Source organism: Oncorhynchus gorbuscha, linkage group LG06, assembly GCF_021184085.1.
Source record: "Oncorhynchus gorbuscha isolate QuinsamMale2020 ecotype Even-year linkage group LG06, OgorEven_v1.0, whole genome shotgun sequence".
Taxonomy (NCBI): domain Eukaryota; kingdom Metazoa; phylum Chordata; class Actinopteri; order Salmoniformes; family Salmonidae; genus Oncorhynchus; species Oncorhynchus gorbuscha.
This window is the reverse complement of record NC_060178.1, coordinates 83477064-83538346: the sequence shown is the minus strand read 5'-3', so window position 1 is coordinate 83538346 and position 61283 is coordinate 83477064. Positions and strand designations below refer to the sequence as shown.

General features: G+C 43.6%; 2 protein-coding genes across 10 annotated transcripts; one reads left to right on the top strand and one right to left on the bottom strand.

The window, feature by feature from the left end:
• Positions 1-3001: 3001 nt before the first annotated feature.
• On the bottom strand, positions 3002-45863 carry LOC124038439 (CDP-diacylglycerol--glycerol-3-phosphate 3-phosphatidyltransferase, mitochondrial-like). 3 transcript variants are annotated; one of them, XM_046354321.1, is made up of 10 exons: positions 45535-45668; positions 33724-33925; positions 33063-33237; positions 32794-32983; positions 32493-32671; positions 31366-31568; positions 30905-31196; positions 29637-29785; positions 29133-29271; positions 3002-3705 (listed from the first exon to the last, which is right to left on the bottom strand). In XM_046354321.1, exons 1-9 carry the CDS (start codon positions 45642-45644, stop codon positions 29152-29154), a joined length of 1620 nt encoding a protein of 539 aa, XP_046210277.1. In that variant the 5' UTR covers positions 45645-45668; the 3' UTR covers positions 3002-3705; positions 29133-29151. The 3 variants fall into 3 exon arrangements, with proteins under 3 accessions (XP_046210277.1, XP_046210278.1, XP_046210276.1); XM_046354322.1 differs by lacking the exons at positions 3002-3705; positions 45535-45668 and adding exons at positions 22314-22907; positions 45707-45863; XM_046354320.1 differs by lacking the exon at positions 3002-3705 and adding an exon at positions 22314-22907.
• Positions 45864-46969: 1106 nt separating this feature from the next.
• Positions 46970-57142, top strand: LOC124038438 (suppressor of cytokine signaling 3-like). Of its 7 annotated transcripts, none has more exons than XM_046354314.1 (5): positions 46970-47457; positions 47800-47869; positions 48047-48162; positions 48961-49332; positions 55080-57142. In XM_046354314.1, the coding sequence occupies exons 4-5, from the start codon at positions 49237-49239 to the stop codon at positions 55671-55673; spliced, it is 690 nt and encodes a 229-aa protein (XP_046210270.1). In that variant the 5' UTR covers positions 46970-47457; positions 47800-47869; positions 48047-48162; positions 48961-49236; the 3' UTR covers positions 55674-57142. The 7 variants fall into 7 exon arrangements, with proteins under 7 accessions (XP_046210270.1, XP_046210273.1, XP_046210274.1 ...); XM_046354317.1 differs by having other exon boundaries at positions 47777-47869; XM_046354318.1 differs by lacking the exon at positions 47800-47869.
• The last annotated feature ends 4141 nt before the right edge of the window (positions 57143-61283 follow it).

Genomic DNA, 61283 nt, shown 5'->3' with positions numbered 1-61283 from the left:
TGTCTCTGTGTGTTTCTCTCGCTGTCTCTCTGTATGTCTCTGTGTGTTTCTCTCTGTATGTCTCTGTGTGTTTCTCTCGCTGTCTCTCTCTCTCTCCGTCTCTCTGTATGTCTGTATCTGTGTGGGTTTCTCTCTCTGTTTCTCTCTTTCCTTGGTTCCATGTTTGTTTAAATGTGTCCAGGTAATTGATAGGAATTGCCAGGGACTGACCTCACAATGCAATATCAGGCTACTTAGGTGCCGATGCGATTCTCACGATTCTATATGTATTGAGATTCGATACTGCAATTCGATATTCCAAACATATTTCTCAGGATATGTCTGCTGCAGAGGGACAAGAGAGCCATGAGATAACGAGTTTTGATCAGTCATGGAAATGCTGAAAACAAATTGGCTCCCCATTTCAAAATAAGATGGAGAACAAGCTATAAAGGAGTTTTGGTGCAGGTTAAGCCAACCTTAACAGTAATATTGCCATATTGTCAAAACGATATGATACATCATCAAAAATAATATCCCGATATGTAACCGTACCGATTTTATTGCCGCATCACTAGTAATTGGGCTGTCAGTGAGCCAGGGTTTGAGATATGGGAGCTGAGTTGGGAAGTTGCAAAAAACTGTCTCTGCCATCGCTGTATTAGTTCTGATCTTCATTTAGTTTTTTTGTGTTGATACCTCTGTTAATGCAACTGCACAGTCACGTGGTAGGAGGAGGAATGGTGGAAGGGGGAGAAAGAAATGAGGGTGAGAGGTAGACAAAGGATCAAAACATATCACTTTGTTTCGGGTTGAACTATTCAGTCTTTTATTCTGATATTGTGACAATTAAAAGGACTTTTGTAGAAGCAGCAATATGTTTGCTGAGAAAGGATTTGTTGAATAAATAAAAGACCTAAGGTCTAAGACCTTATTACAGTGTTATACAGTTGTGTGCTGTCTGTTACGAATGTGTTATAAGAGATGCATTTCTGTCATATCAATGTGTTCTTTGGAGGGCTGTTATTTCTCTGCAGATCCTCTCAAGCTCTGTCAGGTTGGATGGGGAGGGTCGCTGCACAGCCATTTTCAGTTCTCTCCAGAGATGTTCGATCGGGTTCAAGTCCTGGCTCTTGCCGGGCCACTCAGGGATATTGAGACTTGTCCCAAAGCAACTCCTGCATGGTATTAGCTGTGTGCTTAGAGTTGTTGTCCTTTTGGAAGGTGAACCATTGCCCCAGTCTGAGGTCCTGAGCGCTCTGGACCAGGTTTTTATCAAGGATCTCTGTACTTTGCTCCGTTAATCTTTCCCTTGATCCTGACTAGTCTCCCAGTTCCTGCCGCGGAAAAACATCCCCACAGCATGATGCTGCCACCACCATGCTTTACAGTAGTGATGGTGCCAGGTTTCCTCCAGACCTGACGCTTGGCATTCAGGCCAAAGAGTTCAATTTTGGTTTCATCAGAACAGAGAATCTTATTTCTCATGGTCTGAGAATCCTTTAGGCAAACTCCAAGCGGGATTTCATGTGCCTTTTACTGAGGAGTAGCTTCCGTCTGGCCTCTACCATAAAGGATTTATTTTAGAGTACTGCAGATATGGTTGTCATTCTGAAAGGTTCTCCCATCTCCACAAAGGAACACTGGAGCTCTATCAGAGTGACCAACGGGTTCTTGCCCTGACCAAGGCCCTTCTCCCCTGATTGCTCAGTTTGGGCGGCCAGCTCTTGGAAGAGCCTTACTGGCTCCAAACTTCTTCCATTTAAGAATGATGTTCTTGGGGACCTGCAATGCTGCAGAAATGTTGTGGTACCCTCCCCCAGATCTGTGCCTCCACACAATCCGGTCTCGGAGCTCTACGGACAATTCCTTCTCTCTGAGCTCTATGGACAATTCCTTCGATCTCACGGCTTGGTTTTCGCTCTGACATGCAATGTCAACTGTGGGACCTTACTCTATAAACAGGTGTGTGCCTTTCCAAATCATGTCCAATCAATTTAATTTACCACAGGTGGACGCCAATGAAGTTGTAGAAACGTCTCAAGAATGATGAATGATCAATGGAAACCGGATGAACCTGAGCACAATTTCGAGTCTCATAGCAAAGTGTCTGAATACTTATGTAAATAAGGTATTTCTGTTTTTGCTTTGTCATTATGGGACATTGAGGATTTATTTTTTTTGATCAATTTTAGAAAAAGGCTGTAACGTAACAAAATGTGGAAAAAGTGAAGGGGTCTAAATACTTTCCAAATGTACTGTATATCTTGAATATATTTACATTTTGTTAAATGTATTGTGGAATATAGAGTAACAATATGCTCAAATATATTGTACATAAATAATATTTGAGATATATTATATTAATAAACCATACACCTGGTGGCCAAGTGGCTGGGCAGCTTGGATAAATTAGTGGAGCGATACAGCATGGGTAGCCATGACAACTATCGTATGCATATGTCAGCTGAGCCTTCACCCACGCCAGGGTTGAATGGCGCCAGAGGGGATGGCTGCCGTTTTCCAGGCTCCTAACTAACTATGCTATTTAGTTTTTTCGCAATGTTTGTAACTTGTTTTTAAACTTATTTTGAACAAAATGTTGCTGCTACGGTCTCTTATGACCAAAAATAACTTCTGGACATCAGAACAGAGATCACTCTTCTCAAACTGGACCATTTTTTTTTTCTTTAACGAGTCCTATGCGACGGATATACGGCTTTGTTGGGAACGGGCCCAAATCCCCGTCATTTGCGAGAAGAAATGATGGAGAAAAAGGGGGCGGAGGTCGGGCTGAGAATGCAGGTGAAGGGCATCTTGGAGAAACTGCCAGATGGTTTCAACATGATAGAGGTCATAGGTAAGGTGGAGGAGAGAACTCCCTACATAATTGTGGCCTTCCAGGAGTGTGAGAAGAACCTCCTCACCAAGGAGATCACGCGCTCTCTGAAAGAGCTCAGCCTCAAGGTATGAGACAGTGTGTGTGACAATGCATCACAAACTCGATCTTTTGGTATTTTTTTATTTATTAGTCCGCTGTTGATACAGTCCCAAAATGTTTTGCATGTCAGCAGTCAAGTTTTCAAGATATTGGACTTTCAAGAAGCAAAGTTTTACCGGCCAAATAATCATGATGACGCAAATACTCCATACACAGCTGTACACACCTGTTTGTCTAGTCACCTTCACACATACACACGTTAGTGTATTCCCCCTTAGACACACACCCAGCTATTTAGTCACAGACTCATGTACCAGATTCCACTCTGTCAATACAGAACAAATGAGAATTTATTGAATGTACAAAACATCCTGTGCTACAGTTCCACCTGCTGGTCTATATGTAGCGAATGTTTGCATTTCAATGAAAACACAGCAGTAAAAACAGTATTATATTTCAAGCATTGATAAACTAAGGGATCTGTTAAGTCTGTATCTACAGTGCTGTACAAACACACAATGTGGCGATGTCACAGGGGTTGGAGTGATGACAAATGTGTCTATCTTTAGAGTTCAACCCTTTATACAGTGTGTGTGTGTGCGCAGGGGCGCGCTGGGACACCCAGAAGGAGCTGACACCCAACATGCCGATCTTCATCAAGGTGGTACCGGTGGAACACCAGGAGACCCATCAACAAGACCTGTATGAGGGGCCCCACCATCTGGACCTTCAACCTCAAGACCAAGGAGAAGCCTGCCAAGTGGGTATTGGCTGCAGTCTGCTTCCTGCTCAGAGAGAGAGAGAGAGAGAGAGAGAGAGAGAGAGAGAGAGAGAGAATATAAATATTTGTCATACATGTCTATTGGAGGGATGTGATGCTGATTACAGTTATCAGTGAGGTAAGAGGATGTGTAGGGGGGGAGAAAGACTTGTGTTGAGCTTGGAAAACATGATAAAACTCCACTATCACGGTGCATCTTTCTCACTGTTCCTATAATCTCCACTAGAGGGCAACCTGTACCAGCATGACTAGAACACACAGAGGCACTGTACAGTACACACCTGCCTGCCTGCATGCACAATTGCGCTCACACACACACGCGCAGTGATAACCCTTCGAATGGGAAAGTGAGATTTGTTTATTGGCGAGCTTCCAGCCTACTGTTAGCACAGTGTAACAATAGAACTCCTGTAGATAGATCTTATCTTTAACGCCTTAGCTATTGTTAGAGCTAGTGTTGTTTTCCTCTGCCAGATCACCAGCTTACAGCTAAGTACTTCAACTACAACCATAGCCTTATATAAACCAAGTTTCTCTTTTATTTATATATATATTTTTTTAATCGGGGATCCTGAAAGGACTGATCTCCATAATATGTAACTTTTGGAAAGCTCTAATTCTGAGCTAGCAATTTAAAAAAAGTATGGTCCACAGATCTAAGTGGATCTGAACAACCCTTTAACTGGAACATGGAAAAATATGACTTTGGCATCCCGTAAGCCGAACCATCAATTTATACATTTTACATTTGTTCACAGACTGTACTTAACACCAAGGAAAAGTTTTACGATTACATTTTCCCCAACTCCCAACTGTTCATTGTGTCCCTTAAATAAGGCAGGCACATTCCTTATGATGTGATGTGGGACTACCCTGCAGTTAAATTCTTCTAGGACAAAGTTCATTTTGAAGTGCATGAATGTAAATATTCAAGGCGTTGCATCTGTTATGTTACTTAACGATGATAACTTATTGAATCGCTCAATTAATCAGAGACAATTACTACTGGCAGGCAGCACTGTTGGAAAAAAATGTTGGCTCTTAGATGGCAATCACCTCACTCTCTCCCAATCCGCAAGTGGATACAGTTACTATTAGAAGTTATAACATTATCGACAGCGAGAATGAATAGTGCTTGTCAAGGGACAATTGAGACCTGGACAAATATACTTGACTCTGTAAAGAAAGATCTCAGCTAAAGCCCAACATAAACAAAAACAAAAACAAAAACAATCTTTAAAGCTCAACACATATACTGAGTGTAAAAAAACAAACACGAGGAACACCTTCCTAATATTAAGTTGCTACCCCTTCTGCCCTCAGAACAGCCTCAACTCATCAGGGCATGGTCTCTACAAAGTGTTTAAAGTGTTCAACAGGGATGCTGGCCAGTGTTGCCTCCAATGCTTCCCACAGTTGTCAAGTTAGATGGATATCCTTTTGGTGGTGGACCATTCTTCATACACAGGGAAACTGTTGAGGATGAAAAACTCAGCAGCGTTGCAGTTCTTGACACACTCAAACAGGTGCGCACCTACTACCATACCCCGTTCAAAGGCACTTAAATATTTTGTCTTTCCCATTCACCCTCTGAATGGCACACAGACACAATCAATGTCTCAATTGTCTCAAGGAATAAAACTCCTTCTTTAACCAGCCTTCTCCCCTTTACCTACACTGACTGAAGAAATGGAGTTAAGAAAATACTCAAGTGGGAAAAAAAGCAGTACCGGGTCAATGTGCGGTTAGTCGAGGTCATTTGTAAAGTGACTATGCATAGATAATAAACAGCGAGTAGCAGCAGTGTAAAAAGAAAGTAAATAGTCCAGGTGGCCATTTGATTAATATTTGAGCAGTCTTATGGCTGGGGGTGAAGCTGTTAAGGAGCCTTTTGGTCCTAGACTTGGCGCTGCGGTACCGCTTGCCATGAGGTTGCAGAAAAAAACAGTCTATGACTTTGGTGACTGGTGTCTGACAATGTTTTGGGCCTTCCTCTGACACAGCCTAGTATACAGGTCCTGGATGTCAGGGAGCTAGTCATGTACTTGGCCGTACGCACTACCCTCCGTTGCGCCTTATGGCCAGATGCTTAGCAGTTGCCACACCAGGCGGTGATACAGTCAGGATGCTCTCGATGGTGCAGCTATAGAACATTTTGAGAATCTGGGGACCCATACCAAATCTTTTCATGGAAGGAGCAGGTGTCCTTAAATGTTTTGTACACTCAGTGTAAATACAGTGCTGTGAAAAAGTATTTTCCCCTTCCTGATATCTTATTTTTTTTGCACATTTGTCACACTTAAATGTTTCAGATCAAACAAATTTAAATATTACACAAAGATAACCCAAGTAAACACAAAATGCAGATAAGTGATGATTTGATTTATTAAGGGAAAAAAAGCCATATGAACCTTCTTGGCCCTATGTGAAAAATTAATTACCCACTAAACCGAATAACTGGTTGTGCCACCCTCAGCAGCAACAACTGCAATCAAGCTTTTGCGATAACTGGCAATGAGTCTTTCACATCCCTGTGGAGGAATTTTGACCCACTATTCTTTGCAGAACTGTTTTAATTCAGCCACATTGGAGGGTTTGAGCATGAACCACCTTTTTAATGTCACGCCACAGCAACTCAATCGGATTAAAGTTCAGACTTTGACTAGGCCACTCAAAAACCGTCTTTTTTTTCTCTTAAGCCATTCAGAGATGGACTTGCTGGTGTGTTTTGGATCATTGTCCTGCTGCAGAACCAAGTGCGCTTCAGCTTGAGGTCACATTCTCCTTCAGGATTTTTCGGAAGAGCATCAATCATATCAATCATTCCATCAATCATAGCAAGTCATTCTGTTCCTGAAGCTGCAAAGCAGCCCCAGACCATCACACTACCACCACCATATTTGACTGTTGGTATGATGTTCTTTTTCTGAAATGCTGTGTTACTTTTATGCCAGATGTAACGGGACGCAGTCCTTCCAAACAGTTCAACTTTTGTCTCGTCAGTCCACAGAATATTTTCCCAAAGGTTTTGGGGATCATCAAGATGTTTTTTTTTGCCAAAAGTGAGACGAGCATGATGTTATTTTTGGTCAGCAGTGGTTTTCACCTTGGAACTCTGCCATGGATAACATTTTTGCCCAGTCTCTTTCTTATGGTTGAGTCATGAGCACTGACCTTAACGGAGGCCTGCAGTTCTTTAGATGTTGTTGTGGTTTCTTTTGTGACCTCTTGGATGAGTCGTCGCTGCGCTCTTGGGGTAATTTTGGTAGGCCGGCCACTCCTGGGAAGGTTCACCACTGTTCCACATTTTCTCCATTTGTGGATAATGGCTCTCACCGTGATTCGCTGGAGTCCCAAAACTTTAGAAATGGCTTTGTAACCCTTTCCAGACTGATAGATGTCAATTACTTTGTTTCTCGTCTGTTCCTGAATCTCTTTGGATCGCGGCATGATGTCACGCTTTTTGAGATCTTTTGGTCTACTTCACTTTGTCAGACAGGTTCTATTTTTTGTGTTTTTTTTTTGTTTTGAATTTTTACCCCCTTTTTTCTCTCCAATTTCGTGGTATCCAATTATTAGTAGCTACTATCTTGACTCATCGCTACAACTCGCGTACAGGCTCGGTAGAGACGAAGGTTGAAAGTCATGCGTCCTCCGATACACAACCCAACCAAACCGCACTGCTTCTTAACACAGCGCGCATCCAACCCGGAAGCTAGCTGCACCAATGTGTCGGAGGAAACACCGCGTACTGCCCGCCACAGGAGTCGCTTGTGCGCGATGAGACAAATAAAATGATCACTTAAAAACTGCACTTTGTGTTTACTTGGGTTATCTTTGTGTAATATTAACATTTGTTTGATGACCTGAAACATTTAAGTGTGAGAAATGTGCAAAAAAAAAAGAAATCAGGGAAGGGGCAAGTACTTTTTCACAGCACTGTATAATATATACAATATATACATACTAGGCAAAAAAAAATGTTTTCCCCCTTTTCAGGACCCTGTCTTTCAAAGATAATTAGTAAAAATCCAAATAACTTCACAGATCCTCATTGTAAAGGGTTTAAACACTGTTTCCCATGCTTGTTCAATGAACCATAAAAAAATTATGAACATGAACCTGTGGAATGGTTGTTAAGACACTAACAGCTTGCAGATAGACGGTAGGCAATTAAGGTCACAGTTATGAAAACTTAGGACACTAAAGAGGCCTTTCTACTGACTCTGAAACACACCAAAAGAAAAGATGCCCATGGTCCCTGTTCATCTGAGTGAATGTGCCTTAGGCATGCTGCAAGGAGGTATGAGGACTGCAGATGTGGCCAGGGCAATGAATTGCAATGTCTGTACTGTGAGACGCCTAAGACAGTGCTACAGGGAGACAGGACGGACATCTGATCATCCTCGCAGTGACAGACCATGTGCAACGACACCTGCACAGAATCGGTACATCCGAACATTACACCTGCGGGACAGGTACAGAATGGCAACAACAACTGCCCGAGTTACACCAGGAATGCACAATCCCTCCATCAGTGCTCAGACTGTCAGCAATAGGCTGAGAGAGGCTGGACTGAGCGCGTGTAGGCCTGTTGTAAGGCATGTCCTCACCAGACATCACCGGCAACAACGTTGCCTATGTTACAGGGAAGACATCCTCCTCCCTTATGTGGTACCCTTCCTGCAGGCTCATCCTGACATGACAATGCCACCAGCCATACTGCTTGTTCTGTGCGTGATTTCCTGCAAGACAGGAATGTCAGTGTTCTGCCAGCGACGAGCCCGGATCTCAATCCCATTTAGCACGTCTGGGACCTGTTGGATCGGAGGGTGAGTGCTAGGGCTAGGGCCATTCCCCCCAGAAATGTCCGGGAACTTGCAGGTGCCGTGGTGGGAGAGTGGGGTAACATCTCACAGCAAGAACTGGCAAATCTGATGCAGTCCATGAGGAGGAGATGCACTGCAGTACTTAATGCAGCTGGTGGCAACACAAGATACTGACTGTTACTTTTGATTTTGAGCTCCCCTTTGTTCAGGGTCACATTATTACATTTATGTTAGTCACGTCTGTGGAACTTGTTCAGTTTATGTCTCAGTTGTTGAATATTATGTTCACACAAATATTTACACGTTAAGTTTGCTGAAAATAGACAGTGAGATGACGTTTCTGTTCTTGCTGAGTTTAGACACACACACACACACACACACACACACACACACACACACACACACACACACACACACACACACACACACACACACACACACACACACACACACACACACACACACACACACACACACACACACACAGTGTTGTTTCATGAGCTGAAATAAAAGATCCCAGAAAGCTTATTTCTCTCAAATTTTGTGCACAAATTTGATTACATCCCTGTTTGTGAGCATTTCTCTGCCAAGATAATCCCCCTGACAGGTGTGACATATCAAGAAGCTGATTCCACAGAATTATGATTACACAGCTGCACCTTGTGATGTGGACAATAAAAGGCCACTTTAAAATGTGCAGTTTTGTCACACAACATAATACCACAGATGTCTCAAGTTTTGAGGGAGCATGCAATTGGCATGCTGACTGCAGGAATGTCCACCAGAGCTGTGGACAGAGAATTTAATGTTAATTTCTCTGCAATAAGCGACCTCAATTGCATTTTAGAGTTTCGCACGTCCAATCGGCCTCACAACTGCAGACCACGCGTATGGCATCGTGTGGGCGAGCCGTGTGGGCGAGCCGTTTGCAAGGTCAATATTGTGAACAAAGTTCACCAAAGTGCATTCGAAGGGAATCTGAATGCACAGAAATACTTTGACGAGATCCTGAGGCCAATTGTCGTGTCCTTCATCCACCGTCATCGCCTCATGTTTCAGCAAGATAATGCACGCCCCATGTCACAAGGATCTATACACAATTTCTGGAAGCTGAAAATGTGCCAGTTCTTCCATGGCTTGCATACTCAGACATGACACCCATTGAGCATGTTTAGGATGCTTTGGACCAAAGTGTACGACAGCATGTTCAAGTTCCTGGCAATATCCAGAAACTTCGCACATCCATTGAAGAGGAGTGGCACATCATTCCACAATCAACAGCCTGTGTCACGCTGCATGAGGCAAATGGTGGTCACACCAGAAATTGACTGGTTGTCTGATCCACGCCCCTTACCATTTTTAAAGGTATCTGTGACCAACAGATGCATCTGTATTCCCAGTCATCTGAAATCCATAGATTAGGGTATAACAAATGTATTTCAATTGACTGATTTTCTTAAATGAACTGTAACTCAGTAAAATCTTTTTAAATTGTTGCATGTCGCATTTATATTTTTTTATATACAGTGATATACAGAGAATGACTTAAATGTAAATGTAAATTTGGAAAAGTATTCAGATCCCTTGACTTTCTCCACATTTTGTTACGTTACAGCCTTATTCTAAAATTAATTACATCGTCCCCCCCCCATCAATCTACACACAGTACCCCAGAATGATAAAGCAAAAACTAATATTTTTAGACATTTGTGCATATGTCTGGAGGAAACCTGACACCATGCCTACGGTGAAACATGGTGGTGGCAGTATCATGCTGTGGGGATATTTTTCAGTAGCAGGGACTGGGAGACTGGTCAGGCTTGAGGGAAAGATGAACGGAGCAAAGTACAGAGAAATCTGGAGCAGGTTTTCATTGATTTCTCTGTACTTTGCTCCGTTAATCTTTCCCTCGATCCCGACTAGTTTAGGTGCCTTTTGACAAACTCCAAGCAGGTTGTCATATGCCTTTTATTTAAAAGTGGCTTCCGTCTGGCCATTCTACATAAAAGGTCAGATATTTGGAGGGTTGCAGAGATGGTTGTCCTTTGGGAAGCTTCCCCCATCTCAAAAGAGAAACTCTGGAGCTCTGTCAGAGTGACCATCGGGCTCTTGGTCATCTCCCTAACCAAGGCCCTTCTCCCCTGATTGCTCAGTTTGGCTGGGTGGCAAGTTCTTGGAAGAATCTTGGTGGTTCCAAACGTAATTTAAGAATGATGAAGGCCACTTTGTTCTTGGGGACCTTCAATGCTGAAGACATGTTTTGGTACCCTTCTCCACATCTGTGCCTCGACACAATCCTGTCTCTGAGCTCTACGGACACTTCCATTGACCTCATTGCTTGGGTTTTGCTCTGACATTCACTGTCAACTGTGGGACTTTAAATAGACAGGTGTGTACCTTTCCAAATCATGTCCAATTAACCACAGGTGGACTCCAATCAATTTGTAGAAATATCTCAAGGATGATCAATGAAAACAGGATGCACCCGAGCTCAATTTTGAGTCTCATAGCGAAGGGTATGACTTATGTAAATAAGGCATTTCTGTTATTATTTTTAATACATTTGCAAACATTTCTAAAAACCTGTTTTCGTTTTGTCATTATGGGGTACTATGTGGAGATCGATGAGGGAAAAAAATATTTAAACAATTATAGAATAAGGTTGTAAAGTAACAAAATGTGAAAAGTCAAGGGGTCTGAATACTTTCCGAATGCACTGTATATTAGAGTACTAGTCAAAAGTTTGGACAAACGTACTCATTCAAGGGATGTTCTGAATTGGACTATTTTCTACATTGTCGAATAATAGTGAAGACATAAACTATGAAATAACACATGGAACCATGCAGAAACTTTTAAAAAGTGTTAAATACTAAAATATATTTTAGTTTCTTCAAAGTAGTCTTCCTTTGCCTTGACAGCTTTGCACACTCTTGGCATTCTCTCAACCAGCTTCACCTGGAATGCTGAGCACGTTGGCTGCTTTTCCTTCACTCTCAATCTCTCCTTCACTCTGCGGTCCAACTCATCCCAAACCATCTCAATTGGGTTGAGGTCAGATGACTGTGGAGGCCAGGTCATCTGATGCAGCACTCCATCCCTCTCCTTGGTCAAATAGCCCTTACACAACCTGGAGGTGTTGGGTCATTGTCCTGTGAAAAACAAATGATAGTGGGACTAAGTGCAAACCAGATGGGATGGCGTATTGCTGCAGAATGCTGTGGTAGCCATGCTGGTTACGTGTTTTGAATGGTAAATAAATCAGACAATGTCACCACTACTTATTGCGACTCTCAAACCCGGATCCGGGAGCGTAATCATCGCCTCAAACTAATTAGCATAGCACAGCGGACATAAATCTTCCTAGAAAATATTCCTATTCATGAAAATCACAAATTAAATATATTGACACACAGCTTAGCCTTTTGTTAATCACCCTGTCATCTCAGATTTTCAAAATATGCTTTACAGCCAACGCTAGACAAGCATTTGTTTAAGTTTATCATGGCATAATGCTATGCTAGGCTCTGCTAGAGGCAGGCAACATTTTCACGAAAATAAGAAAAGCAATCAAATTAAATAATTTACCTTTGAAGAACTTCGGATGTTTTCACTCAGGAGACTTCCAGTAAGATAGCAAATGTTCCTTTTTTCCAAAAATATTATTTTTGTAGGCGAAATAGCTCCCGTTTGTTCTTCACGTTTGGCTGAGAAATCGACAGGAAAATGCGGTCACTACAACGCCAAACCTTTTTCCAAATTAGCTCCATAATATTGACAGAAACATGGCAAACGTTGTTTAGAATCAATCCTCAAGGAGTTTTTCACATATCTATTCGATAATATATCCGTCGGGACAATTGGTTTCTCATTAGAAGCGATTGGAATAATGGCTACCTCAGTACTTTACGCAAGATTTTCTGCGGGAGCCATCATGTGACCACTTTCCCAATGTGGTCCCTTACGGCTATTCATCAACAAATGCGTAAAAAGACGTCACAATGCTGTAGACACCTTGGGGAATACGTAGAAAGCGTAAGCTCATTCGTAGCCCATTCACAGCCATATAAGGAGTCATTGGCATGAAGCGGTTTTTAAAAATGCGGCACTTCCTGATTGGATTTTTATCTGGGTTTCGCCTGTAACATCAGTTCTGTTGCACTCACAGACAATATCTTTGCAGTTTTGGAAACGTCAGAGTGTTTTCTATCCAAAACTGTCAATTATATGCATAGTCGAGCATCTTGTCGTGACAAAATATCACGTTGAAAACGGGAACGTTTTTTATCCAAAAATGAAAACACTGCCCCTAGAGTCGCAACAGGTTAAAGCACCCCCACACCATCACACCTCCTCCTCCATGCTTCACAGTGGGAACCACACATGCGGAGATCATCCGTTCACCTACTCTGCGTCTCACAAAAGGTCAGAACCATAAATCTCAAATTTGGGCTCATCAGACCAAAAGGACAGATTTCCACCGGTCTAATGACCATTGCTCGTGTTTCTTGGCCCAAGCAAGTCTCTTCTTATTATTGGTGTCCTTTAGTAGTGGTTTCTTTGCAGCAATTCGACCATGAAGGCCTGATTCACACAGTCTCCTCTGGACAGTTGATGTTGAGATGTGTCTGTTACTTGAACTCTGACGCATTTATTTGGGCTGCAATTTCTGAGGCTGATAACTCTAATGAACTTATCCTCTGTAGCTGATGTAACTCTGGATCTTCCTTTCCTGTGGCGGTCCTCATGAGAGCCAGTTTCATCAAAGCGCTTGATGGTTTTTGCAACTGCACTTGAAGAAACTTTCAAAGTTCTCAAAATGTTCCAAATTGACTGACCTTCATGTCTTAAAGTAATGATGGACTGGCGTTTCTCATTGCTTATTTGTCACTCGTTTCAGGAAACTAGGTGTATGTCGCGGGTCACTACTTCACAGGAGAGCCATTTGAACGTAAACGTTTTTTTTTGTCAGAAATGCCTTCTGGAACATGTGAACTTTCATGTGCCTTAATAACTTCTTAAGGCTAGGGGGCAGTATTCTGAAGTTCGGATGACTGACGTGCCCAAAGTAAACTGCCTGTTACTCAGGCCCAGAAGCTAGGATATGATATAAGTAAAATATAATTGGTAGCATTGGATAGAAAACTCTGAAGTTCCTAAAACTGTTAAAATGTCTGTGAGAAAAACAGAACTGATATGGCAGGTGAAAATCCGAGGAGAATCCATCCGTAAGTTTTATTTTGGAGGTCACAGGCCATTCCAATGCTTGTCTATGGGATATTCAAAGGAATTCCTCCCAGATTAGAGTTCCTATGGCTTACACTAGATGTCAGTATTTAGAAAGGGTTTTAGTCTTGTTTTTTGAAAAATGAGCTAGTAGGATTCCTTTGTTTGCAAGTTGAATGAGTGGAAAGGGTGGATTACTGAATCAAATGCACCAACTAAACTGACTTTTTTGGGATATAAAGAAGGACTTTATAGAAAAAAACAACCATTTGTTGTGTAGCTGGGACCCTTGGGATTGCAAACAGAGGAAGATCTTCAAAGGTAAGTGATTTATTTTAATCGCCATTTCTGATTTTTGTGATGCCTATGGTGGTTTGAAAAATGTTTTTAATGCTGGTGTATGCGGGGAGCTGTCAGATAATCGCATTGGTATGCTTTCGCTGTAAAGCCTTTTTGAAATCTGACAAAGCGGCTGGATTAACAAGAAGTTAAGCTTTGACACTTGTATTTTCATGAATGTTTAATTTTTGTATTTTTAATTTCGCGCTCTGCAATTTCACCGGATGTTGTCGAGGTGGGGTGCTAGCCTCCCACCTAGCCCATTAATAACAGACTTGTATGACATCTGTAAATACAAATAAAATAGGTAAATGACTAGCCTAGTTGGTTTAGCCACAGAAAAGGTGAGCAACTTTCCCGCTAGCCATGATTGGCTGAGATAATGAGTGGGCTGGACATGCTGAGAGAGGAGTTCAGATTGGTCTGCCATATAGCAAGCTTCTGTCTATTTGAGCTGGTCAGTATGTGTATGTAATCCTGTCTATTGCGGCTTTAAAACTCAGTTTTTGAGTGTCTGGAGTTTTGAAACCAGTGGAGTTAAGAGTATGATAGCTAAGGACATGGAGAAAACACGTGTCTCCGAATGACATCTTCATACTAAGGGCAACCATGGAATCTATGACAGGGAGAGGCATCCATTGGAGAAAACACGTGTCTCCGAATGACATCTTCATACTAAGGGCAACCATGGAATCTATGACAGGGAGAGGCATCCATCCATGATGTAAGAGAGTAGCTAGCTACATTCAGATATTACACATTTCTAATTTTGACAAAGTTATTTTAATTTCAAGTTAAAGTATACTGTTAGCTAGCTAACGTTAACTGGCTGGCTCGCTAGCTAACATTATGTGTATGATGTTATTATTCATATCTCAGAGCAATTTGCTTTGCTAGTTATAGGCTAATGGCTAATGTCAGGTCGATGGCATCTAGCTTAGATTGTAGGACTGCCGGTGTGTTAAGCATATCCCAGTTTAGGTCACCTAACAGAACGAACTCTGAAGATAGATGGGGGAAATCAATTCACACACAGTGGGGCAAAAAAGTATTTAGTCAGCCACCAATTGTGCAAGTTCTCCCACTTAAAAAGATGAGGCCTGTAATTTTCATCATAGGTACACTTCAACTATGACAGACAAAATGGGAATTTTTTCATCCAGAAAATCATGAATCTATTTGCAAATTATGGTGGAAAATAAGTATTTGGTCAATAACAAAAGTTTCTCAATACTTTGTTATATACCCTTTGCCAACAATGACAGAGGTCAAATGTTTTCTGTAAGTCTTCACAAGGTTTTCACATACTGTTGCTGGTATTTTGGCCCATTCCTCCATGCAGATCTCCTCTAGAGCAGTGATGTTTTGGGGCTGTTGCTGGGCAACACAGACTTTCAACTCCCTCCAAAGATTTTCTATGGGGTTGAGATCTGGAGACTGGCTAAGCCATTCCAGGACCTTGAAATGCTTCTTAAGAAGCCACTCCTTCGTTGCCCGGGCGGTGTGATTGGGATCGTTGTCATGCTGAAAGACCCAGCCATGTTTCATCTTCAATGCCCTTGCTGATGGAAGGAGGTTTTCACTCAAAATCTCACGATACATGGCCCTATTCATTCTTTCCTTTACACAGATCAGTCGTCCTGGTCCCTTTGCAGAAAACCGCCCCAAAGCATGATGTTTCCACCCCCATGCTTCACAGTAGGTATGGTGTTCTTTGGATGCAACTCAGCATTCTTTGTCCTCCAAACATGACGAGTTGAGTTTTTACCAAAAAGTTATATTTTGGTTTCATCTGACCATATGACATTCTCTCAATCTTCTTCTGGATCATCCAAATGCTCCCTAGAAAACTTCAGACGGGGCTGGACATGTACTGGCTTAAGCAGGGGGACACGTCTGGCACTGCAGGATTTGAGTCCCTGGCGGAGTAGTGTGTTACTGACGGTAGGCTTTGTTACTTTGGTCCCAGCTCTCTGCAGGTCATTCACTAGGTCCCCCAGTGTGGTTCTGGGATTTTTGCTCACCGTTCTTGTGATCATTTTGACCCCACGGGGTGAGATCTTGCGTGGAGCCCCAGATTGAGGGAGATTATCAGTGGTCTTGTATGTCTTCCATTTCCTAATAATTGCTCCCACAGTTGATTTCTTTAAACCAAGCTGCGTACCTATTGCAGATTCAGTCTTCCCAGCCTGGTGCAGGTCTACAATTTTGTTTCTGGTGTCCTTTGACAGCTCTTTGGTCTTGGCCATAGTGGAGTTTGAAGTGTGACTGTTTGAGGTTGTGGACAGGTGTCTTTTATACTGATAACAAGTTAAAACAGGTGCCATTAATACAGGTAACGAGTGGAGGACAGAGGAGCCTCTTAAAGAAGAAGTTACAGGTCTGTGAGAGCCAGAAATCTTGCTTGTTTGTAGGTGACCAAATACTTATTTTCCACCATAATTTGCAAATAAATTCATAAAAAATCCTACAATGTGATTTTCTGGATTTTTTCCCCCCTCATTTTGCCTGTCATAGTTGAAACTACCTATGATGAAAATTACAGGCCTCTTATCTCTTTAAGTGGGAGAACTTGCACAATTGGTGGCTGGCTGACTAAATACTTTTTTGCCCCACTGTATGGTGTCCAGGGGACAGCTGGGAGCTGAGGGAGGCCAATAACAGGCAGCAACAGTGAGAGACTTATTTCTGGAGAGATTCCTTTTTAGAAGGAAATTAGAAGCTCGAACTGTTGTGGCATAGACCTGGAAAGTATGACAGAGCTTTGCAAGCTTACTCCTCCTCCTTTGGCAGATCTATCTTGACGGAAAATGTTGTCGTTGGGGATGGAAATCTCAGAATTTTTGGTGGCCTTCCTAAGCCAGGATTCAGATACGGCTAGGACATCAGTGGTGGTGGAGTAAAACAAACTTAGGGAGGAGGCTTCTGATGTGAAAAACCACCTACAGCGGAGATACCGCTAGCGGGATCAAATTCGACAACATCCGGTGAAATCGGAGCGCGCCAAATTCAAAATCGTAATATTAAACATTCATTAATCATTTAATTAAACATGAAAATACAAGTGTCATACATGATTCTTTATCTTAGAATCTTGGTAATCAAACTGCGTTGTTAGATTTAAAAACAGCTTTACGGCGAAAGTATAGCATGTGATTGTCTGAGGACAGCACCCCACAACAACATCCTTTTCAAACTAGCACAGGGGACACAGAATCACAAACTAGCAATAAAATAAATCAATTACTTTTGAAGATCTTCCTCTGTTTGCAATCCCAAGGGTCCCAGCTACACGATGAATTGTTGTTTTGATTGATAAATTCTTTATATCACAAAAAAAATACTGTTTAGTCTGCGCCATTGAATTCAATAATCCAGTCCTTCAACATGCATACAAAGGATTCCAAAAATGACCAGCAAAGTTCGTCCAAAAGAGTAAAACGATATTTGTTGTAAATCCTCAGGCGGTCTAATATCCAGAATAACCCTAATATTTCAGATGTAGATTACTAAGTTCAATAGCTAAGGAAAAGAATGAAGAGTGTGCCCACGTTCATGCGCGCAAAAAGACTACTTTGCCCTGGCACTCAACTTAGAATGACGACTAATACTTCATAATTTTTTCTTTTTTAAAGCCTAAAACCTTGTATAAAGACTGTTGACATCTAGTGGAAGCCATAGGAACTGCAATCTGGGAGGTGGAAATGAGATTTCAATAACATTGCATTGGAAGTAATACTGAGCTCCAAAAAATAAAATTCAGGATAGATTTCTCGGGTTTTCGCCTGCTATATCAGTTCTGTTATAGTCAGACATTATTTTAACAGTTTTAGAAACTTTAGAGTGTTTTCTATCCAGTTATACCAATTATATGTATATCCTAGCTTCTGGCCTGAGTAACAGGCAGTTTACTTTAGGCACATCAGACAGGCGGAAATTCAGGAAACTAGCATTACTCACAGAGAGGTTAACATGCATGAAACCATGTCTTTTTCGGTTACAGAAGTCAACAAATGAGAGTGCCTGGGGACACGCAGGGCTTGGGTTAACCTCCACATCACCTGCGGAACAGAGGAGGAGTAGGATGAGGGTATGGCTGAAGGCTATCAGAACTGGACGTCTAGTGTGGACAGAGAATAAAATGAGCAGATTTCTGGGTGTAGTAGAATAGATTCAAGGCATGATGCACAGACAGGGGTATGGTGGGGTGCGGGTACTGTGGAGGTAAGCCCAGGCACCGAGTGATGATGAGAGGTTGCATCTCTGGATGGGATAGTTATGCTGGGTGAAGTCACCGCATGTGTGGGAGGTGGGACAAAGGAGGTATGAGGCAAGTTGAGTGAGACTAGGGGCTCCGCAGTAAACTAAAACAATGATAACTATCCTAAACAACAGTGTACAAGGCATTTTGACATTTGAGAGAAACATACAGTGAGGCATAAAGCAATCATAGGTGTTGATTGGGAGAGCTAGCTAAGACAACAGGTAGTGGTCCTTCTGTAGCTCAGTTGGTAGAGCATGGCGCTTGTAACGCCAGGGTAGTGGGTTCGATCCCCGGGACCACCCATACGTAGAATGTATGCACACATGACTGTAAGTCGCTTTGGATAAAAGCGTCTGCTAAATGGCATATATTATTATATTAGGTAAGACAACAGATAATCAAATCAAATGTATTTATATAGCCCTTCTTACATCAGCTGATATATCAAAGTGCTGTACAGAAACCCAGCCTAAAACCCCAAACGGCAAGCAATGCAGGTGTAGAAGCTCAGTGGCTAGGAAAAACTCCCTAGAAAGAAACCTAGAGAGGAACCAGGCTATGAGGGGTGGCCAGTCCTCTTCTGGATGTGCCGGGTGGAGATTATAACAGAACATGGCCAAGATGTTCAAATGTTCATAAATTACCAGCATGGTCTAATAACAGTAATCACAGTGAACAGGTACGGGTTCCATAGCTGCAGGTAGAACAGTTGAAACTGGATCAGCAGCACGGCCAGGTGGAATGAGGACAACAAGTAGTCATCATGCCAGGTAGTCCTGATGCATGATCCTAGGGCCCGACACATAAACTACTGCAGCATAAATACTGGAGGCTGAGACAGGAGGGGTCAGGAGAAAGTGGCACCATCCTATGATACCCCCAGACAGGGCCAAACAGGAAGGATATAACCTCACCCACTTTGCCAAAGCACAGCCCCCACAACACTAGAGGGATATCTTCAACCACCAATTTACCATCCTGAGACAAGGCCAAGTATAGCCCACAAAGCTCTCCGCCACGGCACAACCCAAGGGGGAGGGGGTGCCAACCCAGACAGTAAGACCACGTCAGTGATTCAACCCGCTCAAGTGTCGCAGCCCTCCTAGGGACGGCATGGAAGAGCACCAGTAAGCCAGTGACTCAGCCCCTGTAATAGGGTTAGAGGCAGGGAATCCCAGTGGAGCGAGGGGAACCAGCCAGGCAGAGACAGCACGGGCGGTTCGTTGCTCCAGTCCCTTTCCGTTCACCTTCACACTCCTGGGCCAGACTACACTCAATCGTAGGACCTACTGAAGAGATGAGTCTTCAGTAAAGACTTAAAGGTTGAGACCGAGTATGCGTCTCTCACATGGGTAGGCAGACCATTCCATAAAAAAAATGGAGGTCTATAGGAGAAAGCCCTGCCTCCAGCTGTCTGCCTAGAAATTCTAGGGACAATTAGGAGGCCTGCGTCTTGTTACCGTAGCGTACGTGTAGGTATGTACAGCAGGACCAAATCGGAAAGATAGTTAGGAGCAAGCCCATGTAACGCTTTGTAGGTTAGCAGTAAAACCTTGAAATGCGCCATTGCCTTAACAGGAAGCCAGTGTAGGGAGTCTAGCACTGGAGTAATATTTTTGGTTCTAGTGACTGTTTGGCCATAATGACCACAGTTATGTTTGGAGGAAAAAGGGGGACGCTTTCAAGCCGAAGAACACAACCCCAACCGTGAAGTGCAGGGGTGGCAGCATCATGTTGTGGGGGTGCTTTGCTGCAGGAAGGACTGGTGCACTTCACAAAATAGATGGCATCACGAGGAAAGAAAATTATATGGATATATTGAAGAAACATCTCAAGACATCGGTCAGGAAGTTAAAACTTGGCCGAAAAATGGGTCTTCCAAATGGACAATGACCCCAAGCACACTTCCAAAGTTGTGGCAAAAGGGCTTAAGGACAACAAAGTCAAGGTATTAGAGTGGCCATCACAAAGCCTTGACCTCAATCCTATAGAACATTTATGGGCAGAACTGAAAAAGCTTGTGCAAGCAAGGAGGCCTACAAACCTGACTCAGTTACACCGGCTCTGTCAGGAGGAATGGGCCAAAATTCACCCAACTTATTGTGGGAAGCTGGTGGAAGGCTACACAAAACATTTGACCTAAGTTAAACAATTTAAAGGCAATGTTACCATATACTAATTGAGTGCATGTAAACTTCTGACCCACTGGGAATGTGATGAAAGAAAGAAATGCTGAAATAAATCACTACTATTATTCTGACATTTCACATTCTTAAAATAAAGTGGTGATCCTAACTGACCTAAAACAGGTATTTTTTACTAGGATTAAATGTCAGGAATTGTGAAAAACTAATGTATTTGGCTAAGGTGTATGTAAACTTCCGACTTCAACTGGATCTTATCTAGTTGCAAATGAGAGTTTCTATTGGACAAATTCAGGTATTTTCTATTTAAGAAACGTTTTTCAAAAAGAATCGGCTGAATGAATACACGCCTGATCACGAATAAACCGTTCACTTTCATAGTAGCCACGTTGTATTCCTTCTCGCCTCTATGCCCTCTCCTCCCCTCACCTTTTCCATTTGTTTGTTGACTTCAATTAACACATCAACTGTATGTGACCAGGTGAAAAAACCTTTGCAAGTCAAGTCATAACCGCTACACACAGCCTACATAATTGTCCCCATATTAGCTAAAGTAACGTCCTAGTCAACATAGCTAATATAACTAATGTGTTAGTAAACCCACTACAATCATGCAGTAACGTTACAGTGTATAGTCAGTAAGCAGTTACACTGTTGAGCCCTGGTGGCAATACATTAATAAAACCAAAAGCTTATCTTGACTTGAAAGAGTTCCAGTATTGTGTTGGATAGTCATAGCATCTCTCTGGATGTCGATTAAGGCAGTCCCCCGCACCTCTAGGATTCTGAGGAGTTGGGTTAAATGCATTACACACATTTCAGTTGAAGGCATTCAGTTGTACAACTGACTAGGTTTCCCCTTTCTGTTTAAGCCAGCTGCATTTGCTAGCTAAGGTAAGTGAAAAATTGTTTTACACACTCTTCCTTTTCCATTTTTTAAATGAATTTGTTGTTAACTGTTCAACTATGGTCTTTGAGTCAACTACTCACATTTTATGCACTGCAGTGCTAGCTAGCTGTAGCTTATGCTTTCAATACTAGATTCATTCTCTGCTCCTTTGACTGGGTGGACATGTCAGTTCATGCTGCAAGAGCTCTGATAGAGGACGTCCTCCAACATGGTAGATGTCATAATTACTGGGTAAATCTATGGAAAGGGGTTGAGAACCATTTGATGGAAGCTAGCTGTCCTCTGGCTACACCATGGAGCTACTCTACAGAGTGCTGTTGAGGCTACTGTAGACCATTGCAAAACAGTGTTTTAATCAAATATTTGGTGGCATTAATATATTAGTATAGTTACCTAAAAAGAGAAAAAAAAATGCAATGTTTTACAATTTATGAAATTCACTGAGGATGGTCCGCCCCTTTTTCCGATGGGCCGCCACGGCTCAAAACACATTCACTTTTAGGTTACAAAGACAGTCATACACCCACACATGGTCCAGTTCAGTTTATGGGGTGACTCAGTGTATGAGCTGGTTAGAGTAGTAAACACTAAAACTTCAGTTCGCCTCTCAATTGTCCTTCAAGGGAAAATCCACTTAAAAACTATCTTTAGGTATTTTTTCATTAGTCCACTGTTGATATGGTCCCAAAATGTTTTGCATGTCAGCAGTCAAGTTTTCAAGAAGCAGTGTCACCAGCCACATCTTGAAGAAAAATATATTTAAGTGGATTTTCACTTTAAGGCTCCTCCAGGGATCGCAACACTCCACACACACCCCCACACTTGTGTATTCAATTTCAGACACACCTGGCTATTTACAGTCACAATCACAGACTCATGTACCAGATTCCACTCTGTCAATACAGAACTAATGAGTTTATTGAATGTACAAAACATCCTGTGCTACAGTTCCTTCTGTTGGTCTATATGTAGCGAATGTTTATAGTTCAATGAAAACACAGAGGTAAAAACTCAGTAATATATCTCAGGCATTGGTAAACTAAGGGATCTGTTTGTACAGCACTGTAGACACACACACACACACACACACACACACACACACACACACACACACACACACACACACACACACACACACACACACACACACACGGCGATGTCACAGGGGATGGAGTGATGACAAATGTTTCTATGTTTAGAGTTCAAACATTTATACAGTGTGTGTGTGTGTGTGTGTGTGTGTGTGTGTGTGTGTGTGTGCAGGGGCGCGCTGGGACACCCAGACGGGGATGATAGTGGACGCTCGTCTGAAGGAGCTGACACCCAACATGCCGATCTTCATCAAGGCGGTACCGGTCAAAACATCAGGAGACCAAGAATGTGTACGAGGAGTGTCCCATCAACAAGACCTGTATGAGGGGCCCCACCATCTGGAGTTTCAACCTCAAGACCAAGGAGAAGCCTGCCAAGTGGGTATTGGCCGCAGTCTGCTTCCTGAGAGAGAAAAAAAAGACTAAAGTACTTTTATCTGAAATACTTTAAAATAACAAAAACAATGTTTCTAAAAAAACATTAAACCCTTGTCATCCATGTCTATTGGAGGGATGTGATGCTGAGGTAAGAGGATGTGTCACAGTACAGCTTATTCACGGTCCCACGGTTTCTACTCAATCGTCAAGTTTGCGGACGACACAACAGTGGTAGGCTTGATTACCAACAACGACGAGACGGCCTACAGGGAGGAGGTGAGGGCCCTCGGAGTGTGGTGTCTGGAAAATAACCTCACACTCAACGTCAACAAAACTAAGGAGATGATTGTGGACTTAGGGAAACAGCAGAGGGAGCACCCCACAATCCACATCAACGGGACAGTAGTGGAGAGGGTAGTAAGTTGTGTTCGCTGAGGAACTTATCACGGACAAACTGAAATGGTCCACCAACACAGACAGCGTTGTGAAGAAGGCGCAGGAGCGCCTCTTCAACCTCAGGAGGCTGAAGAAATTTGGCTCGTCACCAAAAGCATTCACAAACTTCTACAGATGCACAATCGAGAGCATCCTGTCGGGCTGTATCACCGCCTGGTACGGCAACTGCTCCGCCCACAACCGTAAGGCTCTCCAGAGGGTAGTGAGGTCTGCACAGTGCATCACCGGGGGCAAACTACCTGCCCTCCAGGACACCTACACCACCCGATGTCACAGGAAGGCCATAAAGATCATCAAGGACAACAACCACCCGAGCCACTGCCTGTTCACCCCGCTATCATCCAGAAGGCGAGGTCAGTACAGGTGCATCAAAGCTGGGACCGAGAGACTGAAAAACAGCTTCCATCTCAAGGCCATCAGACTGTTAAACAGCCACCACTAACATTGAGTGGCTGCTGCCAACATACTGACTCAACTCCAGCCACTTTAATAATGGAAATTGATGTAAAAAATGTATATCACTAGCCACTTTAAACAATGCCACTTAATGTTTACATACCCGACATTACTCATCTCATATGTATATACTGTACTCGATACCATCTACTGCAGCTTGCTTATGCCGTTCTGTACCATCACTCATTCATATATCTTTATGTACATATTCTTTATCCCTTTACACTTGTGTGTATAAGGTAGTAGTTGTGGAATTCTTAGGTTAGATTACTCGTTGGTTATTACTTCATTGTCGGAACTAGAAGCACAAGCATTTCACTACACTCGCATTAACATCTGCTAACCATGTGTATGTGACAAATAAAATGTGATTTGATGTTGATTTAGGAAGCTCAGAGGGCAACCTGTACCATCATGGCTACTACACACACCTCAGTGATAACCCTTTGAATGGGAAAGTGAGGTTTGTTTATTGGCGAGCTTCCAGCCTACTGTTAGCACAGTGTAACAATAGATTTTCTTATCTTCAACGCCTCAGCTATTGTTAGAGCAAGGCTTGTTTTTTCCTCTGCCAGATCACCAGATAGCAGTTAAATACTTCAACCACAGACTTACAGTGCCTTCAGAAAGTTCACACCTGGACTTTTTCCACATTATGTTGTGTTACATACTGAATTTAAAATGGATTATTTTTTGTCACTGGCCTACACCCCCCCCCCCCCCCCCATAATATCGAAATATAATTATTGTTTATCGTTTTACAAATTAATTAACAATGAAAAGCTGAAATGTCTTGAGTCAATACGTTTTCAACCCCTTTGTTATGTCAAGCCTAAATAAGTTCAGGAGTAAATATTTGCTTAACAAGTCACAGTGAGTTCATGGAACTTGTGTGTGCAATACGTGTTCAACATGATTTTTGAATTACTACCTCATCTCTGTATCCCACACATTCAGCTAATTGTAAGGTCCCTCAGTCGAGCAGGGCATTTTGAACACAGCTTCAACAACAAAGACCAGGGAGATTTTCCAATGCCTCGCAAAGGGCAACCATTGGTAAATGGGTAAAAAAAGAGACATCGAATATTCCTTTGAGCATGGTGAAGTTATTAATTATACTTTGGATGGTATATCAATACACCCAGTCACCACAAAGATTCAGATGTCCTTCCTAACTCAGTTGCCGGAGAGGAAGGAAACCGTTCAGGGATTTCACCATGATAGCCAATGGTGACTTTAAAAACAGAGTTTAATGGCTGTGATGGGATAAAACTGAGGATAGATTTTTTTAAAACATAGTTACTTCACAATACTAACCTAATTGACAGAGTGAAATGAAGGAAGCCTGTACAGAATAAAAATATTCAAAAATATGCATCCTGTTTGCAACAAGGAACTAAAGTAAGACTGTAAAAAATGTGGCAAAGCAATTAACACTTAATATTCAGGACAAACAGATATGTTTGCAGCAAATCCAATACAATACAGAGTACCACTACACATATGGGTATGGGTATGCTTGTAACCATTAAGGGCAGGTGAGTTTTACAGGATAAAAAATGTAAAAACTGAACAGAGCTAAGCACAGGCAACAATCCTAGAGGACAACCTGGTTGTGTCAGCTTTCTAACAGACACTGGGCGATGAATTCAGCTTTATGCAGGACAATAACCTAAAACAAGGCCAAATCTACATTGGAGTTGCCTACACGACAGCGAGTGGCTGAGTTAGCTGAATTAAAACTACTTGAAAATCTATGGCAAGACCAGAAACAAATGATGTATTCCATCTGTAACACAAAAAAAGTGGAATAAGTCTAGGGTAATGAATACTTCCTAAAGGCACTGTTACCAGATACCACAGTGGGGTTGGGATTGCCAGGGACCTCACAATACTTGTGCCGACAAGATATGTATTGCGATTCTCATGATTTTATATGCATTGCAAGCCCATACTGTGATTTTACTGCGATGCTATGTTCCAAACCATATGTCCGCTGCAGCTGGACAAGAGAGAGCCATGAGAAAACTAAAAGTTTTGATCAGTTAAGAAAACCATTTTTAAAGTGCTAAATACAAAATTGGCACCCTATTAACAAAGATGGGAAACAAGCTGTGAAGGAAAAATACTGGCGTTTTGGTGCAAGTACAGTCAGTAATGCAAAAATATTGTGATGTCAAAACGATACGATCAGTGCTCATTTGTACATCTGGAGGTCCCGGGTCACATAGTGAGTGCAAAACGGGCGCTGTTATCCTGGTGGCTCATGAGGAGACGTGACAAACACACACGTAGCAGAACAGCAGACAGTCCTCTACTTGGCTGTTTACGCTGTGAAATTGACAGCGAGCTACAAGGTGGGGATTCATTCAAAGCATTGTAGACATCACTGCAGAACACCCACTATTTGCATTAAATACTATTTTAATTGGTCGCATTCACATATTCAGCATTTGTTTTTGCAGGTGTAGCGAAATACTTGTATCTGGTTGAAATTCTAGTGAGTTACCGCCGCTCTGATATCGCAAAAATGTTTTGAGCTAATAATGTGAGAAATAACCAATAAAAAAAAAAAAAAAAAAAATATCATAATAATAATTTTAAAAAGGTTGCTTAGGAGCTAGAAAACAGGGTGGCCATCTCAATTGGCTCCATCTTGAAACTGACCCATAGCCTATAGTTTGCCCACATACTTGTGTAAGCCCCACTGCAATACTCAAGTCCGAATTTCTTATTTGAAGACATCAATATTTTGATGTCACAGACACTGGGCAATGCATACAGAACACCTGCCATATGCACACAGTGCATTCGGAAACTATTCAGACCCCTTCACTTTTCCCCACATTTTGTTACGTTACAGCCTTATTCTAAAAGGAATTAAATAGCCCCACCCCCCAAATCTACACACAATACCCTATGACACAGTAAAAACAGAAACATTTTTGCAAATGTACTACAGTAACAATAAAATTCAGGAATATTACATATGTATACAGGATCTTTACTCAGTACTTTGATGAAGCACCTTTGGCAGCAACTACAGCCTAGAGTCTTCTTGGATATAACGCTACAAGCTTGGCACACCTGTATTTGGGAAGTTTGTCCCATTCTTCTCTGCAGATCCTCTCAAGGTCTGTCAGGTTGGATGTGGAGCCTCGCTGCACAGACATTTTCAGGTCTCAGAGGATGTTCGATTGGGTTCAAGTCCGGGCTATGGCTGGGTGTCGTTGTCCTTTTGGAAGGTGAACCTTCACCCCAGTCTGAGGAGTGCTCTGGAGCAGGTTTTTAATCTAAGGATCTGTCCATTCACCTTTCCCTCGATTCGGACTAGTCTCCCAGTCCCTGCCGCTGAAAAACACCACCCACAGCATGCTGCCACCACCATGCTTCATTGTCAGGATGATGCCAGGTTTCCTCCAGACGTGAAGCTTGGCATTCAGGCCAAAGAGTTCAATCTTGGCTTCATCAGACCAGAGAATCTTGTTTCTCATGGTCTGTGAGTTCTTTAGGTACCTTTTGGCAAACTAAGCTGGCCGTCATGTGCCTTTTGCTGAGGAATAGCTTCCGTCTGGCCACGACCATAAAGGCCTGATTGGTGGCGTGCTGCAGAGATAGTTGTCCTTCTGGAAGATTCTCCCATCCCCACAGAGGAACTCTGGAGTTCTGACAGAGTGACGATCATGTTTTTGGTCACCTCCCTGACCAAGGCCCTTTTCCCCCAATTGCTCAGTTTGGCCCGGGCGGCCAGCTCTAGGAAAAGTCTTGGTGGTTCCAAACTTCTCCCATTTAAGAATAATGGAGGCCACTGTTCTTGGTGACCTTCAATGCTGCAGAAATGTTTTGGTACCCATCTCCAGATCTGTACCTTGACACAACCCTGTCTCGGAGCTAAGTACAATTTCTCCGACCTCATGGCTTGGTTTTCGCTCAGACATGCACTGTCAACTGGGGGACCACACTTGTGCGTGCGTGCGTGTGCATACATACACATGCACGCACGCACCTTTCCAAAACACGTTCAATCAAGTTGTAGAGACATAAAGGATGATCAATGGAAACACGATGCACTGGAGCTCAATTTTGAGTCTCATAGCAAAGGGTCTGAATTCTTAAGTAAATGTGATTTGTTTGTGTGTAGACTGATGTTTAATCTTAGAAAGTAAGGCTAGCAAAATGCCAAGTAGCAAAATGCCAAACTGCAGTCAGTTCAAGACCCTGGTGAAGATGACGAGTATGCAGATGAGCTTCCCTGAGACATTGACAGTTTGTGCAGAAATTCTTCGGTTGTGCAAACCCACAGTTTCATCAGCTGGTCTCAGACAATTCTGCAGGTGAAGAAGCCAGATGTGGAGGTCCTGGGCTGGAATGGCTTCAAGTGGCCTGTACATATGCGCATATGGAACATTTCTGGGATCTTTTATTTCAGCTAATGAAACATAGGACCAACAATTTAAATGTTACTTTTATATTTTTGTGAAGTGTAATTTAAGATACCAATGTAGCAGTAGACCAGATATCACAATATTGAAATATAACTTAAAATAAATCAATGTAGGCTACAGCAACAAAAAAAACCAAGAGAATATATAGTCCTTCACCGTGATAATATGAAATGCATATTCAGAATAACTTCCCAGTAAAGAAGTTTGTGAATGAAAAATGCGTTCCTACCTTAGTTTCCAAAACCTCCCACAATGACTCTTTCCATGTCAAGTCCATGTATATCCTGACAGTCAATTTCTTGCTCAAAGCCATGTGGCTGTGACATAAGGCAAATCTACACAAATCAGGTCACCCTCTTATCCTCCCTCTGACCCCACTGTCTCGTACACTGCATACGCCATCTGTCAAATCATCACCACAATGAGATGGGATTTAACTAGTGGGAGGAGGGAAAAACGCTGCCACATTCCTTTCTCACTCACTCTCGCACAGCTGAATGGGTCCAGATGCTAACTGCAGAATGTTGATGCACTCAGCGGAGGGATCAGAGGCCAGAGAGTTTCTCAGAGCCGGGACATTGAGGAGGGAGTGTCCTCTAGATGTACAATGGATAAAGGTCTGTGTGGTAAGGGCAGTGGGGGTAGGATTCAAGCAGGGGTAGCTCGGTTTAGTTTCTGAGGTTGATGTGGCTTAGGGCAGGGTTAGATTGGAAGCTAGGATTGGAGTTTGGGTTGAGGGCTGGTACACAGAGCATTAACTGAGGACATTCTGCCATTCTAGACAGCGTCTACTTCTGTGCGTGACTAAGAGATGATCGTTCAGTGGGAGTGTACACTGTGTGGTTAGTGGTTCGTACACTGTGTGCATGTGCGCTCTTGTCTGCTTGTGTTACCTGTGTTAGGTGGTGTCTCTCAGAAGAAGTTCTTGATGAGGGGAGTAAGCAGTTTGACCCACAGTTTCACATGGCGGTCTGGCTGCTGGAACGTTGAGCTGGACACCTCTGTAGACCTCTGGTACAACATCTCCTGCTCCTGTGTGGGGGATAGAGAGACAGCGATCGAGATGTAGAGAAGCAGAAAGATAAATAAATAATGTGTGTATGAAGGGGAGTGGCAGGTAAACCCAGCACATTAAAATTGAAGGCCATAGTATAGCCATACATCAGCTCCCACTGTCTCACATACAGGCATTAAGCACAAGTTGTTGAACAAGTTTCCCTCCAAGCACCATCTCAGTCTGCATTGCATATGCCAGCTCAGCATAGCTTATTATACCAGGAACTATCAGAACAGTTGAATTTTGTAGACAGGCCTTTCGTTGAGAGCTGTATAAAGCAGAGCCACAATATCGAGCTATCAAGTCCGTTTAAATAAAGTTCTCAGTTTGAATGGCCTACCTCCTGCAGCTGGGCCTGTAGTACCTGGTTCTCTGTTACTATGGCGATCTGGGCCTCCAGGTCCCGGTGCACAGAGCGATAGCCAAAGTTAGGAGACCCAATCAGTGTCAGGCATGGCCGCACTTGCCCCCGTAGGTAGTACCACAACCCTGCGTGCACACACACACACACACACACACACACACACACACACACACACACACACACACACACACACACACACACACACACACACACACACACACACACACACACACACACACACACACAAGAGAGAGAGAGATATTGGTGGAGGAAGGAAAGAGGAGAGTAGTTTCCCCACATCAGTGATTTGTTCAGCAGCTGGGGGTCAGGGTCTGCTCTACTCTAATGGTCATTGATTCTCTCCCAGCTGGGTGCTGTGTGTGTTCTCCCCCACTGTTCTCGCTCCTGCAGTGCTTGCTGTGCTTACGGGAAACCGCCGGCCCGCCCTGCTTCATCTAATAAAAGGGACTTCTCTTCACTATGTGTGTTCATTTCCCGCTCTCCCTCTCCCCTACATTTTTTTCAAAGATGGGTCTTTTGAAGAATAAAAAACAACTTACCTAGCTACTAATGCATCACTAACATTTCAGTTAAGTCGAATATTATTTATTTTGGACACATTGCCTTTTTATTCTATAAGTATCAGTGAAAGAGAAGTGCATGTTGGCAGTAGTTTAGATATCATTTGTCAGAGCATTGTTTATAAGCTGTTTCAAATGGGGATTTTGGTTCCTGTTTGCCACGCCCACAAATATAAAGAACACACTAAAGCACAGAAACCCCTGAAGTCCATCAAACCCAGAAATGACTGTGTGTTTCTTTGGCCCGGGGCTAAGGGTGAACGACTTGACAAGCACTCCCACAACACGTCTAGCTTACCACAGGGACAGAACAGCAGAGCCAGAGAATAAAACAGTAGAATGTGGTCCAGCTAATCTGTCTGTTAGGCTGGAATAGACACTTTGTGCGAGTCCCTAAGGGCACCCTATTCCCTAAATAGTGTACTACTTTTGACCTAGGCCCATAGAGCTATATAAGAAATAGGGTGCCATTTGGGACCCTCAGCTTCCCAGCAGCTCACTGTCTGACCGTGGCACATCATAGCAACAACAATCACTCCCTGGCATAACTCACAGCCAAACAGAATTAATCACATTGGAGTAGAATCAATCTAGGCTCTCAGGCCAAGGGTTATATTGTGTGTGTAGTCTACTTTCTCTGCACTCTGTGTGCGTGTCACCCACCCTTGGCATGGAAGGTCCATTGTGCTCTGTGGTACTCGTGGAGGTGAACCCTCTCCTGCTGTCCCAGCTGACACACTTTGCTGTAGAACTGTCTGGCAATGTGGATGTAGGCGGCTGGGATCTCTCCGGCAATGCCCTTGGCGCCGAAAAACCCGTTGACCTCCGGGGAGGCGGTGAGGATCCGGTAGTCGGCACCCAGCCCGAGAACCAGCGACATGTAGGCCCTGGTCAGGTTGAAATACCCCGACGTCAGAAACACCGTCACACCGGGACCTGCATCAGTCAGCAAACGCTGCAAGGAAAATAGGTGAAGTTCAGATGTAGTGGCCACATTTAAATTTTTAAGTCACACATGAACAAAAAAGACAAAAACATTCCAAGATAACATGTGCAATGGGAGTTATTTGTCTGATATTAGCTGGTGAGGGTAGTGGTATCCCGGTGCATGTCTGTGTACCCACCTGTGTGACCTGCTCATCCACCTGTATTCCCAGAGGTTTCATCTGAACCAGAGGAAAAACCCAAGTATCCTCCTTCCCTCCTTCCTCCCCCTCGCTCTCCCGCACTAAACGTTCTGATTCGGCGATGTGTTGCCGCACGTGAGCAGTGTTGACCACCTCCATGATGTGTTGCCGAGCCGACGCCGAAAAATCATCCCTGTTGCCTAATGACAAAAGAATGCAGTGATGTAATAGAAGAGGAAACAGAATGACCTGGTTAAAGCTAGAATCCATTCTTGGACTTCTAAATTAATGATATATACACACACACACACACACACACAATTCATTCATGAAGAACATGACTTATAAATGCCTCATGACCTTAGTTGAACAAAAAACATGGTGAAAATATCATGGTCAGTCCTTGCAACCATAGCGATGTCTATGAATTTAAGGGTGTCAACTTTCTCCAGGCCCATCCCTAAGAGTTTTACCAAAACACATGAGTGACCCCTTTATTACTGTTTCGATTAAGGATTCTGGCTTTAACCATAGGGGCGTAAACGTTAAACAACATCTTTCACACACAGTGGGCAGTAGAGCAGGTGAGTGCATAAAGTACAGTAAGTCATTTAGTTCTGGGCATGACAGCTGTGGGTCAATATCTGGACTACGCCTGGCGGCTGGGGCCACGCACAGACATAACTCAGAGAGTGAGGGAGGGGAGAGGGGTACCTGTAAGTTCAGCATTTGAGTTCATTCTAAAGACGTGCTTTTACTGTAAAGTTAACGCTCCCTTTCAGCTGGGGAGAGTGTGTGTCTTCCCACTCCGTATTGCTTACCAGCAACTCTGACATCACTGCTCTATTTCTGGTCTCCGTGCCAACTGCGGTGCAGTTCTGCAAACATGTCATTCAGCTCTCGCCTGCCTCCCACTCCCTCATTCACACACATGCCCGTTCGCTGATTTCACCGTGTGTCTGAACTGGAACCAGACTACATTTGCAGCCAATCGGATTCCATTAACCTTTCCAACACCATCACATTACAGTATATTATGAGAGTGTGCGGGCAGAACTGAGCAAGGAGTTATGCACTTAGGGTCTGTGTGTGTGTTACTTCTGTGTTATGTGTGCGTTTTATACCTCTGTAGGGGTGCACCATGCCGTACATCATGCTCACAGAGTTGTCGGTCTGTAGCTGTAACGACACGTCACCCACGGCGCCCACCAGATCAGAGAAGAAGTCAGCCACCTCCCCACAGTTCTCAAGGAGCACGTAGCGGTCCTGTCTGTTGGTGAAGTACGAGTCACTCAGGTTGGCCCTGCGGAAGGAGGGAGGAGAGACGGAGAGTGAAGGACAGAGAAACAAGGTTGAACGAGAGACGCCAAAAAAACATCAGCTACTGTATGAGAAAAACACCAACTGTTTTTTGTGAGCGTGTACCCGCTGATGATGAGGTCGTCATCAAACAGGTAAGCTTTGATGTGCTGTACCCCGATGGTCTCGTTGAAGCGCTGTGGGACCAGGAGCCGGAGCAGCCCTCTCAGGTCAGGGGTATGGTACAAAGATACACGCATCTGACTGCTGTACTGCTTCAGCAACGGCAGCAACATGGTCCTAGAGTTAGTCTTACCTAGACCGACAGAGAGAAGGGTTACAGACAGACAACTTTGTAAGAGTAATATGGCATTCTCCATCACACACACTCCTACCTCGTGAGCCACGCGTGTAGTCAAGTAGAATGGAGACCTGCAGGTCGGGGTTGTCACCCTCCTGTGAACGCTCCAGAGCTTCCTGCATACAGTCCACCAGCTCCTGTTCCAGCGGCCCTGTACCCAGATACAGGGAGGCCATCACCACCCGCCTCTTAGCAGTCTTGATACGGGCCTGAACAGAAAAAAACAATACATTACAGGAAATTCAAGCATTACAGGAAAAAAACTAGAGGGCTTCATCAGGGGGCTTGAACTACAAAATACAATTCAAAGATGTCAAACACACAGAACCTGATATTCTTCCAGCCTAGAGTCATAATTTCTCAATCAGGTGAGTCACATGCACCGTTTCCGAATGTTCCCACACGGCCAAATAAACAGCTTTTTTTGTTTGTTGCTGTGCCCGAAAGGGTTGATGCCGGTGACTCAAGCATTATCACAAACTCACACATCCTGTACGCAATTCAAACAAATAGTCAACCACGGAAAGAAACAAACACACACACGGTTGGGCGCCACTGTGGTATAAAGAGCACACTGTGTTGGAGGGAACAATCTATTATTTCCTTTCCTCATTTTTTTTGTTTATTACACCCTCTTTTAGTACATCACATGATTTAGAGAAGGCTTCCACCACACACACACACACACACCTTACCTTCATGGTGTGGTAGAATTGGTCAGGGGATGTGAGGATGTGGATGTGTGTGCCGTGCACCCTGAAGGCGGGCACGTGTTCTGCCATCCAGCGGAAGTGGGCACGGAGGCCATCGGTGCCCTGAACTTCAGCAGACCCAGGGGACCCGACGACAGAAGGGTCTGCCTCCGCTAGGAGAGGGGCTAAGAGCAACACGGATGACCTGGAAGAGAGAGAGGTAGTGGGGTGGGGAGACGTGGAGGGAAAGAGAACGAGAGAAATGAGTATAGCTGGAGTGGTGATTGCCTCCCATTGATAAAACTAATCCAACCCCCCCCCCCGTGACTTATCACACTTACTGAAATCTTTTACAACAGAGAGCTCAGTAATATTGCTGGTGTGTGTACGCGTGTCTAACCCCATCCCTAGACCTAATGTTCAGTAACATACACATCATGTGATTCTCAACCAGGCACTAGGGTGCTTTGGTTCATACCAGTATGGCTGTTGTTGCTCAGTCTGTGACCTTCAAAACGCAACTGACAGATAAAAGGATGGAGGACCCAATCTACTGTAAAGGTTGTGACCCTCAGAGGTCATTTCACATGCAGTAATATCCCTGTATTTAATTCCTGAAAGATCTCACCCCAGCATTCACTAAGTGCATCCCAAATGACACCCTATACTAGGGTTGGGCAATGTCAACCTGTGTCCTATCATGATCGATGATGTACCCATAAAACATTGTGATATACTGATGGGTTCTGACTTATAAACTTGAAATATCCTTCAAATCTACTCACAGAGAGGGGAAAGCAGTACATGTTATTGTTGTTTACAGACAGATTATTTCACTATAACAATTCCAGTGGGTCAGAAGTTCACATACACTAAGATTACTGTGCCTTTAAACAGCTTGGAAAATTCCAGAAAATTATGTCATGGCTTTAGAAGCATCTGATAGACTAATTGACATAATTTGAGTCAATTGGAGGTGTACCTATGGACGTATTTCAAGGCCTACCTTCAAACTCAGTGCCTCTTTGGTTGACATCATAGGGAAATCAAAAGAAATCAGCCAAGACTTAGTAGACCTAGTAGTAGACCTAGTAGTAGACCTCCACAAGTCTAGTTCATCCTTGGGAGCAATTTCCAAATGCCTGAAGGTACCACGTTCATCTATACAAACAATAGTATGCAAGTATAAACACCATGGGACCACGCAGCAGTCATACCGCTCAATAAGGAGACGCGTTCTGTCTCTATGAACGTACTTTGGTGTGAAAAGTACAAATCAATCTCAGAATAACAGCAAAGGACCTTGTGAAGATGCTGGAGGAAACAGGTATAAAATTCTTTGTCCACAGTAAAACGAGTCCTATATTGACATAACCTGAAAGGCCACTCAGCAAGGAAGAAGCCACTGCTCTCAAACCGACATAAAAAAGCCAAACTACGGTTTGCAACTGCACATGGGGACAAAGATCGTACTTTTTGGAGAAATGTCCCCAGGTCTGATGAAACAAAAATAGAACTATTTGGCCAAAATTACCATCATTATGTTTGGAGGAAAAAGGGGGAGTCTTGCAAGCCGAAGAACACCATCCCAACCGTGAAGCACAGGGGGTGGCAGCATCATGTTGTGGGGGTGCTTTGCTGCAGGAGGGACTGGTGTACTTCACAAAATAGATGGCAATACGAGGAAGGAAAATGTTTTGGATATATTGAAGCAACATCTCAAGACATCAGTCAGGAAGTTAAAGCTTGGTCGCAAATGGGTCTTCCAAATGGACAATGACCCCAAGTATACTTCCAAAGTTGTGGCAAAATGGCTTAAGGACAACTCAGTCAAGGTATTGCAGTGGCCATCAAAGCCCTGACCTCAATCCTATAGAAAATGTGTTAGCAGAACTGAAAAAAGCATGTGTGAGCAAGGAGGCCTACAAACCTGACTCAGTTACACCAGCTCTGTCAGGAGGAATGGGCCAAAATTCACCCAACTTATTGTGGGAAGCTTGTGGAAGGCTACCTGAAACATTTGACCTAAGTTAAACAATTTAATAATAATAAATAATAATAATAATATTTAAATTTAAAGGCAATGCTACCAAATACTAATCTAGTGTATGTAGACTTCTGAGCCATTGGGAATGTGATGAAAGCGGAATTAAAATCACTCTATTATTCTGACATTTCACATTCTTAAAATAAAGTGGTGATCTTAACTAACATAAGACGGAATTTTTACTTGGATTAAATGTCAGGAATTGTGAAAAACTGAGTTTAAATGCATTTGGCTAAGGTGTATGTTAACTTCCGACTTCAACTGTAGGTCTTTGTCTTACGCAGCTGTGTGACCCTGTTGGTGAATAAACTTGGTTCAAGCTTTTTTTTAAATCTAATCAAATTTTATTTGTCACATACACATGGTTAGCAGATGTTAATGCAAGTGTAGCGAAATGCTTGTGCTTCTAGTTCCGACAATGCAGTAATAACCAACAAGTAATCTAGCTAACAATTCCAAAACTACTACCTTATAGACACAAGTGTAAGGGGATAAAGAATATGTACATAAAGATATATGAATGAGTGATGGTACAGAGCGGCATAGGCAAGATACAGTAGATGGTATTGAGTGCAGTATATACATATGAGATGAGTATGTAAACCAAGTGGCATAGTTAAAGTGGCTAGTGATACATGTATTACATAAGGATGCAGTAGATGATATAGAGTACAGTATATACGTATGCATATGAGATGAATAATGTAGGGTATGTAAACATTATATTAGGTAACATTGTTTAAAGTGGCTAGTGATATATTTTACATAATTTCCCATCAATTCCCATTATTAAAATGGCTGGAGTTGAGTCAGTGTGTTGGCAGCAGCCACTCAATGTTTGTGGTGGCTGTTTAACAGTCTGATGGCCTTGAGATGGAAGCTGTTTTTCAGTCTCTCGGTCCCAGCTTTGATGCACCTGTACTGACCTCGCCTTCTGGATGATAGCGGGGTGAACAGGCAGTGGCTCGGGTGGTTGTTGTCCTTGATGATCTTTATGGCCTTCCTGTGACATCGGGTGGTGTAGGTGTCCTGGAGGGCAGGTAGTTTGCCCCCGGTGATGCACTGTGCAGACCTCACTACCCTCTGGAGAGCCTTACGGTTGTGGGCGGAGCAGTTGCCGTACCAGGCGGTGATACAGCCCGACAGGATGCTCTCGATTGTGCACCTGTAGAAGTTTGTGAGTGCTTTTGGTGACAAGCCAAAATTCTTCAGCCTTCTGGAGGTTGAAGAGGCGCTGCTGCGCCTTCTTCACGATGCGGTCTGTGTGAGTGGACCAATTCAGTTTGTCTGTGATGTGTATGCCGAGGAACTTTAAAAAACTTACTACCCTCTCCACTACTGTTCCATCGATGTGGATAGGGGGGTGTTCCCTCTGCTGTTTCCTGAAGTCCACAATCATCTCCTTAGTTTTGTTGACGTTGAGTGTGAGGTTATTTTCCTGACACCACACTCCGAGGGCCCTCACCTCCTCCCTGTAGGCCGTCTCGTCATTGTTGGTAATCAAGCCTACCACTGTTGTGTTGTCCGCAAACTTGATGATTGAGTCGTGGGTGAACAGGGAGTACAGGAGAGGGCTCAGAACGGACCCTTGTGGGGCCCCAGTGTTGAGGATCAGCGGGGTGGAGATGTTGTTGCCTACCCTCACCACCTGGGGGCGGCCCGTCAGGAAGTCCAGTACCCAGTTGCACAGGGCGGGGTCAAGACCCAGGGTCTTGAGCTTGATGACGAGCTTGGAGGGCACTATGGTGTTAAATGCCGAGCTGTAGTCAACGAACAGCATTCTCACATAGGTATTCCTCTTGTCCAGATGGGTTAGGGCAGTGTGCAATGTGGTTGAGATTGCATCGTCTGTGGACCTATTTGGGCGGTAAGCAAATTGGAGTGGGTCTAGGGTGTCAGGTAGAGTGGAGGTGATATGGTCCTTGACTAGTCTCTCAAAGCACTTCATGATGGCGGAAGTGAGTGCTACGGGGCGGTAGTCGTTTAGCTCAGTTACCTTAGCTTTCTTGGGAACAGGCTGGGATAGGGATTGATTGAATATGTCCGTAAACACACCAGCCAGCTGGTCTGCGCATGCTCTGAGGGCGCGGCTGGGGATACCGTCTGGGCCTGCAGCCTTGCGAGGGTTGACACGTTTAAATGTTTTCCTCACGTCGGCTGCAGTGAAGGAGAGTCCGCATGTTTTGGTTGCGGGCCGTGTCAGTGGCACTGTATTGTCCTCAAAGCGGGCAAAAAAGTTATTTAGTCTGCCTGGGAGCAAGACATCCTGGTCCGTGACGGAGCTGGTTTTCTTTTTGTAATCCGTGATTGACTGTAGACCCTGCCACATACCTCGTGTCTGAGCCGTTGAATTGAGATTCTACTTTGTCTCTATACTGACGCTTAGCTTGTTTGATTGCCTTGCGGAGGGAATAGTTACAATGTTTGTATTCGGTCATGTTTCCAGTCACCTTGCCCTGATTGAAAGCAGTGGTTCGCGCTTTCAGTTTCACGCGAATGCTGCCATCAATCCACGGTTTCTGGTTTGGAAATGTTTTAATCGTTGCTATGGGAACGACATCTTCAACGCACGTTCTAATGAACTCGCTCACCGAATCAGCGTATTCGTCAATGTTGTTGTCTGACGCAATACGGAACATATCCCAGTCCACATGATGGAAGCAGTCTTTGAGTGTGGAATCAGATTGGTCAGACCAGCGTTGAACAGACCTCAGCGCGGGAGCTTCGTGTTTTAGTTTCTATCTGTAGGCAGGGATCAACAAAATGGAGTAGTGGTCAGCTTTTCTGACAGGAGAGCGGGGCAGGGCCTTATATGCGTCACGGAAGTTGGAATAGCAATGATCCAAGGTTTTTCCAGCCCTGGTTGCGCAATCGATATGCTGATAAAATTTAGGGAGTCTTGTTTTCAGATTAGCCTTGTTAAAATCCCCAGCTACAATGAATGCAGCCTCCGGATATATGCATTCCAGTTTGCAAAGAGTCAAATAAAGTTCGTTCAGAGCCATCGATGTGTCTGCTTGGGGGGGAATATATACGGCTGTGATTATAATCGAAGAGAATTCCCTTGGTAGATAATGCGGTCGACATTTGATTGTGAGGAATTCTAAATCAGGTGAACAGAAGGACTTGAGTTCCTGTATGTTGTTGTGGCAACACCACGTCACGTTAACCATGAAGCATACGCCCCCGCCCCTCTTCTTACCAGAAAGATGTTTGTTTCTGTCAGCGCGATGCGTGGAGAAACCAGCTGGCTGCACCGACTCCGATAGCGTCTCTCTAGTGAGCCATGTTTCCGTGAAGCAAAGAACGTTACAGTCTCTGATGTCCCTCTGGAATGCTACCCTTGCTCGGATTTCATCAACCTTGTTGTCAAGAGACTGGACATTCGCAAGGAGAATGCTAGGGAGTGGTGCACGATGTGCCCGTCTCCGGAGTCTGACCAGAAGACCACTTCATTTTCCCCTTTTACGAAGTCGTTTTTTGGGGTCGCCGGCTGGGATCCATTCCGTTGTCCTGGGTGAAAGGCAGAACACAGGATCCGCTTCGCGAAAGTCATATTCTTGGTCGTACTGATGGTGAGTTGACGCTGCTCTTATGTTCAGTAGTTCTTCTCGACTGTATGTAATGAAACCTAAGATGACCTGGGGTACCAATGTAAGAAATAACACGTAAAAAAAAAAAAAAAAAAAAAAAAAACTGCATAGTTTCCTAGGAACGCGAAGCGAGGCGGCCATCTCTGTTGGAGAAGGACTAGTAGTACGTGAGTTGTTACTCTGATTATTTAGAACCTAACAATACTATGATGTCGCACCTGAGGCCACTCCCCCAAATATATATATAATATATATATATATATATATATATATATATATATATAAAAATCAACTAAAAATGACCGTCAGGCTATAGTGCGAATTCAAACACAACTAGACAAAATCATGACAAAAGATATTGTTGAAAGCCTTGGCAGAGGCTAAGTGCAGGCGATGACAAATCTTCTCCAATACTCCTTTCTGGTGGAGAAGCAGAGCAGGTGTGTGTGTGTGTGTACGCACATGATGGAGCAGTGAAGAGGAATGGGCCATCTTACTGAAGTGAGCTAGGTCATAGGTCTACATCATGGGCTGGATAGAAGCAGTCTACAGTCTTCACAACTGGATAATAATTGCTTCTTTTTTTTTTTGAAAAATGTATAATATTGTCCGTACTATCCCTCATAAAGCTGTGATTGAGAATAGTCTAGGCTTAAGCTATAGACTTTCATTTGTTAATTTTGAAAGCCACAACAACTTGGACACCTTCATAGGCTAGAATATTTGGGAAACAAGCTACTGTTCATAACTTTAACTTGTCTTTCATGATAGGCCGAGGAGGAGGATAGATTGACAATTTTGTTTTCAAACTCGCATTGAGGGATTTTTCCGGCTATGGATATTGTTTGCTTATAAATGAGTCCTCTGGCTACCTTAAGGTTTTAGGCTATTCAAATAACTGAGGTGAAACATTCATTGTTTGATCGGGAAAAAGCCATGCATAAAAACGATGAAGCATAGCCTTCCGTCATATTCATAGCCTATCAAATGGAGAGACAAGGGAATATAGGCTTCTTTAAAATAAAATAGGTAAACAAGCTACTTAAGGAGTGTCCGTTATAAAAATACGTTTAGGCTGTTGCCTAATACCCATGCACCTGACAGATCAATCTCTCTGACTGGACATTTTGCACTCCTTTGGTAGAATTCAGTCTGGCCTTCTGTAGGCTATATAAAAATGTATCTCTTCAAATAAGCTAGAGCAAATAGGAATAAGCTAATTACGCTGAATGTCACTTGTGTGCTGCAATATTTTTTTACTGCGTTGCACCAGTCAAGTTCAATAGGCTTAACCATAGTCTGTAGCATCAATAATAGCTGACAACCATCGTTGATGCTATCGTAATATTGCCCAACCCTACGTAGTGTCACCCTTTACCCTATGGGTCATGGTCAAAAGTAGTGCACTATTAAGGGAATATAGTGCCATTTGGGATACAGGCCCAGAGTTCATTCAGGACAAAGAGTTGGGGAGGAACAATAGCAGGGGGGGAATTACAGTGTGGGTTCAACCCACAGGAGACAAAACAATCAACATAAACACCAAACAGCGGAGTCACAGAGATGTGGCTCCACTGCTGTTCTGAACCAATAGCTATAAAGCCTACGGGTTGAACCATCCTTTTATGGAAAAGCAAGGGGGGGGGGGGGGTCTTTATGAAGTATTATCTTTATTATGGTGGTCCAACAACTCGGTGTCCTATCCATATAGGCTAAGTATACAATACTAGACCCCTGTTTTACCACCGGACAAAGGTTGGATGGGTGTAAGTACACTGGAATACAGTGTCTATAGAGAGAACACACTAGATTCACTCTTCGTAGAACAGTGGGAATATCATGAGGAAAGATCTTAGAGAGCTGAGATATGTGCTGAGGAAATGGGAAAAAAAAGTTAGTGCAATAGGGGCACACCGGTGACAGCTAGAAGAAAGCCAGTTTAGTTGTGAGTACGTGTGGCTGCCATTGTATGCGTTTGTCCCGGGGGTTCATTTAGATCATGTGTCTTCCATCCAAACAGTTTCATATTACTGCTAACAGGCAACACAATCCTACTCTCTTCCCTCCCTCCTTTACCCCACAGTCAGGAGGGCATTGGCAGACAAATGTGTCATTCATTCCCATCAAAAGGAAGAAAACGGACTAAAACATGGAGTGACCACTTGAACAATAATGCTCATTTTTGTTTTTCTCTTCTAAACGTTTTGCTACGTGTGCACAAATTAATACGACCATGAATAACACAGTTGAAAGCGGTAGTTCACATACAGCTTGCCAAATAAATTTAAACTCAGTTTCACAATTCCTGACACTTAATCCTAGTAAAAATGCCCTGTCTTTAGTCAGTTAGGATTGCCACTGTCAGAATAATAAAGTCAGCAAAAAAGAAACATCCTCTCACTGTCAGCTGTGTTTATTTTCAGCAAACTTAATGTGTTAACATTTGTACGAATATAGCAAGATTCAACAGAGATAAACTGAACAAGTTCCACAGACATGTGACTAACATATATGGAATAAAGTGTCCCTGAACAGGGAGGGGGGGGTCAAAATCAAAAGTAACAGTCAGTATCAGGTGTGGCCACCAGCTGCATTAAGTACTGCAGTGCACCTCCTCCTCATGGACTGCACCAGATTTGCCAGTTCTTGCTGTGAGATGTTACCCCACTCTTCCACCAAGGTACCTGCAAGTTCCTGGACATTTCTGGGGGGGGCATTTCTGGCCATAGCCCTCACCCTTCGATCCAACAGGTCCCAGACGTGCTCAATGAGATTGAGATACGGGCTCGTCACTGGCCATGGCAGAAGACTGACATTCCTGTCTTGCAGGAAATCACGCACAGAACGAGCAGTATGGCTAGTGGCATTGTCATGCTGGAGGGTCATATCAGGATGAGCTTGCAGGAAGGGTACCACATGAGGGAGGAGGGTGTCTTCCCTGTAACGCACAGCATTGAGATTGCCTGCAATGACAACAAGCTCAGTCCGATGATGCTGTAACACACCATCCCAGACCATGACGGAACATCCACCTCCATCCCACTCCAGAGTAGAGGCCTCGGTGTAATGCTCATTCCTTCGACAATGAACGCGAATCCGATCATCACCCCTGGTGAGAGACAAAACTGCGACTTTTTGCCTGTCCTGTCTGTCTGGCCCAGCGACGGTGAGTTTGTGCCCATAGGCAACGCTGTTGCTGGTGATGTCTGATGAGGACCTGCCTTACAACAGGCCTACAAGCCCTCAGCCCAGCCTCTCTCAGCCTATTGTGGACAGTCTGAGCACTGATGGAGGCATTGTGCGCTCCTGGTGTAACTCGGGCAGTTGTTGTTGCCATCCTGTACCGGTCCCCCAGTTGTGATGTTCGGATGTACCGATCCTGTGAAGGTGTTGTTACACGTGGCATGCCACTGCGAGGATGATCAGCTGTCCGTCCTGTAGCGCTGTCTTAGGTGTCTCACAATACGGGACATTGCAATTTATTGCTCTGGTCACATCTGCAGTCCTCATGCCTCCTTGCAGCATGCCTAAGGCACGTTCACACAGATGAGCAGGGACCCTGGGCATCTTTCTTTTGGCGTTTTTCAGAGTCAGTAGAAAGGCCTCTTAGGTATCCTAAGTATTCATAACCTAATTACCTACCGTCTGTAAGCTGTTAGTGTCTTAACGACAGTTCCACAGCTGCATGTTAATTAATTGTTTATGGTTCATTGAACAAGCATAGGAAACAGTGTTTAAACCCTTTACAATGAAGATCTGTGAAGTTATTTGGATTTTTACTATTTATCGTTGAATGACAGTGTCCTGAAAAAGGGACGTTTCTTTTATTGCTGAGTTTAGTAGAGAGAATGATTTCAGCTTTTATTTCTTTCATCATTCTCAGTGGGTCAGAAGTTTACACACTCAATTAGTAGTTGGTAGCATTGCCTTTAAATTGTTTAACTTGGGTCAAACGTGTCAGGTAGCCTTCCACAAGCTTCCTACAATAAGTTGGGTGAATTTTGGCCCATTCCTCCTGACAGAGCTGGTGTAACCAAGTCAGGTTTGTCGACCTCCTTGCTCGCACACTTTTTCAGTTCTGCCCACAAAATTTCTACAGGATTGAGGTCAGGGCTTTGTGACGGCCATTCCAATACTTGGACTTTGTTGTCCTTAAGCCATTTTGCCACAACTTCGAAAGTATGCTTGGGGTCATTGTTCATTTGGAAGACCCATTTGCAACCAAGCTTTAACTTCCTGACTGATGTCTTGAGATGTTGCTTCAACATATCCACAACATTTCTTTTTCCTCATGAGCCATCTATTTTGAGTAGTGCACCAGTCCCTCCTGCAGCAACACACCCCTACAACATGATGCTGCCACCCCCATGCTTCACGGTTGGGATGTGGTTCTTCGGCTTGCAAGCCTCCCCCTTTTTCCTCCAAACATAACGATGGTCATTATGGCCAAACAGTTATATTTTTATTTCATCAGACCAGAGGACATTTCTCCAAAAAGTACAATCTTTGTCCCCATGTGCAGTTGCAAACCGTCATCTGGCTTTTTTAATGGCGGTTTTGGAGCAGTGGCTTCTTCATGGCTGAGTGGCCATTCAGGTTTTTTCTGTGGATATAGATACTTTTGTACCAGTTCCCTCCAGCATAGAGGTCCTTTGCTGTTGTTCTAGGATTGATGAGTACTTTTCACACCAAAGTACGTTAATCTCTAGGAGACAGAACATGTCTCCTTCCTGTGCGTTATGACGGCTGCATGGTTCCATGGTGTTTATACTTGCGTTCTATTGTTTGTACAGATAAACGTGGTACCTTCAGGCATTTGGAAATTGCTCCCAAGGATGAACCAGACTTGTGGAGGTCTACTATAGTTTTTCTGAAGTCTTGGCTGATTTCTTTTGATTTGCCAAGCATCACTGCAATTGTGATACAGTGAATTTATAAGTGAAATAATATGTCTATAAACAGTTGTTGGAAAAATTACTTGTGTCATGCACAAAGTAGATGTCCTAACCGACTTGCCAAAACTATGGTTTGTTAACAAGACATTTGTGGAGTGGTTTAAAAACGAGTTAATGGACTCCAACCTAAGTGTATGTAAACTTCCAACTTCAACTGGACATGCAAGTGCCTCCATCATCTGTCGCTCAGCTGCAGTGAATAGAGATGTGATAGTGTTTAGCCAAATCAAGACTCTAGGGTGCCATGAATATTGAGATAAAACTGTTCTGTCTATGGCCATAAGCATGCTATACTGGTCCTTGAAAACTATACAAATACCACATATTTTTATTATTAAGAATCACATGTAGCCTAGCTAGTCTAGGTGCCATGATAGCCACCTCAGGTTATAGGAATGACGATAAAGCTCAGTTATGTCCCAAATCTCTATGCACTACTTGCCCTGGTCAAAAGTAGTACACTAATTAGGGAATTTGGTGCAATTTGGGATGCAACCCTAGGCTAGATGAGAAGTCGTTTTGACCGCCCAGGGTTGATCTCACTCCTGCATGACAGTCTACAACCCTGACCTTGGTACTCACAGCCATGCCTAGGCCAGACAGACTGTCTGTGAGACATTATGGTATTAGCTACTTAAGATGTAAAACTCAACAACTATATGCAGTTGTGGACAGACAGCTGACAGTCGTTCTTACTTTAGGTTTTCAGGAAACGAACAAAAAGACCTTAGATATGTCCTTATTCAGGGAATTTCTGAGTCACTCTTACTCTACACGCAAAGACTTGACAACACAAGGAGGAAGACGCGAATTCACAGATAAGGCTTAAAGAAACTGGAAAGGAAGTCTCATATTGCGCCATATCTAGCCTACAAAAAATATTTTGCAAAGTTCATATCTACTGGCTGAACTTGACTTGCTCGTGCGTTTATTATGTAACCTTGACTTGAGCATGTAGCTATGTTGTAAGATGTAAACTATTTGCACACACCAGTAATGACAATCAGATCAACGAATGCAACATAAAAAAATGTTTCAATAATATTTGACGCAAGATATCAAATTGACATTGCGAAAAAAAAAAATCAGGAAACACCGTGCACGTAAAGACAGGCAGTACGCACACGTCGCAGGCAAGACATGAGAGCTCTGTCATTACGTCTGACGGAGAAAAAGTGTCTGTCTTTTTTTATCCATGTCTACAACAGTCGTATATTACCCTCTCCTCCGATCCCGTGTGCGGAACAATCGGTCTGATATTCGGGTGAAAACCCCGGTGAGGACCGGTGAGTACACAAGCTTCCTCCACGACATGGGAGCCGCCATCATGACATCCGTTTCAATCAACCCAACTTTATCAGCAAATTGAAACGAAACAAGGACATCCTTACCTCACATGCACAAAATGTTCTGCACACAACGTTCAACGTCTGTGCATCGGGGTACAGCTGGATTATAAATCCAAATTTAGTTGAGGGCAGAATCTGGATTAAATAAATCTATGTATCCACATTATTTCAACGTAACTGAATGCGCCACACACACACAGTACATTACTTATTTGTCTGTATTAATAAATACAATTCCAGTTCTAGTGGGACCTCTAGCGGTCGAGTTCTGAACTACAGAGCCAGGTGGTTCTGTCCGGGACCTGACTTTGAGGGTACTTTATGGGCACCTTGAAATCGCACCTCTACTATCGGCTACACATTTTGCTATCAGGGGTAGATCAATATTCTAAGGCGACAAGATGTTTACTTGCATGATAGCCTACCTAATTCAAGAGGCCTTACAGGCAGAAGGCTTTGGAAATTGCAAATATAAACTACCCTAACTCGGGTTCCTTATAGCAGTGTTTCCCAAACTCGGTCATGGGCCCCTCTGGGTGCAAGTTTTTTGTTTTGTTGCCCTAGCACTACACTACTGATTCAAATAACCAACTCATCATCATGCTTTGGTTATTTGAATTAGATGTGATGTTCTAGGGCAAAAAACAAAACGTGCACCCAGGGATGCCCATGACCGAGTTTGGAAAACCCTACTTTCTAACCTGTACCCTCACGCATTGAGTACCTGTATATAGCCTCGCTATTATTTTGTATTACTTTTATTTATTTTTTACTTTAGTGTATTTAATTTAGTAAATCATTTCTTAACATTTTTTAAAACTGCATTATAAGTAAGCATTTCACGGTAAGGTCCAGGCTGTATTACAACCGGCCGTGATTGTAAATAAGAATTTGTTCTTAACTGACTTGCCTAGTTAAATAAAGGTTAAATTAATAAAAGGTATACACCGGTTGTATTGATCTGGATTTGATTTTTGGAGTACGTTATACCCTACAGAAGGGACAGGCTGGCTATACAACTTACCATACGAGGTCCGGAGCCTGCTGTTTTTCTGTTCTACATGATAATTAGTTGCACCCACCTGGTGTCCCAGATATAAATCAGTACCTTAAACAGTAACAATGAAAAAACGCAGCGTGACTGGCGTCTATTCCAGAGTTGAGTTCGAGGGGCCTACAGTATACTGTGGAAGCTTGAGTTTAAATTGTGTGTTGTGTAACACCTTGTTTATAAGTGCAGTAGGCTAGTCGTCAGTCATGCTTGAATTGTGGTTTTTATCAAGGGTAGTCTAAGCAAACGGCTTCAACTGTTTCACCTTGTCAGAGGAGTGGATGGGAAGGGAGGACTCACCAGCCAATAACTACGGGAATCTTCCCGTAAAAGGTCACGCACTGATTATTTATTGGCAATCTGCCAAAGCGCGCGCATGTGTGTGTGTGTTTACTGGAAGAACCTCAGAGCTGAGGAGGTGGAGCCTTCGCTCTACTCGTTGACCGCGGTAACAGCTACCTCCGTTTGCTAGAGAGAGAGAGAGAAAGAGAGAGAGAGCGAGAAAGAGAGAGAGAGAGAGAGAGAGAGAGAGAGAGAGAGAGAGAGAGAGAGAGAGAGAGAGAGAGAGAGAGAGAGGACACCAACGTCTTTACCGATACATTCATCCGTCGGTTAGAAGAGGCCGTATATTCAGAGTTAATGACAAAGTTAATAAATGATTTAACACATAGACATTCGGGGACTTTGGATATTTTCTCCCTGGAGAGGAACGCTGGAGCCCGGGACAGGAACAATCTCCAAGGTAAATAAACAGGCTCCATACCCGGGGCATAGAGTGCTGCTGTTGCTGTACATGGTGCATAAAATAGCATACTGCATATGTTTGGAACAGTGCACATGTTAAGCAATACGTAGCAATTGCGCAAAAACATGATTATCATAACGGCGATATGGGAAGCCATTTGTGCCTCCAAAAACATCACAGGGAACCAGCTCTACTACAGGCAGCTTAATGGCGCAATGCAGAACAGGACTTTGCTTTCGGGATGTATTATACTCATTCTCCTTATTCACACTCTTGGAAGGAAATATGCCTCAAATAACCTTTTGGTGTTCAACAGATTGCCACATGCCTTTTTTTCAGGTCAAAACTGTTCCTTGAGGAACCTCTCTGAAAAAGTTATTCAAGGAACCCCTGTGTAAAGCATATAACGGTAACCTTTTTGTGATGCAAGGGGTTCAATTTTGAACCTATTCAATAATATATTGTAGTGGCAATGGCCTATCAGAATATTGGAGGCATGACTTTTAGTTATTTTTGTCCCCCCCTGTAAGAGTAAATGTTATTCATGTTCATCATGTTAACCCTTTGCTATATTGAAACATTAAAGGTTGTTCCAAGAACCCCTCAACAAACCGAAGGTGCAAATATGAACCCATTGACTGCAATAGCTCCTTGAGGAACTCCAGGTTTCCTCGAGTCAGCCTACACTCTTAGAATTAGGGGGTAAGTCACGTTTCTATTTTGTGGCTGGAAGGGGCCCCAGCTCAGCTCAGACAGACACCATGTTTAGCAGCTGCAGAGCGGGCAGTTATGGCATCTCTTGCCGCTTCAAGTAACAACTAGCATCGGCCCTTGGTGAATGGAGATCTATTCAATATGGAGCTGGGCCCATTACGTCTTGCTCCAAATGCACTGATCAGCAGCACAGTGAGACGGCCAGACCCACCCACCTGGGGGTAGCCTATTTACCATGAAACCAGAGAACCATAGAGCTCTGCTGGTGAAAGCAGCAGGCTGCATGGGAATGAGGCTATTTTTTCAGAATGAACCTGGAGACTCATTCATAATAACCTGGTGTTCTGACCCCCCCCCAGTGGTAAAAGAGAGTTTGAGCTGAGCTGTTTAACACTGTGTGTGTGTGTGTGTGTGTGTGTGTGTGTGTGTGTGTGTGTGTGTGTGTGTGTGTGTGTGTGTGTGTGTGTGTGTGTGTGTGTGTGTGTGTGTGTGTGTGTGTGTGTGTGTGTGTGTGTGTGAAAAGTTATTTGGACCTTAACGAGAGATGATAATGACCTGACTGACAACAGGGATCAGGGTTCAGACCTCTAGCTGAATGTTTGTGGGTGTGTAGCTATGTGTGTTTTTGTGAATGTGTTTTATATACAGATGATTTACTCCACCATGTGTTGGCCTCCATATAGAATCAGTGGAAAAATACTATTTCACACCTTTGAAGTGTTCACGAGAAAATGTATGATAACACATTTCTGCCCCCTGCTCTCTCTCTCGCCTTTCTCTCTGCAGCTGTCTGCAGTGGGTGGTCTCTCTGAGGTCCTCTTTGGACTGCTCCTCAGTGTCATCGCTCTGGGAAACGTGTGTGCACCCCCCCCCCCCCCCTTCCTCACGCCCTCACCCTTTTCCCACATCGCAAACCCTCTTCATCCCTTCTTCTCTCTCTCCCTCCTGCCCCCTACTCTCCCTCGCCCCTCCCTGCTCTGGACCCCCCACCCCTCGGTCAACGAGCCGAGCGTGGGGGTCAGGGCGCCATGGTAACCCACAGCAGGCGCGACCCCCCCCACCATGAGCAGCATGACCCCCCCAGAGCCCAGAGGTCAGGGGTCTCATGTGCACCACCTGCGCTATAAACCCTTCAGCTCACATGCACACTACCAACAGGTCAGTTAAATACGTCATGACTGTGTCAGTCAGCTCCACATGTACTCGAGGTAAACTAGCTAGCCTTTTACTGAATGCAAACCCATCATTATTCCTCCCCCAGTCTCTTGGTTTGTCCAATTGTTGTCTTTACAACATAGTATAATATGGTTCCTCTTGTTGATAAATCAATCCACTTTTATTGGTCGCATACACATATTTAGCAGATGTTATTGCGGGTGTAGCGAAATGCGTGTGTTCCTAGCTCCAGCAGTGAAGTAATATCTAACAATACAGACATCTAAAAAGTTTAAAATATAATTAATAAATATAGAAACATTAGGATACATATACATTGTCCTCGGAAAGTATTCAGACCCCTTGACTTATTCCACATTTTGTTATGTTACAGACTTATTCAAAAATTGATAAAATAAAACAATTTCCTCAGCAATCTACACACAACACCCCATAATGACAAAGCAAAAACAGGTTTTTAGAATCTTTAGAAAAACAGAAATTACTTTGCTATGAGACTCGAAATTGAGCTCAGGTGCATACTGTTTCTATTGATCATCCTTGAGATGCTACTACAACTTCATTGGAGTCCACCTGTGGTAAATTAAATTGATTGGACATGATTTGGAAAGGTGCACACCTGTACGTATAAGGTCCCACTGTTGCATGTCGGAGGCAAAAACCAAGCCATGAGGTTGAAGGAATTGTCCATAGAGCTCTGAGACAGGATTATGTTGAAGCACAGATCTGGGGAAGGGTACCAAAACATTTCTGCAGCAATAAAGGTCCCTAAGAACAGTGACCTTCATCATTCTTAAATGGAAGAAGTCAGGCTGAGCAATTGGGGGAAAGGGGCCTTGGTCAGGGAGGTGACCACCAACCCAATGGTCACTCTGACAGAGCTCTAGAGTTCCTCTGTGGAGATGGGAGAACCTTCCAGAAGGACAACCTTTCTCTGCAGCAGCACTCCACCAATTAGACGTTTATGGTAGAGTATTTTATTATTTTTTTATTTAACCTTTATTTGACTGGGCTAGTCAGTTAAGAACAAATTCTTGTTTACAGTGACGGCCTACCAAAAGGCCTCCTGTGGGGACGGGGACCTGGGATTAAATATATGACAAAACACACATCACAACCAGAGAGACAACACTACATAAAGAGAGACCTAAGACGACAACATAGCAAGGCAGCAACACATGACAACTCAGCATTGTAGCAACACAACGTAACAACAACATGGTACCAGCACAAAACATGGTACAAACATTATTGGGCACAGACAACAGCACAAAGGGTAAGAAGGTAGAGACAACAATACATCACACAAAGCAGCCACAACTGTCAGTAAGTGTCCATGATTGAGTCTTTGAATGAAGAGATGGAGACAATGGTCCAGTTTTTTATTTTTTATTTATTTAACCAGGCAAGTCAGTTAAGAATATATTCTTATTTTTAATGACGGCCTGGGAACAGTGGGTTAACTGCCTGTTCAGGGGCAGAACGACAGATTTGTACCTTGTCAGCTCGGGGGTTTGAACTCGCAACTTTCCGGTTACTAGTCCAACACTCTAACCACTAGGCTACGCTCGTTCCAGTCGCTAGCTGCCGCGAACAGAAAAGAGGAGCGACCCAGAAATGTGTGTGCTTTGGGGACCTTTAACAGAATGTGACTGGCGGAACGGGTGTTGTATGTGGAGGATGAGGGTTGCAGTAGATATTGCAGATAAAGGGGAGTGAGGCCTAAGAGGGTCTTTCAAATAAGCATCAACCAGTGGGTCTTGCGATGGGTATACAGAGATGACCAGTTTACAGAGCAGTGTTGAGTGCAGTGATGTGTCCTTTAACCTCTTGCTCCTACCTGACGCAGGCGTCCCATCTAGACATCTGGAAATGCAAATGCGCTACGCTAAATGCTAATAGTACTAGTTAAAACTCAAACGTTCATTAAAATACACATGCAGGGTATTGAATTAAAGCTACACTCGTTGTGAATCCAGGCAACTAGTCAGATTTTTTAAAAGCTTTTCGGCGAAAGCATGAGAAGCTATTATCTGATAGCATGTAACACCCCAAAAGACCCGCAGGGGACGTAAACAAAATAATTAGCATAGTCGTCGCTACACATACCGCACAAATAAAATATAAAACATTCATTACCTTTGACCATCTTCTTTGTTGGCACTCCTAGATGTCCCATAATCACTATTTGGTCTTTTTTTCGATTAAATCGGTCCATATATAGCCTAGATATCGATCTATGAAGACTGTGTGATAAACGGAAAAAAATAGCGTCTTGTAACGTCATTTTTTTAAATTAAAAAAGTCGACGATAAACTTTCACAAAATACTTCAAAATACTTTTGTAATGCAACTTTAGGTATTAGTACACGTTAATAAGCGATCAAATTGATCACGAGGCGATGTATATTCTATATGGGGTACGTCTGGAAATAATGTCTGGGTAAATCTCAACCAAAATACAAAAGACTGTTGACATTGTGTGTCAGCTGTAGGTATTGCAACCTCAGCCCCATTTAATGTGGTTCGCCTTTATCAATGGGTTGAAGTGGCGGATGGATATATTTTTCCATTTTCAGTGATCAGATTTTCCTGCGCTTTTCGATGAAACGCACGTTTTGTTATAGTCACAGCCGTGATTTAACCAGTTTTATAAACGTCTGAGTATTTTCTATCCACACATACTAATCATATGCATATACTATATTCCTGGCATGAGCAGCAGGGCGCTGAAATGTTGCGCGATTTTTAACAGAATGTTCGAAAAAGTAGGGGTAAGGAGTAACAGGTTAAGGTGCAGTGGTAACAAATCTGATGGCCTAATGGTAGTCATACCTTGTGGATTGGTAATAATCTGAGAAAGATTTAGGGAGTCTCATTGCTTTAGGACTTGGTCAGGTGGTTTAAGCATGTCCCAGTTTAGGTCACCAAGCAGGCCAAATTCAAACTTAGAATAAGGGGCCAGGAGAGTGCTTAGGGCAGGTAGGGTACAGGCCGGTGCTGATGGAGGACGATAGCACCCAGCAACAGTCAACAAAGAGCTATTTGAAAGTTTAATGCTTAAAACCAGCAAATCAAATTGTTTGGGGACAGACTTGGTGGAGACAACCGAGCACTGAAGGTGATTCTTGGTAAAGATTTCCATTTCTCCACCTTTGGAAGATCTGTCTTGCCGAAAAAGGTTATTGCCAGAAAGGTTAACATCAGTATTCAAAACACACTTCCTTAATTAACCACATCTCAGTAATGACAAACACATCTGGATTGGAGCTGTGAACCTACACTTTCAATTGATACATTTAGGTAATAAGCTTCTAGTGTTAACGTACAGAAAACACAGGCTTTTACGAGAGCAGAAATCAGTGAAGCAGATATCTGAGCACAAGTCAGAATTGGGACTAGCAACAGTAGATGGGCCAGGATGTACATGCACATTTCCAGATATCATCAACAGTAATACAATCAAGGCACAGCATAGTGAAAGGCACATGACCGCATGCTTTGAGTTTGCCAAAAGGCTTCTAAGAAACAAGATTCTCTGGTTTGATGAAACCAAGAGTGAACTCTTTGGCCTGAATGCCAAGCGGAATGTCTGGAGAAACCCTGGCACCATCCCTATGGTGAAGCATGGTGGTGGCAGCATCATGCTGTGGTTACGTTTTTCAGCGGCAGGAATTGGGAGACTGGTCGGGATGGAGGGAAAGATGAGCGGAGCAAAGTACAGAGAGATCCTTGATGAAAACATGCTCCAGAGCACTCAGACTGGGGTGCTAAGGTTCACCTTCCAATAGGACAATGACCCTAAGCACAAAGCCAAGACAACGCAGGAGTGGCTTCGTACAAGTCTCAATGTCCTTGAGTGGCCCAGCCAGTGCCTGGACTTGTACCTGATCAAACATCTCTGGAGAGACCTGAAAATAGCTGTTCAGGTCTCTCCAGAGATGGATCTGCAGCGAAGAATGGGAGAAACTCCCCACATACAGGTGTGCTAAGCTTGTAGGGTCATACCCAAGAAGAATCTAAGCTGTAATTGGTGCCAAATGTGCTTCAACAAAGTACTGAGTAAAGCGTCTTAATACTTATGTAAATGTTATTTCAGTTTTTTTTACTTTGCAAAAATGTCTGAACCTGTTCTTGCTGTAACTTAACAAAATGTGGAAAAAGTCAAGGACTACTTTCTGAATGTACTGTGTGTGTATATGATGGGATGTACAGACATTATGGTTAGAGTATGTACTATATCTGAAGAATAGTATATGTACAGAAATAGTTAAATAGGATAGGCCTTGATTAAAATACATTATAGACGTATGAATTGGGTAAAATTGTATGTAAACATGTAAACATGATTAAAGTGACCAGTGTTCTATGCCTATAGGGCAGCAGTCTCTAAGGTGCAGGTTTGAGAAACCGGAGGGTAGCCGGCTAGTGAGAGTGACAGTGCTGTAGATGTCCTAGAGGGCAGGCAGTGTGCCCCTGGTGATGCCAACATTGGGCAGACCTCACCAACCTCTGGACTGTGCAGTTGTCATCCCAGACGGTGATACAGCTCGACAGGATGCTCTCAATGGTGCATCTGTTAAGGTTTGTGAGGGTCTTAGGGGCCAAGATGATTTTCTTCAGCCACCTGAGGTTGAAGAGGGGTTGTTGCACTTCTTCACCACACTGTCTGTGTGGGTGGACCATTTCAGTTTGTCAGTGATGTGTACTCTGAGGAAACTTGGAGCTTTTCACCTTCTCCACAGTGGACCTGTCAATGTGGATGGGAGCGTGCTCCCTCTGGTGTCTCCTGAAGTCCACGATCAGCTCCTTCATCTTTTTAACGTTGAGGAAGAGGTTATTTTCTGGCACCACTCAGCCAGATGCCTCACCACCTCTCTGCCGGCTGTCTCAACATTGTTGGTAATCAGGACGACCACTGTTGTTGTGTTCAAACTTGATGATTGAGTTGGAGACGTCCGTGGCCACTCTGTCATGGGTGAACCGGGAGTGCAGTGAGGGTTGCGCACACACCCTTGTGGAGCGCCCGTGTTGAGGATCAGCGTAATGGTGTTGTTGCCTACCTTCACCTCCTGGGGGCAGCCTGCCATGAAGCCCAGGACACTAATTTAGTTTATTGGGTACAGGAACAATGGTGGACATGCTGAAGCAAGTGGGGACAGCAGATAGGAAGAGATGTATGTATGTATGTATGTATGTATGTATGTATGTATGTATGTATGTATGTATGTATGTATGTATGTATGTATGTATGTATGTATGTATGTATGTATGTATGTATGTATGTATGTATGTATGTATGTATGTATGTATGTATGTATGTATGTATGTATGTATGTATGTATGTATGTATGTATGTATGTATGTATACGACAGTGTATGTATTGTAGTTATTCTCATCACTATTTTTAAGCAATAAAGCACGAGTGGGTGGGGTATATGGCCAATATACCGTAGCTAAGGGCTGTTCTTATGCACAAGGGAATGTGAAGTGCCTGGATACAGCCCTTAGCCATGGTATATTGGCCATATACCACAAACCCCCGAGGTGCCTTATTGCTATTATAAATTGCTTACCAATATAATTAGAGCAGTAAAAAGGTTTTGTCCCGTGGTATACCTGTGGTATACAGTCTGATATACCATGGCTTTCAGCCAATCAGCATTCAGAGCTCGAACCACCCAGTTTATAATATACAGTAAGTAACCTATTCTTCTCCTTGCTCCAGGTGCTGTGTGCGGTGCGTAAGCTACAAGAGAGTGGGTTCTACTGGGGTGCGGTGGGGGGTCGTGAGGCTAGCTGTCTGCTCCGCTCCCAGCCCCCCGGGACTTTCCTGGTTCGAGACTCATCCGACCACCACTACTTCTTCACACTGTCGGTCCAGACGGCCCGTGGAACAAAGAACCTCCGTATCCACAGCCAGGGGGGGAGCTTTTACCTGCAACCTGACTCGTGCTGCACACACATGCCCCCTCGCTTCGACTGTGTGCTCAAACTGATTGGACACTACATGGGGAAGGAGGGGCGAGGTGGAGAAGCAGCAGGAGGAGGAGGGGAGGCTGGGGTAAGGGCGGGGGGATGCACGGCTGCGGCGGCAGGGGAGACTGTGGGGTCGGGGACTGGGAGTGTGTATCTGATACACTCAGGGGGAGAGAAGGTTCCGTTGGAGCTGCGTCGACCCCTCCCCTCCTCCCTGTCCTCCCTCCAACACCTGTGTAGGAGGACCCTGAACGGACACCTCGGGGGCTCGGCCAGCCCCGACACACACCAGCTCCCTCACACACTCAGGAACTTCTTGGAGGAGTACGATGCCCCTATCTAACACACACATACACACAAAAACACACACTCACACAGTTCAGGTTTGGGGTTTTCCCCTCTAACGGTTGAGGATAGGATTTGGAAAGGGTAAGTTGTTCCAAATCGATGCCACTGCTTTCTTACCAAGGGGAGCCTAATATAGGTAACCATTGATACTCCTCCACTCCTGGACAGACCGTTAATGGGAGTTAAGACGAGACTGGGGGGGTTAAAAGTCGTTGCCCTCTCAGCCAGTGACCCAATCTCCCAGCGGGTGCTGTGATTGGGTAGTCAAAAAGATTGATAGGTCGATAATGCAGACCGTGGACATGCCACACATACATGCAAACACACACAGTGACGTGTGTGGCTTTAGGAGTATAGCCAGAAGGTTGTTTGGGGTTTGTTGTGCTGCTGTGGCTGAGGTATTGCTCCTTCTATTGATCAATAGAGGCTTTCATCTCCTCCCTTTTTTTCTCCTGTTTGACATGTAGAATGGGCTCAATGGACTGTGAGAGGGAGGGAAAGGAAGCGAGAGACAAGGAGAGAGGGGTAATGAGAGTGTCTGGAGAACAGCAGTGTGTCAAACAAAGGGGCCAAAAGCAGAGTGAAAGTGTTTGTGGTGTCGTACACATTTCCACTGCTGTATGCCAACTAGCATAGCCTCATAGGAGGGTGTGGGGGATCATGGCTGAAGACAACCACGAACCTCACAAACATACACAAGACACCACGTACATACAGCTTACAGTGCTGTGAAAAAGTATTTCAAATTTTCTCTACTTTTGCATTTTCTTTTTTTTTCTCTCCCTAATTTCATGGTATCCAATTGTTTTTTAGTAGCTACTATCTTGTCTCATCGCTACCCCTCCCGTACGGGCTTGGGAGAGGCGAAGGTTGAAAGTCATGCGTCCTCCGATACACAACCCAACCAAGCCGCACTGCTTCTTAATACAGCGCATCCATTCTGGAAGCCACCCGTACCAATGTGTCAGAGGAAACACCGCACACCTGGCAACCTTGGTTAGCGCGCACTGCGCCCGGCCCGCCACAGGTGTCGCTGGTGCGCGATGAGGCAAGGATATCCCTACCGGCCAAGCCCTCCCTAACCCGGACGATGCTAGGCCAATTGTGCGTCGCCCCACGGACCTCCTGGTCGCGGTCGGTTACGACAGAGCCTGGGCGCGAACCCAGAGTCTCTGGTGGCATAGCTGGCCCTTAACCACTGCGCCACCCGGGAGGCCTACTTTTGCATATTTTTGATACTGAATTATCAGATCTTCAACCCAAACCTAATATTAAATACAGGGAACCTGAGTGAACAAATAACAGTTATATACTTATTTCATAAACACAGTTAGGCAACACCCAATGCCCCTGTGTGTGAAAGTAATTGCCCCCTTACACTCAATAACTGGTTGTGCCATCTTTAGCTGCAATGACTGCAACCAAATGCTTCCTGTAGTTGTTGATCCGACTCTCACGTCGCTGTGGAGGAATTTTGGCCCACTCATGCATGCAGAACTGCTTTAAGTCAGCGACATTTGTGGGTTTTCAAGCATGAACTGTTCGTTTCAAGTCCTGTCACAACATCTCAATTGGGATTAGGTCTGGACTTTGACAAGGCTTCAAATTTGTTTCTTTTTAGACATTTTCATTTCATTTTCAGACTTTGTTTGTTTTGCATCATTGTCTAGCTGCGTGACCCAGCTGTGCTTCAGCTCACAGACGGATGGCCTGACATTCTCCTGTAGATTTCCTGATAGAGAGTAGAATTCATGGTTCTGTCTATTAAGGCAAGTGGTAAAGGTCCCGAGTCATGCAGCAAAACAATGATCCAAAACACACAATCATGTCTACATGAAAATTGTTAAAAAGCAACACATTTTAAGTTTTGGAATGACCTCAAAGTCCAGACCTAATCCAAAATGAGATGTTGTTGGAGGACTTGAAACAAGCAGTTTATGCATGAAAACCCACAAATGTGGCTGAGTTAAATCAGTTCTCCATGCAAGAGTGGGCCTAAATTCCTCCACAGCGATGTTGGAAAAAATATGCAAAAATAGAGAATCCAAAATGGGGCAAATTATTTTTCACAGCACTGTAACTGCAGCTTTGGTAGCTCTTCTGTTAGAATGTGATGGAGATGCCTCTGTGTCTTTGTCTTTCTTCCCATCTCTCCATCCATCTACTCGGATGTATGATAACACTAACACCGCTCGCTCGCTTATTTATATAAATAGATAGATCTCTCTCTCACTCAACCCCAAAGCTAACAGTGGATGTTATTTTAGTTCCTGGCAGGCAGGAACAATATGTGTCCCAAATGCCACCTTATTCCCTTTAAAGTGCACTAGCCCTGGTCAAAAGTTGTGCACTGTATATAGAATTGGGTGCCATTTGGGACTCATTCAGGAACAGAAACTGAAGCCGAACATAGTCAGTAGTCTGGGGGGGGGGGGGGGTTGAAGGGTGAGGGAAGAGTGCTGAAGACGAGTGTGGCTGAGGCTGGATGAGGGGGGGACATGCAAGGAGGATTGTGGGAGAAGCGGTAATAGTGAGTGAGTGGTGAGGGATGAGTAGGCAAGATTGTTTTCACACTGGGCCACAGAGACAACAAATCCTTCATTTGAAGATGATGTTGTGTTTAGCTAAATCTATGTCTTCCTGATAGGAGCCTAGTTAGTAGAAGAGCAACGGTTGTAATTTTTAACATCTATTATCGTCATATCAACCTAATGTGTCGCACCAGCTCAGCTACATGTGTGTGTCAGAAGTATTTGTCTTTTATAAAGACTGCTCATAACCTCGCCACTAGACTGGCAGACAGTGCAAGCCCAACTATCTGGAACAACAAAAAACTAAAAGCATTTCAGAAGAGAAATTAAAGATTGAACTTTGCACATATTTATATTTCTAAGATATTTCAACAATGTATATTAAAGAGCACTATTTTTACAAAATTTAACTGATTCTCCTTGTGCCTTCATTTGTCTGTTGGATACACACATTTATGTCTCTCTGCTTTTTGAGTATCACACTTACATGGTGTAATCAGTAAACAAGTGCTATGGTTTAAACATATACAATGAGGTTTCCTGTACTGAGAATGCACAGATGAATAAACACAATCACACTTACACAGAACATCTCGCAGCTTTCTCACACCATAAAGGAAAAAACACACCTACACAGTTTCATTTCTACATTGTGGTTTCTACCTCAAGTTTTTTAACCCGAAGGTACAGCTGCTTTAGAGCTCTCATGCAACTAGCCAAAATCACACAACCACACGCATCCATGCACACACACACACACAAACACTCACACACACCTTTACCAATACTGCCTCCCCTTCTCCATGAACCGATTAGATTACATAATTGACCATTTGTTTGTTTTTCTACTTCACAAACGTAACACAAAACAAAATGCCATGTAGGGGCAGCGATAGCTTAGCTTTAGGCTGTATGGTAGACGCCCATCACTCTAACAAACACAGATTCCAAAACCAAATTACTTTATTCCACAGGTTTCCAGTGTGTACAGGTATCCACAGATCTTCAAGTAAGTAACAATACCAAAGGTAAGTATCTTCAGGTACGCACAATTATTTCCACAGAGATAACAATTAGGATGTGGTAAGAAAACCGTATGATTTTTTAGTAGCTACTATCTTGTCTCATCGCTACCCCTCCCGTCCTCCGATACACAACCCAACCAAGCCGCACTGCTTCTTAACACTGGTGGCACAGCTGGTGCTGGTTTTAAACAATTTAACATGAAGTAAACCAAGAAATGTATTTTATACTAATGTTGACAATCCTAAATTGGCTCCCACATTACCGGCACCTAATTGATATCTTAAACATGAAACAATTACTCAACACTACATACAGAGCCATGTTTGTGATGTTCTTCATTACGGCTGTACTATCCGTCCACAAAACGGAAACTTCAAGTTGCAGCTCTCTTTTCAGAATCTTGTCCATTCGTCCTGCCATGGTGGCTGCTGTGAGCTCCATAAGGGAATTATGGTATGTTTGAGCAGAGCAACTCTAGCCTTCACAATGATGAAGGCACAATGTACTTCATCGTGCCTGTTCCGTTGCAGCAGGTAGCTCACTGTACCGTAGCCTTCTTCACTTGCATCTGAGAAGTGATACAGCTGAATGAACGGTGACTCTCCAAAGCCTGAGGGTTTAAAGCACTGACCAACTCAAGTCTTTCTATTGATGGAGCACCTTCATCCGGTCGACCATTCCTGAGCAAGCTGATCTGGCACGAAGTCATCCCAGCCTAGGTTCAGTCTGCACAGCTCTTGCAGGATCTTCTTCACTGGCAGAACCACTGGAGCCATGTTCCCCAATGGATTGTAGATCAAGCTCACGATTAATCCCTCTTCTGGTGAGGGTCTTGGATGACAACTCTGAACTTGAAGGTGTCAGACTGGACATTCAGTCACTGTAGTAGCTGACGTGTATAGTGTTGAATCATCCGCATACATACACCTCAAGCCTATAATCCTCAGCAAACAAACAATTTCCATATTGGAACTCCAGTTTGTCCCGAAACAAAGTGTAGTACATACAACTCCTACAGCTCCTATTTCTCCAGACAAAGAGGGCTCCATTGCAAAACTCATCTGGGAATAACTTTGTTAGCTTGATGGCTAACTGAAGTTCACAAGCGAAGGGAAAAAGTGAGAGGTGGAGAGCGTGTAGATGCGAGAAGGAATTCTACACCGATCAAAGGCTGCTATTAAAGTGAACTGTGTTTACGTGTGATCAGGGGTGTATTCATTCTGCCGATTCTGTTGAAAAAAACACTTCTAAAACAGAAGACAATGGAAAAAAACAGAGATAAACATACTTTTTTAGTCCAACGTTTGCAACTGTTGGACTAATGATTACACCCTTGAAGAAACCTCATGACTGATGTAGGGAAAACATAAGAATCATGTAGTAGCCTAAACTTGCTGAGCAGGGTGAATGGAATATGAATGACAGTCATTCAATATGCTGTAATAGAATAAGGCCATGCTCATAAAAAAAATGTCCTTTAGATTTCCCATTTTTTCCTAATGGTTCTGAACCATCAATCAACCCTTGATAAAACTTGACAATCAACTTCTTGATATAACTTGGCAATCGGCTTCTTTCAGATATTCCTCCATTCAGTTGTGCAGCCCATTAATATATCTTAATATGACGTCGTCCAAGACCTCCAGCTTCATAGGGTAAGTGTAAAACAATTAATTTGACTTGAGGTCTTTCCATTCCAAAACAAGTTGGAGAGCAGGCCATTTACAGTGGGGCAAAAAAGTATTTAGTCAGCCACCAATTCTGCAAGTTCTCCCACTTAAAAATATGAGAGAGGCCTGTAATTTTCATCATAGGTACACTTCAACTATGACAGGCAAAATGAGAGAAAAAAATCCAGAACATCACATTGTAGGATTTTTAATAAATTTATTTGCAAATTATGGTGGAAAATAAGTATTTGGTCACCTACAAACAAGCAAGATTTCTGGCTCTCACAGACCTGTAACTTCTTCTTTAAGAGGCTCCTCTGTCCTCCACGCGTTACCTGTATTAATGGCACCTGTTTGAACTTGTTATCAGTATAAAAG

Bases quoted from the DNA above. Each gene is read 5' to 3' on its own strand.
- LOC124038439 (XM_046354321.1), bottom strand. From the start codon at position 45,644: ATGATGGCGGCTCCCATGTCGTGGAGGAAGCTTGTGTACTCACCGGTC. The intron at 33,926-45,534 runs GTAATATACGAC...TCTCTCTTCCAG, and splicing joins ACACGGGATCGGAGGAGAGG to GTCATCCGTGTTGCTCTTAG. The intron at 29,786-30,904 runs GTGGGTGACACG...GTGTGCACGCAG, and splicing joins ATGGACCTTCCATGCCAAGG to GGTTGTGGTACTACCTACGG.
- LOC124038438 (XM_046354318.1), top strand. From the start codon at position 49,237: ATGAGCAGCATGACCCCCCCAGAGCCCAGAGGTCAGGGGTCTCATGTG. The intron at 49,333-55,079 runs GTCAGTTAAATA...TCCTTGCTCCAG, and splicing joins CACATGCACACTACCAACAG to GTGCTGTGTGCGGTGCGTAA.